Source organism: Nicotiana tabacum, chromosome 21 (assembly GCF_000715075.1).
Source record: "Nicotiana tabacum cultivar K326 chromosome 21, ASM71507v2, whole genome shotgun sequence".
In the NCBI taxonomy this organism is placed as follows: domain Eukaryota; kingdom Viridiplantae; phylum Streptophyta; class Magnoliopsida; order Solanales; family Solanaceae; genus Nicotiana; species Nicotiana tabacum.
The window spans coordinates 14,342,204-14,414,292 of NC_134100.1; the positions used below are offsets into that span (position 1 = coordinate 14,342,204).

The window sequence follows — 72,089 nt, forward strand, 5'->3', positions numbered from 1 at the left end:
TCACTTTCACTCGGGAAGCTCAATCCTCTGAAATACACCACCAGGCCTCTGATGCTCATACTTAACCTTCTGACAATTCAAACACCAAGCTACATATGCAATGATATCCTTCTTCATTCTCCGCCACTAATAATGATGCCGCAAATCCTGATATATCTTTGCGGTGCCCAGATAAATAGAGTACCAGGAGCTATGGGCCTCCTCTAAAATCAACTCTCAGAGCCCATCCACATTAGGCACACAAACTCGACCCTGCAATCTCAAAACTCCATCATCATCTAAGGTAACCTGCCTAGCACCTCCGCACTACACCGTGTCTCTAAGGACACACAAATGGGGATCATCATACTGTCGATCACGGATACGCTCCAATAAAGAAGAATGAGAGACCGTGCAGGCCAATACACGACTAGGCTCAGAAATATCCAACCTCACAAACTGATTGGCCAAAGCCTAAACGTCCAAAGCAAGCGGTCTCTCATCGACCGGAATATAAGCAAGACTGCCCATACTGGCTGACTTCCTACTCAATGCATCGGCCACCACATTGGCCTTTCCCGGATGATACAAGATAGTGATATCATAATCTTTCAACAACTCCAACCACCTCATCTGTCTCAAATTCAACTCCTTTTGTTTGAACAAATACTGAGGACTCTTGTGATCCGTGAACACCTCACATGCCACGCCATACGAATAATGCCTCCAAATCTTCAATGCGTGAACAATGGCTGCCAACTCCAAGTCGTGAATTGGATAGTTCTTCTCATCAATTTTCAACTGCCATGAAGCATAGGCAATGACCTTGCCATCCTGCATCAAGACTACACCAAGCCCAATACGAGATGCATCACAATAGACTGTATAAGGCCCTGAACCTGTGGGCAAAACCAATATCGGTGTCATAGTCAGAGTTGTATTGAGCTTCAGAAAGCTCGCCTCACACTCGTTCGAACATCTGAACTAGGCACCCTTCTGGGTCAACCTGGTCAACGGCGTTGCGATAGATGAAAACCCCTCCACGAACCGACGATAGTAGCCTGTCAATCCCAAGAAACTCTGAATCTCTGTAGCTGATGCTGGTCTAGGCCAGTTCTTGACTGCCTCAATCTTCTTTGGATCAACCAGAATACCCTCTGCTGATACAACATTTCCCAAAAATGCAACCGAACTCAACCAGAATTCACACTTCAAGAACTTAGCATATAACTGGCTATCCCTCAAGGTCTGAAGAACCACTCTAAGATGCTGCTCATGCTCCTCCCGGCTACGGGAATATATTAAAATATCATCAATGAAGACTATTACGAACGAGTCCAAATAAGGCCTGAACACTCGGTTTATCAAATCCATAAAAGTTGATGGGGCATTGGTCAACCTAAATGACATGATCGGGAACTCATAATGCCTGTACCGAGTGCAGAAAGCTGTCTTAGGGACATCGGATGCCCTAATCCTCAGCTGATGATAGCCAGATCTCAAATCAATTTTTGAGAACACCTTGGCACCATATAGCTGATCAAACAAATCATCAATCTTCGGCAATGGATACTTATTCTTGATTGTAACCTTGTTTAACTGCCGGTAATCAATACACATTCTCATCGATCGGTCCTTCTTCTTAACAAACAACACTGGCGTACCCCAAGGCGAAACACTGGGTCTAATGAAACCATTCTCAAGCAAGTCTTGCAACTATTCTTTCAACTCTTTCAACTCCAGCGAGGCCATACGATACGGCGGGATAGAAATGGGCTGAGTACCCGGGGTCAAATCAATGCAAAAGTCAATATCCCTATCGGGTAGCATACCTGGCAGGTCCGAAGGGAAAATATCAGGAAAATCTCAAAAAACGGGCATAGAATCAATAGAAGGGACCTCAGCACTAGAATCACGAATATATGCCAAATAGGCCAAACACCCCTTCTCGACCATACGTCGAGCCTTCACATACGAGATAACACTGCGGGTAGAATGACCAGGAGTTCCTCTCCACTCTAAACGGGGCAAATCTGGTAAGGCTAAGGTCATCGTTTTGGCATGACAGTCCAAGATAGCATGGTAAGGTGATAACCAATCCATCCCCAATATAACATCGAAATCGACCATGTCTAGAAGCAACAAATCCACACGAGTCTCAAGACTCCCAATCACCACAATACAAGAATGATGGACTCGATCTACCATAATAGAATCACCCACCGGTGTAGACACATAAACAGGAGTACTCAATGAATCACTAGGCATGACCAGATACGGTGCAAAATAAGATGACACATACGAGTAGGTAGACCCTGGATCAAATAACACTGAAGTATCTCTATCACAAACCAGAATAGTACTTGTAATGGCTACATCTGAAGCCTCAGCCTCAGGCCTGGATGGAAGGGTGTAACATCGGGGCTGGGCCCCTACCACCCTGAACTACATCTCTGGGACAACCTGCTGTTGGCTGGCCTCTACCCCTGGCGGCCTGAGCTCCACCTCTAGTACCTCTACCTCCACCTCTAGCACCTCTACCCCCACCTCTAGCTGGCTGGGCGGGCTGTGGAACACCTGGTGCCTGTACCATAGCACGAGAACCCTAATGCTAAGAGCTACTCGGTGCTCGAGGGCAAGACCTGGCAATGTGACCCGGATCACCACACATGTAACAAGCCCTCAACTGCTGAGACTACTGGCCCTGACGACCTGAATGACCACCCCAAAAACTCTGAAGCGGCGGTGCACTGATAGGGGCAGGTGGTGCACTGTAAGACTGCTGATCAGGATACTGGATCTGGGGGCCACAACCACCTGAAGTACCGTGAGAAACCTGGAGCGCTGACTGAAAGGGCCTAGGAAGATGGCCTCTACCATATGAATCTCTACCTCCAGACGAGGTACCACTAAATCTACCTGAATGACGGGGTCTCTTATCTGACCCATGACCGCCTCCCTGTGACAGGACCATCTCAACTCTATGGGCCACATTGGCCGCCTCCTGAAAAGTAATCTCACTCCCAGCCTCTCTAGCCATCTGAAGATGAATTGGCTGAATAAGACCGTCAATAAACCTCCTTACCCTCTCTCTCTTGGTGGGGAGTATGATGAGAGCATGGCGAGCTAAGTCGATGAACCTGGTCTCATACTGGGTAACAGTCATGGAACCCTGCTGGAGGCGCTCAAACTGCCTCTGATAGGCCTCTCTCTGAGTAACGGGGAGAAACTTCTCTAGGAATAACACTGTAAACTGCTCCCAAGTCAAGGCTGGCAATCCGACTTGTCTCCTAAGCAATAATCCCTCCACCAAGTCTTGGCGGATCCAGACAAGCGAAATGTAGCTAAATCGACCCCATTGGTCTCAACAATGCCCATGTTCTTGAGAACCTCATGGCAGCTGTCCAGATAATCCAGGGGATCCTCAGTAGATGCACCGCTGAAAGTAGAAGTGAAAAGATTGGTGAACCTATCCAGTCTCCACAAAGCATCGGCGGACGTAGCCGCTCCATCACCGGTCTGAGCTACCACACCCGACTGTACTGCTCCAACTGGCTGAACCACAGGAGTTTGAATCTGAGGAGCTACTTGCTCCGGAGTGCGAGTAGCAGTAGTCTGGGACCCTCCTCCAGCCTGAGAGATGGCTTGTGCTACAGAAAGCAAGCCTGCCCGGGTGACACTCTCCATGAGGCCCACTAATCGGACCAGAGCATCCTAAAGAACTAGGGTAGCAATAAACCCATCTGGGACCTGAGCTGGGCCCACCGGAACTGCTGGAGCCGAAACCTCCTCATCAAAATCAACCTGAGGCTCCGTCACTAGGGCTGCTGCTCGGGGCTGAGATCTGCCCCTACCTCGTCCTCTAGCATGACCTCGGCCTCGCCCTCTGCCCTTTGTGGGAGTGGCTGCTAGGGGATCGGGCTGCTGAGTAGAGGATGAGGAAGCGCGTGTTCTCGCCATCTGCGAAAGAATAGAGTAGAAGTTCAATTAGCATTGAGAAATAAAACCGCACGACGAGAAAGAACAAATGTGAAGTTTTTCCTAACTTTGTAGCCTCTGGGGTATAAATACAGATGTCTCCATACCGATCCCTCAGACTCTACTAAGCTTGTGTATGAACTCTGAGACCTATGTAACCTAAAGCTCTGATACCAACTTGTCACGACCCGGACTTCCCACCATCGGGAGTCGTGATGGCACCTACTAATAGAAGCTAGGCAAGCCAAACCTTAAATACTTGCTACACTTTCATTTTTTGCTTCTTTTAACGAACACAAGTTGATAATATGATAAAAGCGGAATTTTAAATAAATAAGCGGAAGTCAACAATTATATATCTTAAGGCTACGTCTATTACAACTTATAAAACCTCAAATACCCAAAACCTGGTGTCACAGACTGTCTAAGAGTTTCTACATAGAAAGTCTAAAGAAATACAATACACTGTTTCTGAACAAAAGGAAATGAAATAGGAAATAGAGATAGAGGGAGATGTTAGGGCCTACGGATGCCTGCAGGTCTACCTTGGGTCTCCGGGTGGACTGAAGTAAGCACTCCAACTATTGTCCAAAAGCTTCTTCTGAATCTGCACACAGTGCAGAGTGTAGTATCAGCACAACCGCCCCATGTGCTGGTAAGTGTCTAGCCTAACCTCGGTGAAGTAGTGACGAGGCTAGGACCAGACTACCAAATAAACCTGTGCAGTTCATAAATATATACAGCAGAAAAGAAATGCAGAAATAACCAGTCAATGTGGGAGGGGGAAACATATTGTGGGGGAGATAATAGTTCCGAATAGAAAGGCACCAAGTAAGGAAAGAAACAACATAACTAGAATATCAACAAGGAAGCAGAGATCAACAATTGCACGACATCACCTTTCGTGTTTTTACTCTTAGACTCACCAAAGCAGTTATATAATAAAAATGTGCACGGCATCACCCTTCGTGCTTTTACTTTTGTCCTCACCAAAATAATCATATAATCAAAATGTGCACGGCATCACCCTTTATGCTTTTACTCTCTTTCCTCACCTTATAATCAATAGAATCGGCATGGAATGGTACGTCATGCGGTACAGCATCATCCTTCGTGCTTTACACTATTTCCTCACAATAGCAAACAATGCACGGCATCACCCTTCGTGCTTTAACACTCTTCCTCACCCAAACAACAATCACAAGCAAGGGGGCAAGGATATAAACAAAATAGTAATAGAGATCCCGACAAGGGAACAACAGTTAAACTATTAAATCCGGGCAAGGAAACAACATCAATAATCTCAACATCCCGGCAAGGGAGATAATCAACAAGCAACAATATCCCGGCAAGGGAACCATTTAATAACTCTTTCTCTTTCTTTCACTTTTATTTCACAACTCACTTTACCACTTGAGCCAATGCTCCAAAGGGTTCAATCATCTCATATACTTTCACAATTCATAATATAACTTGAGCCCATGCTCCTCGATGTTCAAGGTTACAATTCCTTCCACAAACTTTTCACAACAATTAGAAATCATCATCAAGGAATGAAAGATACAACGAAATCAAGATCTTCAAAATTTAAAGACTCACGGTCATGCAACACAAACGTATAGATACTCGTCACCATGTCTATACGTCATACTCAACAATTATCACAGAGCAAATAAGATTCAATTCCTAATCCCTCAATCTAAGGTTAGACCAAACACTTACCTCGATACCTCGAACAACTCAAGTTTCAATTATAGCTTTACCCCTCGATTCCACCGCCAATTCGCTCGTATCTAGTCACAATTTACTTCATTACATCAATAAACGCTAATGAATCAATTTGAATGCATAAAAATGAGTTTTCCAAAGTTTTACCCAAAAAGTCAAAATCGCCCCCCGCGCCCACCGGGTAAAAACCCGAGGTTCGAACCAAAACCCGATTACTCATTCCCCCACGAACTCAAATATATAATTTGTTTTGAAATCGGACCTCAAATCGAGGTCCAAATCCCTAATTTTTTTGAAAACCCTAGGTTCTACCTAAACCACCCAATTTCCCCATGAAAGTAATTGATTTGAAGTTGAAATCGTGTTAAAAGATGTTAATGATTGAAGAAAATTAGTTAAAAATGACTTACAATTGATTTGGAGAAGAAAGGTTGTTTGAAAAATTGCCTCTTATGTTTTAGGGTTTTGAAAAGTGAATAGTAACTGAAAAGTCCGTTTAAATATACTCCTCTCAGAACCTCTCCGCGGACCACATAAAAAATACCGAGACCGCGGAGCTCCACCGCGGACTGCAAGAAATCGAGCACGGTCGCGAAGACTTGGCCTTGCTCACCGCGGACCGCACAAATCCCACCGCGGTCGCAAAGTCCCCACCGCGGCCGCAAAGCTTTCACCGCGGACCGCGAGACCTGGCTTCAGAGACCTGCAACTTCTCTGAATCTGCAACTATTTCCTAAGTGTAAAAACATCCCGAAACTCACTCGAGCCCTCGGGGCTCCAAACCAAATGTCATACTAACTCAAAAACATCATATGGACCTATTCATGCGACCACATCATCAAAATAACATCTAATAATCATGAATTAAACCTCAAAACTCAACATTTTCATCAAGAACTCTCAAAGTTCATAACTCTTCAACCGGAAGTCCAACTCACGTCAAATAAACTCCCTTATTCACCAAATTTCATAGTTATCTTTCAAATACTGTAATAAGTTTCTACCGGGCTCCGGAACCAAAATACGGGCACGATAACAATGGTTTCAAACACTAATTCTTTTCTTTATTCCTTAGATAATTTAGTAAAACAATTTCTTTCAAAAATTGATTTCTAAGGCTTGGGACCTTGGAATTCATTTTCGGGCATACACCCAAGTCCCATATTTTATTGCGGACCTCTCGGGATCGTTGGAACACGGATCCGGGTCCGTTTGCTAAGAATGTTGACCAAAGTCAACCATAATCAAAGTTTTAACTCTAAAATTTTTATTTCTCATATTTTCACATAGAAGGCTTTCCGAATATAGGTCCGGACCACACATGTAAATTAAGGTGGGTAAAAAGGAAAGTTTTTAGGCCTCGGAACACTGAATGCACTTGCAACGCAAGTGATGACCCTTTTGGGTCATCATAACTAGTCTACACTTCACGTAAATAAGATGGCAAACGGGAAGGTTGGGTCGGATATGGGACAGGTCGAAAATGGGTAATGAAAGAACGGATAAATTATTCGAACCGATCCATATTCAATACAGATCATGAATATGATCACTTTTGGGAGAATTCCTAGTCTCCCAAACTTGAAGAACCCCCAATTTGAGGTTTTACAAATGTAAAAGTTAAATCCATTAGTTATCCATTAATTATCTATTTTCTAAATAGATAATATGGTTCTTATCCATATTTGACCTGTTTTTAAAAAGTTCATTATCCAACCTATTTTTTAGTAAAATAATATGGGTGATTAATTGTTTTCTTTTAACCATGTTGCCTCCCCTACATGTAAACATAATAACTAAATCCATAGCTTACATCTTTCAAGGTACATGGATGAAACTACTAGACATTGTATCTTCCAAAGTACATCAATGTGTTCATACTCTAATACATATACTAAATTAATATTCTAGTTGATAAACTAATGCAAACAAATGAAAACATGTTTATATTGTGTATATTTCAACAATAATATGGTAGAAATAATATGGTAGAGTGGGGTTTCTAGGGCAAAATTTTGTTGTGCTGAAAGTTTAGGTGTTTTCTAGAAAAAGAGAAGAGATTTAGAATTTATTTGATTTAAACCCATAGGAAAATGATTTAGCATGAATAATTGAAAAGTATACACAAATGCTTTACTTTCGTGGCGACGTAAGCATAGTTTACACTAAAAGATTACGTGGCGAGTGGCGACCTTTTTGAATCGCCACTATTCCCTTACTTTCAAAAACTATATGAGTCACCATAGAAAGCTCCATTTGTTGTAGTGATATTTATTCGGGCTAAGTAAAAACTTTAACAAAGTACCTAAGGTAGCCCCGAGGTGCCTAAGACCCAAACGAGGGTAAGTCCTTGTAATATGCTAACAAGTTTATGGAGAAAGACGCTTAAGGTTTCACAAGACTTCACAACGGACACTACTCCCAATATATAAGATGGTTAATGTGTCCTAATTATAGCCGTTGAAGTCTAGTTTCCAACGGTTTAAATAATGTAATATTTGACTTTTGCCATTAACATGACCTCACTGATGACATCAATGAAGCAATCCTAAGCACTATAAATGGGTTCCTTGCTCTTAGTTGTTAAATACACCAAAAACAGATAGAGTAAGAGAGAGTTCATAGAGTAAGAAGAAAAATACTCTGTGAAAAAAAATAAAAAGAGTTTGAATGGTACTGTAGTAAGGTGAAAAATCAAAAGAGGGTTATTTCTTTTGAGTGTTAGTAGTCTTGAAATATTTTAATCGGTACCACAAATTATAAAATTCTTGCTACAGTGAAATCAGTTGCTCCTCTCGGTCCGTGATTTTTCCTTTATTCAGAAGAGTTTTCCACATAAAATCTGGTATCCTTGTTTCTCTTATTATTACTGTTGGTTACGATATTTTAGTAATATGCATTTATTATAGTCATATGCCGTGAATATTATTTCTGGGGGGAGGGGTTAATTTTTCCAACAACTGGTATCAGAGCACAGGTTCTGTTTATTCACAAAAATATTATTTACGATTGATTTTACTTTGTGACAAAATAATATCAGGAGTAAAATATGACGTAACAAGATTCAATGGTAATGACGGTTTCTCCATATGGCAAAGAAGGACGAAGCACCTACTAATCCAACAAGGGTTATAAATTGCTACCTGGAGAAGAGGCAAAGCCTAAAAATCATTAAAGCCGAGGATTGGGCAAACATGGATAAGAAGGCGGCTAGCGCAATCAGACAACACTTGTCTGATGAAGTACTCAATAATGTTGAGGATGAAAATAGTGCATGTGGTATTTGGAAAAGACTAGAAAGTCTATACATGTTCAAATCCTTAACAGACAAGTTGTTTCTGAGACAGCAGCTTTATGCATCCATATGATTGAAGGTACAAATTTTTTGTCCTATTTAAATATGTTCAATGGATTAACCCTGTAGCTGGCAAACGCCGGAGAAACAATCACTGAAATAGATAAGGCTATCATGCTTGTAAACTCATCGCCATCTTCCTATGATAATTTGGTAACAACCATCATGAATGGTAGAGATACCATCAATGTAAAAAAGGTCACATCAGTCATTTTATTCAATGAAAGGATGAAAAAGAAGAAGACCAAAAATCAGGGGCAGGCTCTTATCATAGAAAACAAAGGAAGAAGTTTTTATAGAGCATCAAGTAGCGGTGAGAAATCCAAAGCTCGTGGAAAGTCTAGGAACCGATCAAAGGGTAGGAATTGCTACAGTTGTTGTCAACCCTCTCACTTTAAAAGAGAGTTCCCAAAGAAAGGTCAAGGTGAGAACAGTTGCCAGAAGAATGATGACAACACAATTGATGTAGTGTGCAATGATGACTCGATGGTTCTCTTCGTTCATGAGGAGGAGGAGGAATGCATGCACTTAGCAAGGCAAGAATCAGATTGGGTGGTTGACATAACAGCATCCTACCATGCCACACTGGTAAGTAAATTTTTCTGTAGATACAAAGCAAGAAACTTTGTGATGGTCAAGATGGGAAATACCAGTCACTCAAAGATTGTGGGGATTGGCGATATTTGTATCATGACAAATGTTGGATGCACATTAGCTTTAAAAGATGTGCGGCACGTACTAGATCTGCGAATGAATTTGATTTTTGGGATCGCTCTAGATCGGGACAGGTACGAGAATTATCTCGCCAATAGGAAGTGGAGACTCACCAAGGGATCATTGGTGATTGCTAAAGGAGTTGCTCCCTATACATTATATAAGACAACTGCTGAGATATTTGAATATGGATTACATACGATTATAGATGATATGCATGTAGATTTATGACATTGGAGATTGGGCTATATGAGTGAGAAGAAATTACAGATCCTATTCAAGAAGTCATTCATCTCATTTGCAAAAGGTACAACTGTAAATTCTTGCGATTATTGTTCATTTGTAAAATAACATAGGGTATCATTTCAAGCAACTCATGGAAGAAAATCGAATATACTTGAGTTAGTATATTTTGATATTTGTGGTCTAATGAATGTAGAATAAATGGGAGGTAACAAATATTTTTGCACATTTATTGATGATTCTTCACAGAAATGGGGTTTGAATAGAGTAGACAAATCCTGGAACTCCACAACACAATAATGTAGCTGAAAGGATAAATCGCACCATTGTCAAAAAAATGAGAAGTATGCTCAAAATGGCAAAAATACCTAAGTCATTTTGGGTGAAGCAGCTCGCACAACCTGTTACTTAATTCACAGAATTCCATCAGTTCCATTGGAGTTTGACATTTTATAGAAAGTCTAGACCAACAAAGAGGTGTCATACTCTCATCTGAAAGTGTTTGTATGTAAAGCGTTTGCATATGTGCCGAAGGAGCAGAGAACGAAGCTGGATGACAAAGCTATTCTGTGCATCCTCATCGGTTATGGAGATGAAGAGTTCGGCTATAGATTGTGGGACCCAGAAAGGAAAAACATCATCAGAAGAAGAGATATGATCTTCAAAGAAGATGTGGTCGGGATTGATAGAGATCAATCAACAAAGACCAACAAATATAGTTACTAGTTTTGTTACTTTGTACCTGTACATAATCCTTCCACATGTGAAGAATGGCACACGGAAGGTGTAGATGAAGAGGTTGATAACAAGATGGAGCATCTTATTCCACAAGAGGAAGAACAAGAGCAATAACAATAAGAAGAAGGACAACAACCTTTAAGAAGATCTGAAAGAGTGAAGGTGGAATCCATGAGATATCTTTCTATAGAGTATATCCTCGTCATTGATGAGAGGGAGCCAAGAATTTCAAGGAGGTGCTATCTCATCCATAACAAATCCAGTGGATGGAAGATATGCTAGAAGAGATGAATTCCCTACAGAAGAATGGCACGTCCTAGGTTGAATTTCCAAAAGGCAAAAGACCGCTCAAGTGCAAGTGGGTCATTAAGCTCAAGAAAGATGAAAATAGTAAGCTGGTCAGATACAAATCTCGATTGGTGGTAAAAGGTTTTGAATAGAAGAAAGGTATTGATTTTGATGAAACTTTCTCACTTATTGTCAAAATGATTTTTATTCAAACAATCTTGAGCTTGGCAGCTAGCCTAGATCTTGAAGTGGAGCAGTTGGACTGAAAACTGCATTTCTGCATGGAGATTTGGAAGAAGATCTCTATATGGAGCATCTAGAGGGTTTTGACGTAAAGGAGAAGAAACACATAGTGTGCAAGTTGAATAAGAGTCATTATAGGTTGAAACAAGCTCCAAGTCATTGGTACAAGAAGTTTGACTCATTCATGAAAAGTCAAACGTACACAAAAACATTTTCAGATCCATGTGTATACTATAAGAAATTCTCTAACAATAACTTTATCATCTTGTTGTTATATGTGGATGACATGTTGATTGTAGGATAAGACACGAAGTTGATTGCCAATTTGAAGGAAGATTTGTCGAAGTCATTTGACATGAAAGACTTAGGTCTAGCTCAACAAATTCTAGGAATGGAGATTGTCCGAGATAGGACAAGTTGAAAGTTTTTGCTGTCACAAACGAAGTACATTGAATGTGTGGTTAAGCACTTCAACATGATAAGTGTTAAATGCCTCTTGCTAGTCATATGAAGTTGAACAAAGGCAATGTGTCCTAAAACAATGGAAGATAAAGAAAGCATGGCTAAAGTTCCATATTTCTCTGCCGTCAGGAGCTTGATATATGCAATGGTATGTACTGGACCTAATGTTGCTCATGTTGTCGGTATTGTTAGCAGGTTTCTTGATAATCCCGGAAAACAACATTGGGAAGCTATAAAGAGGATACTCATGTATCTAAAAGGAACCTCGAATGAATGCTTGTATTTTGGAAGATCTAATCCAATCTTGAAGGGCTATACAGACGCTGATATAGCAGTTGACATTGGCAATAGAAAATTCACTACTGGATATTTGTTTACTTTTTCAGGGAGAGCTATGGCAATCAAGGTTGCAAAAGTGTGTCGCACTCTCTATAACTAAAGTAGAGTACATTGTCGTTGCTGAAACAAGCAAGGAGATGATATGGCTTAAACGGTTCCTTCAAGAGCTTGACATGCATCAAAAGGAATATGTTGTTTATTGTGATAGTCAAAGTACAATAGACTTGAGCAAGAACTCCATGTATCATGCAAGAACAAAACATATTGATGTGAGACATCATTGGATTCGTGAGCAAGTAAAGAACGAATCTTTGTAGGTTAAGAAGATTCACACGAGTTAAAATCCTGCAGATATGATAACCAAGACGATTCTAAGAGACAAGTTCAAGCAATGCAAAGAACTTGTCGGAATGGGCTCTATATGAGAAACTGGAGATATCTCTTTCAGGTGCGTGGGACTGGAGGGGGAGATTTTATGGGTTCATCCCATGTGAAAGGAAAACAACTTCCTTTGGGTTTGAAATGTCAATCCAAATAAAGGAATGGTAAGGAAGGTTTTATGGCAAATCATTCCTTGGTTTCACAATGTAATATTTGACTTTTTCCATTAACATGACCTCATTGTTGACATCAATAGAGCAATCCTAAGCACTATAAGTGCCTTGCTCTCAATGTTAAACACACAAAAAACAGACAGAGTAAGAGAGAGTTCACAGAGTAAGAAGAAAAATACTCTGTGAGGAAAAATATAAAGAGTTTGAGCAGTATTATAGTAAGGCGGAAAAATTAAAAGAAGGTTATTTCTTTTGAGTGTTTGTGGTGTTGGAGTATTTTACTCGGTTCCACAAATTGTAAAATCCTTGTTATAGTAAAATTAGTTGTTCCTATCGGGCCGTGATTTTTCCCTTATTCAGAAGGGTTTTCCACGTAAAATTTGATGTCCTTGGTTCTCTTATTATTATCGTTGTGTTTACCGTGAAAATTGTAATAACAATTAAATTTATTGATGGGACTCTAAAAATACGTGATCTATTTTTATGATGGTTTGTTAAGCAGTTGATGCTAATTATATAAGATTTAGAGACGAAATAAAGTTAAGAAGGGAACTATAACCAAACCGATAGGTTAGTTATTTGGGGCCTCGGGCTTGTCAATTCTGGGCCTTGAGGTCGATCCCGAGGCTCGTCCACGAGCTGTTGAGGGTAATTGGGGTAGGGCTAACAGTTATGAGGTAATTAAAGAGGGCTCTTTATGGCCAATAATAAGCAATAAATGATGAACAAATTTGAAGATAATAAATGAAAGCTATAATATCAAAAGAATATATTAGAGAGTGAAATAGAGAGTTCTTGTATATTTTGTGTGGAGCAACTGAAGTGACCAACCCTTTACAAAGTGATAAGGATCCCCTTTATATAGGAGGGAAATTCCCATCATAGTACAACAAGCATTAATTACAAAGATATGGAGATGTGACCACTAGATGACACCCTGACTCGGGTCTTAGTATAGCTCTCTAGGCTCTGTCAGTCTTAGACACATGCCTTGGGAAATCCCCATTTCTACCATGACCATGGTCAACATTATCCTAAGACCGAGTGCCGACGAGCGTCGAGGGAGGAGACTCAATCATAACCTTGTAGCCTCGAGACTTCGATATGGTCTTCTGAGGTGATTTGATAATGAGAAATTGGACCCTCTGATTTACCGTACACAAATAGTCCCCGCGTTTCTTAGAGAGGAATGATAAGAAACAATTGTGACATCCAACTCTTCGGACTTCTCGCAGTGATGCCACGCTGATGATATCATACTTACGATGTAAACCTTCACGATAACCGGTACATCCCATGGACTTGTCTTTTCAGCGTCATTCAATGTGCTGCCGATTCCCATTCTTCAAGGCGACCCTATCGCCGTCAATCCAGTTTCTAATGCACATTGATTGTGCTTGATGATCCGTCTTTCAAAGTCATTGATGGCATTGTTGGCCATATTATCATCCCCTATAAATGGGGCCTTTCCATGATATCTTTTTATCCAAGTGCCTTTAAACATCTTTCCATTCCTTTCTTCTCATTGTCATTATCCTTCTCCATTTCTACCCGCCATGTTTGGGATCTCTGGCCTCAAGGTCTTATGGCGGCGTTCTTATTAGCCACACCATGACCTTTTACCTAGGCTCTACTGTGCCGAGCGAGATTATACTATCTCACGCTTTGGGCTGAAGTGACCTTTTAATGTAAGCTGTCGACAATGGCTCTCACGCTTTGGGTCGAAGCGACCTTTTAATGTAAGCTGGCTACAATGGCTCTCACGCTTTGGGCCGAAGCGACCTTTTAATGTAAGTTGGCGACAATGGCTCTCACGCCTTGGGCTGAAGCGACCTTTTAATATAAGCTGGAGACAATGGCTTTAACGCCTTGTAGCGACGGTCGGGCATTCTCGAGTCGTGTTAGTTCGGTTGGTACAGCCGTGTGACCGGAGTCACTTGTGTTTGGCCGGAGCCTTTGAGTCCCGAGTGAAGTAGTTTCGGCATTTATATATAGGGTATGCCTTTTTAGGGGTCTTACAAGTTCAATATATAGCCGAAACTTTGGGATTGGGTCTATGCCTTTAGTGAGGTCTTACAAGTTTTACATGATGTTGAGGTCTTACAGTTTTACATGCCGTTGAGGTCTTACAAGTTTTACATGTCATTGAGGTCTTACAGTTTTTACATATCGTTGAGGTCTTACTGGTTTTACATGCTGTTGAGGTTTTACATCAGAACAAAGTCATTGATGGCATTGTTGGCCACATTATCATCCCCTATAAACGGGGCCTTTCCATGCTATCTTTTCATCCAAGTTCCTTAAAACATCTTTCCATTCCTTTCTTCTCATTCTCATTATCCTTCTCCATTTCTACCCACCATGTTTTGGGTCTCTGGTCTCAAGGTCTTAATCCGGGCGTTCTTATGAGCCAAACCATGACCTTTTACCTAGGCTCTGCTGTGCCGAGCGAGATTATATTATCTCGTGGTTGTGGTTGTTATTGTTATGGCTATTATTGCTGTCGTCGTTAGATCGAGGTGACGAGACAAAGGGGGTCGGCCTGTTCTAACTTGGGGAAATATTTGGACTCTAAACTGTTGCTCGGGAGAGTGTTCGGACTATACACAGTTTCTCACTCTCCTACCCTAGCCTGGTGCGGCATTTTACCCCTCGGGTCTTTTCCCAAGGGATAAAATGGTGCACCGGCCATTAAGCTCGCACAGCACAATGTCCTAGAAGGTGGACTCGGAGCGGCCGTGCGAGTAGGGTTGAGGCCCGCCGAATCTTCAACCTTTGGCTTCGGCGGGCTATGTCTTTTTTTCTGCCTCTTCTGTATCACCTTCCTCTTCTTTGCCTTCCCGCTTTCCTCTTCTTCATCTTCATCTTCGTCCTCGGAGATATTGCTCCGTGGGATTGAGCTAGGAACCTAGAGGAGGTGGCGGTCAAAGGTATCACCATCGAGTACGCATGCTCGAGGGGTGGTGCTCGGAGATGCTTCTACCGGAGATGGGCCTTCGAGAGTAGACTAGGTCTCAGACTTTCACTACATATGTACCCTCTTGCTTCTTTATTTATGTGTAAGAAACCCTCGTGGGCTCTTGTAATCATATGTAAGGACCCAACGTGGGCTTTTGTAATTGAATGTTCATGAATACAAGGATATTTCTCCAATTAGTCTTTGATGCTTGCTATATTCTTTTATGTTTGCGGAGATTCTGAATTCATGACTCTGTCTACTGTTGCCAATATCAAACCTGGGTATGAGTATTCTTTCTGTCCTTCGATCGATCAATATGGCCTTGCGTGGAACCTTTTGCGATCCTTTGGATCGAACCTGGATCGGGCCGATTAACTCGGGTCGCCGGGACTTTGACTTCAAATAAAATAAAGTACCGTTTTGGGCCTTGAAACAATGATTTATTATTTAAACTCCGTGGCAACCTTTGAGAAGAAATTTGTTCGGAGGCCTGTGGACAAAGACTACCTTTGATCTCTAGAGGTCAGTCCCCGAGCGGAGGTTCGTTAAAATTTGAACCACCTAGAAACTCGCTTTGGGCTTAGTGTAAATAGCCTTAAGATGTTGTAGATAGATCTTGAAAGAGGGTTTGTCCGATCTTAGACGGTACCCGGGGGCTAAGCCCATACGAGTGGAGTTTAAATACTTATTTCCTTGGTGCCTGATTCTATATTGACAAAAAACCCCTGAGGTCAGGGTACCACCTCGGGTCTCGTAATGATGCCATTGCCTTCCTGGAGCCTAACCTTCCCTTTGATGGAGATCCTCGAGGTTGGGTACCACCTCGGTGCTGGCAAAGGCGTCATCGGTGTCTTAAAGCATAACTTTTGTTTGATGGGGGTTCTCGAGGTCTAGTACCACCTCAGGACCGAAGAAGGTGTTATTAGCTTCTTGGAGCCTAACCTTGTTCCGATGGAGGTCCTCGATGTCGGGTACCACCTCGGGAGTGGAGAAGGTGTTATTGGTCAGTGTTCTTAACCGGCTTTGCGGTAGGCGAGTCGTCGCCATTTTTCCCATATATAAATAGGGTTGTTTCTGCTTTTTCGGGGGTTCTACCATTTTAAGCAATTGCCCTTCTTTTTCTGTGCCAGCCTTTCGGCACTTCAACACTAATACGTCTGCACATATTCCTGCTTTCTAGTTCTCTAATTTCGTCACCGCCACGACTGCTATGTCGGGGTCTACCTGACAGGGAGGGGAGAGCTCCACCTCAAGCCTTCAGGACTAACAAAAGTGCGCCTTGAAGACCACTTCATTGATAGGATAAGAGCATCTTGAGTTAGTGATGTTACAGGCATTTTCCCTGGGTGAGGGCATTACGGATCATGTTGATGGGTTCTTGAATGTGTACACACATACCCTTTCACAATGGGTCCCCTTGATAGGGTTGTGCTCAACTTCCACTTAGAGTATCGAGTTACCTTGACGCAGGTCCATCCATCGTTTTGGCGAAATGGTGTTGATGGTGAGATTTTTCGTAGAGAAGGCTGGGCTTGAATTTATGCTCAGTCATCTTATTAGGTTGTACCGGCCCTTTCACCATCGAGGTCTGCTAACCTTGCGATGTTGATCGACCATGCCCTTCATCATTAATGACGAGGAAGATGGAGATCGGGGATGGATGAGTCATTTCGTCCGAGTGCGGACTACTGACATTATTCCCATGGAGCTCATGCCATTCCCTGAGGAATGGAATTATACTCGTAAGTGGTGGATCTCGTGCTTTCTAAGTTATGTCTATGATGAAAGCCCGGTTTCGTAAATGTGCCTTCTTTTCTTTTCCTTCTTTCATGTGGAGAAGCATATCCCCTTTACGCGTATTAATCTTACTGTTGTAAGCATTGGAGAGCCTTTTGAGGTGATGTCGCGCTCCTTCATAGAGGGGGAAGGGTTGCCAACTCCAGGGCTGAAGAATGGTAACAATGAACGCGAGGTATTTCCACAGGGCGATGGTGCTCAAAGTAAGGTGGAGCGAGTCCGGGGCTTCGGAGTAGAAGAATCATCTGAGCCTGCCATGCCTACTGCTGTTGGTTCTAGAAAGAGGTTTTCTCCGTTGATGTCACCTTCTTTTTCGTCGATATTATTTCGGGAGATACTAGAAACTCGGGGTTGCATACACCAAGCGGCCATGCTTCGACTGGAGTAGGCTCTTTTAGGGCCGAAGGGACTAGATTGGCAGGTTTGCGTTCGGCCTTCGAGGAAGCCCAGCGGCTTCACTTTGCGGTGAGTTTTGGTACAGGTTTTTTGAGCTCTGTGTCTTCCCTTCCTTATTGAGTTTTCTTTTGCAGGCATTCGACAAGCTTAAGTCAGGGCTGCTTCGTTGTGAAGCCAGGCTACGGAACGTTCTGGATGAGGAGAGATCCCTAAGGCTCCTTTGTGATGAAAAAGAAGTCGAGTTGGTAAATTTGCAGTATGAGGCGGGCCGGAGCTTGAATTACGAAAACCACCTGAAGGAGCAGGTAGTTTTCTATCCCGGGTGAGTGTGCATTCCACCTCCTGGCTCCTGGAGCTAATACTTAGTTTATTTTAGTTGCAGAAAAAGATGGAGGCCCTGGAACGCCTTCGAGATGAAGTTGGTCGGGCCAGGCGTGAGCTTGATAAATTGAAAGCTTGGGCGGAGGCTCAGGCTTTAGGGGGGAAGGATACTCTGGCCAAAGTTCCTACTGTTGAAGCTCAACTTCGCATAGCTCGTGACAATGCTTTGGTTCAGATAGAAATGATTGCAAAGCTCGAGTCTGATCTTTCAAAAATTAGGGCTGAGATCGTCGATGCTCGGGCAGAAGCTGCGATGAGCCGACTAAGGCTGATCAGGAGGTGGCGATCTACTCAAAGGATGCTGGCGATGCTCAAGCTGAGCTGAGGAGGATCTTTGACAGCGAAGGGAGGATTGAAGAATATGCTCGTTGCAAGTCTCGAAGAAAGACCCTCGAGGAGATCCGTGATAGGGGTTTCACCCTCTTGGAAGAATTGGAGCTAGCAAGGGCGGATGAGCATGATGCTCGGTTGCTTCTGACCGATGCCGAGGAAAGTGAGGATGAGACCAGCAGGCCGTAGCCCCTAGGGGGTATAGACATTGCAATCTGTATGTAGCATTTAAGAAACATATTTGTAGACGGAGATTGCCCTTTTTCGCACATGTGTATGAAAGAAAACCTTGTGGCTTTACTCCTTTTGTATCTTTTTCTATCTTGATTTTGACCAGGCGAGCTGGTTTTTGCATTGGTAGGAATCCTCAGAGTAGTGATGTGGACCCGGGGCTCATTGCACTGGCCCGTAGACTCTTACGTACTTTCGCTTTTAGGCATACATAGGCCACCTATTTTGGGCTTAGTCCCCGAGTCGGGCATCGACTCGAGCTTATTTGACCTTCGAATGGCCGAGTTTTAGGCTGGCGACAGTGGCTCTTACGCTTTTGGTAGATGCGACCTTTTAGTGTATGTGGGCTGGCGACAATGGCTCTTACGCTTTGGACCGAAGTGGCATTTTAATGTAAGCTGGCGACAGTGGCTGTTACGCTTTGGGTCGAAGCGACCTTTTAATGTAAGATGGAGACAATGGCACTCATGCTTTGGGCCAAAGCGACCTTTTAATGTAAGCTGGCGATAATAGCTCTCACGCTTTGGGACGAAGCAACCTTTTAATGTAAGCTGGCGACAATGGCTCTCACGCTTTGGGCCGAAGCGACCTTTTAATATAAGCTAGCGATAATGGCTCTCACACTTTGGGTCGAAGCGACCTTTTAATGTAAGCTGGCGACAATGGCTCTCACACTTTGGGTCGAAACGACCTGTTAATGTAAGCTAGTGACGATGGCTCTCACGCTTTGGGCCGAAGCGACCTTTTAATGTAAGCTGGCGATAATAGCTCTCACGCTTTGGGTCAAAGCGACCTTTTAATGTAAGCTGGCTACAATGGCTCTTACGCTTTGAGCCGAAGCGACCTTTTAATGTAAGCTAGCGACAATGGGTCTCACGCCTTGGGCTGAAGCGACCAATTAATGTAAGCTGGCGACAATGGCTCTCACGCTTTGGGCTGAAGCAACCTTTTAATGTAAGCTGGCGACAATGGCTCTCACGTTTTGGGCCGAAGCGACCTTTTAATATAAGCTAGCGATAATGGCTCTCACGCTTTGTGTCGAAGCAACCTTTTAATGTAAGCTGGCAACAATGGCCCTCAAGCTTTGGGCCGAAGAGACCTTTTAATGTAAGCTGGCGACAATGGCTCTCACACTTTGGGTCGAAATGACCTGTTAATGTAAGCTAGTGACAATGGCTCTCACGCTTTGGGCCGAAGTAACCTTTTAATGTAAGCTAGCGACAATGGCTCTCATGTTTTGGGTCAAAGCGACCTTTTAATATAAGATGGCTATAATAGCTCTTACACTTTGGGCCGAAGCGACCTTTTAATGTAAGCTAGCGACAATGGCTCTCACGCCTTGGGCTGAAGCGACCATTTAATGTAAGCTGGCGACAATGGTTCTTACGCCTTGTAGTGATGGTCGGGCGTCCCTGAGTTGTGTTAGTTCGGTTGGTATAGCCGTGTGACCGGAGTCACTTGTGTTTGGTCGGAACCTTTGAGTCCCGAGTGAAGTAGTTTCGGCATTTATATATAGGGTATGCCTTTTTAGGGGTCTTACAAGTTCAATATATAGACGAAACTTTGGGATTGGGTGTATGCCTTTAGTGAGGTCTTACAAGTTTTACATAACGTTGAGGTCTTACAGTTCTACATGCCGTTGAGGTCTTACAAGTTTTACATGTCGTTGAGGTCTTACAGTTTTTACATGTCGTTGAGGTCTTATAGGTTTTACATGCCGCTGAGGTCTTAAAGTTTTTACATGTTGTTGAGGTCTTACAGTTTGATCACTGCCTTATGTAGGTCTTACGGGATTGAGTCTGCCCGCTCGGGGTCTTATGGCCTCGGGTTTTGATAAGTCGATGGAGGTGGATCTTGACGGTAGTCCCCGAGTCGTCGAGAGTTTCTTGACTCGAGAGCCTTTTCTGCAAACTTTGCATTGCCTCGTCGAGGGTTTATGAATTTGGAGATCCCGACCCTGAGGTCATGCGATTTTGGAGATATCGGCACCATCCCCCGAGTGTTCGGGGCGCTTTTGGCCTTGGAGATGTTTCGTGATTTCCGTGTTGCCTTATCTGAGGGCTTATGACTTTGGTGTCCCAACCCGAAGGTCATTTAGGTGTTGAATTGTTGACACCAGTCCCCGAGTGTTCGGGACATTTTTGGCGGAGGAGTTGTTTTTGCGAAGGTGCTAAGCCTCTTTTTGAGCGTGAGATGCTTTGATAAAAAATATTCTTCAATTATTTAGTATAAGTGTACACGTTTTTGCCATCGGGGGCCCGACTATAGGGACACGGTTCGTTCGACCGTTTAGCCCAGTACATCATTTTCCTATAGGGACCTGATTCGGCGTCTCCTGGCTTTTCCAAGCGGATGACCTTCGGGGGGGATACCCCTCAGTGTTCGAGGTTGATTGCAAAAAGAAGCCTCGGACACTTGTTGAGATTCCCTTAGGTAGCATGCAGATGTTGCCTCGTTAAAAACCTTGCCGGTAAAAATCTTTTCAGGATAAAAACTCGATTGAAGGAAAAGAGTGCAACAGATGCTTTAAAACCTCAAGGTCTTCGAACTAGGTTATCGTTCTGACTGCTTCGATCGGGCGCATGCATAAGGGTTAGTCTAAAATACGAAATGAAAAGGGAGATGGTTATACCTTAGTGTGAGACGCGCCGTCAATGTTTTGAGGATCAATATGTTCCAATCACTCGAGATGAGGATGCGGTACGGTCCTTTATTTTGTTTAATTGGACTTAGTCGGGGGTTTCTCTTGATTACCCTTTGGCTCTTTTGCGAGCGGAGGTATGGGTACTGGTGCCACGTCGTGCACCACGAGCATTTCCCTTGCCGCATGTTGTTCCCCGTAGACGGTTTTAATCCTATCCTTTGTTGGGAATTTCATCATTTAGTGTAAAGTGGACGGTACTGCCCTCATGCAGTGTATCCACGGCCGTCCGAATAAAGTGTTATACCTCATGTCTCCTTTGATGACATGGAATTTGGCATTTTGGGTCGTGCCGGCCATGGTGACTGGGAGGGTGATTTCTTTTTTTGTTGTTTCCCTTTCCATGTTGAATCCGTTGAGGACTCGAGTGGCGGGCACAATTTGGTCAAGCAGTCCGAGCGGCTCTATCACCCTCGACCTGATAATGTTGGCGAACTACCTGGATCCACGAGTACACGTTTTATTTGAAAAGAATTCACAAGGAAAGAGATTACCAGTGCGTCATTGTGAGGTTGAGACAAGTTCTTGGTGTCCTCTTCGCTGAATGTGAGGGCGTCCCCAGTATATCCCCGAGTTCACTTTTCTCTGGTGATGGATATTTTTATCCTTCTCATTACGGGTTCCTGCGGGACATCGACGCCTCCCAAGATCATGTGGATGAAATGATGTGGCTCGTTTGCTTCATTCTTCTTGGCCGCCTTTCTTTACCGGAATTGATTTTTGGCTCGATCGCTAAGGAATTTCCGGAGATGACATTTGTTAAGTAGTCGAGCTACCTCTTCTCGGAGTTGGTGGCAATCCTCGGTCCTGTGGCCGTGTGTGTTATAAAACTCGCACACTAAGTTATGATTCCTTTGTGAAGGATTCAATTGTACAGGCCTGGGCATCTGGTGTCTCTGATTTTACTGATGGTGAACACGATGTCTGATACATAGACGTTGAAGTTGTATTCTGACAAGTGAGGTGCCCCCGTTGGCCCTACATTCCTATCAAATCTAGCTCTGTTGGTAAGTCCCCGAAGATCTTGTCCTCGGTCTATCCTTCGATCGTTGTGAGGTGGGTTGCGCCTCGGGGCATTCCTCATGTCTTCGATGTACGGCTGATATCTTTCTTTGTTTGGTTTTGGATCCTTTGCCAGGAGCCTGCTTAGGTATACTGAGCCTGAGGGGGCTCCCAACTGGTCATCGTCGGCCCTGATTTTTGACTGGTACCGGTTGTGGATGTTCGACCAGGTCACAGCTAGATACTCGATCAAATTCTGTTTCAGCTATTTAGAAGCCGCCGACCTTCGTTCGCTCAGACCTTGAGTGAAATCTTGCACTGCCCAGTCGTCGGAGACTGGCGGTATCTCCATCCGTTCCATTTGGAAGCGAGATACGAACTCTCCCAGCATTTCGTTCTCTCTCTGCTTGATTTTGAACACGTCGGATTTCCTCGTTGCTACTTTCATGGCACCGACATGTGCTTTTATGAAGGAGTCTGCTAGCATGAAAAATGAATCTATGGAGTTAGGATATAGGTTGTGATACCACATCATGTCCCTCTTCGAGAGTGTTTCCCCGAACTTCTTTAGTAAGACGGACTCGATCTCGTCATCCCTTATATCGTTGCCCTTTACTGCACAAGTGTATGCAATAACGTGCTCATTGGGATCCGAGGTCCCGTTGTATTCTGGAAGTTCCTGCATCTTGAACTTCTTTGGAATGGGTTTCGGGGTCGCTTCCTCCAGGAACGACCTTTGTATGAACTTCTTCGAATCCATGCCTTTTAGGACCGGGGGTGCGCCCAGAATTTGGTCGACCCTAGAGTTGTAGGTCTCGACCTTCTTGTTGTTGGCTTCTATCATTTTCTCGCCCGATTCGATCTTTTTGGTGAGCTCCTCGAGCATTTTTATGACGGCGGGATCGGTCATCGGCCCGTTATTGCTCGATCTCTCTGGTACCTGTTCGGCTGGAAGAGCTGTCCCCGGTGCTACCGTGCTGAGAGTTTTCTTGTGACTTCGCAGCTGAGCAATAGCTAGTTGTTGTGCCTGCAACATTTCAAAAATAACATGAAGCCTAACCTCACGTTCTTCCGTAGTTGGGGTTTTCTGTGCTTCTTGTAGACCCCTTTGGTGTATGCTCCTGTCAGTGTGGGAGCTTATGTCGACGCGTTGGGCGTCGCGTGAGACCGCGTCCACGGGGACTGGCTCCGGTGCATTCCCAAGGTTTTGCGGCGGCACAACAACACCTGGAATAGCCACACCGTTTTCCCCATGGTCCTCAAGATTGTTGTTTTCATCTCCGTCTACTGAGTTAGACATTTCGACCTGAAATCGAAGATCTTGAACAAGAAAAAGCGTGAAAGATAACTTGCGTTATGTAGTAAAACCAGCAAGAAAATAATCACTATTATATTTAGCCCCACGGTGGGCGTCAAACTGTTTACCGTGAAAATGGTAATAACAATTAAATTTGTTGATATGACTCTAAAAATACGTGATCTATTTTTATGATGGTTTGTTAAGCAGTTGATGCTAATTATATAAGATTTAGAGACGAAATAAAGTTAAGAAGGGAACTATAACCAAACCGATAGGTTAGTTATTTGGGGCCTCGGGCTTGTCAATTCTGGGCCTTGAGGTCGATCCCGAGGCTCGTCCACGAGCTGTTGAGGGTAATCGGGGTAGGGCTAACAGTTATGAGATAATTAAAGTGGGCTCTTTATGGCCAATGATAAGCAATAATGATGAACAAATATGAAGATAATCAATGAAAGCTATAATATCAAGAGAATATGTTAGAGAGTGAAATAGAGAGTTCTTGTATATTTTGTGTGGAGCAACTGAAGTGACCAACCCTTTACAAAGTGATAGGGATCCCCTTTATATAGGAGAGAAATCTCATCATAGTACAACAAGCATTAATTACAAAGATATGGAGATGTGACCACTAGATGACACCCTGACTCGTGTCTTAGTGTAGCTCTCTAGGCTCTGTCAGTCTTAGCCACATGCCTTGGAAAATCCCCGTTTCTACTGTGACCGTGATCAATATTATCCTAAGACCGAGTGCCGACGAGCTTCGAGAGAGGAGACTCGATCATAACCTTGTAGCTTCGAGACTTCGAGATGGTCTTCTGAGGTACTTTGATAATGAGAAATTGGACCCTCCGATTTCACCGTACATACGTTGGTTACTGTATTTTAGTTATCCACATTTATTTCAATTGTATACCGCAAATATTATTTCTAGGGGTTAATTTTCCCAACAGTAATGCAGTGGACAGCTCCCCGCTGAATCGTGAAAAGACGCAAGAAATGCCTGAAGAAATTACCAAGGACAGAAATATTCGTGCTTTAAATACCCCCTGGACGGTATTTCTAGTTATTTTAGTATCGCAAAGAGCTAGGGCAATTCTTTTTCGAGCAAGGTTGGCCTGGATTAGCTCTAATACAAGACCCTTCCGTGATTCTCAATGGGCTTGTTGATTAAAACTATGTGTCCATCTTTAATTTTAAATTAAAGGCTTAGATTGTCTGATTCTCTTTCTTCATTTTCTTGCTCAATGTTCAAAGGAGAAGCAGTATTTGAGCTTTTGTGGTTAAGTTCGAAGGAAATATTGAAGCTTGATGTTTTTGCCAAATTCATCTTCAAAGGCATAACATTCATTTAAGCAAATGCTAGCTTTTCCAATTTTAAGAATCTTTTCAGCTCGTTTATTGATCTCTTCCTCTTGAATAGCTTTATTTAGCAACATGACTTTCAAAAATAAGAGGATATACTCCAATCCGATAAAATTTATACTCTTATCCGTTTCGATATGACTTTCATTTGCTCTGAAGGTGGCGTGTTCTGGTTTTCTTCCGTCAGAGGAGATGTCTTACAAGAGAGAGATGAGAATTGCTAAGGGGTACAATGGTAAATTTTAAGTGTTCTATTTTTTTTAAAAAAAATTAATAACACATGTTACGACCTTATTGTTGGGTGACATTATACATATTCTGAAAAATTGGTAAAGAAAAAAGTAGTGTGTCCTTAGATACGCTCTGAAAATATTTAGTGTAAGGTGATTTTCGACCGCTAAGAATGTGTAATAGAGATTTGATCTATAATTCATATGGTAACAAATATATTTTGCCCCTAAAATAAGGGGGTACGTTTAGTGTATAACCCCTCGACAAGTAAAAATGAACGGAGAGAGTACCATTTTTCACATAACTTGCTTTTCATTTTTTCAAAGGTTTATTAAATGCATTTATTATGAAAATGTTATGATATAATATTATTTTATCATATTATCCTGGAGTTTTAAAGTTTTTTTGGGTGGAGTTAATAATACTTACGAGGTACGATTTAATAGAAATTGTGCTCAGCCTCCTACATGAGGCAACTTATCACTTCTTGTTTCAGATAGCGACACAAAATTGACGGCGCGATCTAAACGTCACCTCCATTCTCTGTTAGTTATAGTCTTTAGTCTACCTTTCGGAGATTGACCTTTCTTTCTCTTCTTCCTAGTCTGATCGGTCGAGCTCTCGTAATCGATTGCTCGTATGTCCATTTCATTCTGGCTAGCGCACATCTCCAGCTATGTTTCCAACCTTTCATTTAATCTATCATTCCCGTATGAGGCATCATTCTCATGTATGTTCTTAGAGGTTCTAGTGATATTGTGAGAAGGCTAGTTGTGTACGTGCAATTATACTTCTAATTATCATGTTATGATGATGATGTCAAATTTTAATTTTTATTCCGCACTTATGTATTTTGGCTAATGTTTTGAGTTATAATGAGACTTTTAAACCAAACGTTTTAAGATGGTGTTTTAAATGCTTAAGTTATGTTTCGCACTTTGAAATGACTATCAATAGGTGGACATGTTTATGTGGTTTGCTTGGTGTGAGATGAGGTAGGGGCAGATTTAGGACGTTTTTATGTTGCACGTTAATCCATGATCTTTTCGTAAAATTAAATACTTTATGTATATATTTCGTAAAATTAATTTAATATTATCAGTTGATATTCATGCTCCAACAAAGTTGCGTGATGCACCTCGCAGTGCGTAGCCACACTATGACAAGGATGGTCAAGTGAATACCCTTCGCCGAAAAATTATACTGAGTGTATAAATCAATTATTACTTTGTATGGTTATAGATTATATTTTTTAATTCCCTTATAATTGATTAAGGCATTCTTAGTGGTCTAGGGTGTTTAAAGTGAGGTGATCACGAGTTCAAATGACTGTCCAAACATTTAAATTGCCCGTTTTATTTGTTAAAACTAAATGGAGACTACCTTATGTGGTCTATTAGACTCTTTTTCAATGTAAAACTTCTCTAATAAATAACTCTTAAAACTTAAATTGTAAAAACAAATAACTAATCTTAAAAGTAGTTTTAAAATTAAATATTGTTTCTTAAATAAATTTTATAATATAAAAGTCAAGTTCTACAAAAATCTCTCTACATGCTACAAAGTCTCTCGACTCTCTCTTTCCTTTGGTTTTATGCTTGCTCTTAGCAGTAATATTTCTATTGTCATCTTTTTTTATGTTAGTTTTGATTTACAAAATTATAGCCTTGTTACAAGTATTTTTATTGTTTAGCTAGATGTATCGTAGTTTGATGTAAAAATCTTGGTGAACTTATTCATCGGGAAAAAATTATTTTTTTTAAAGTTTGGACACCCTTGGCAAGACTATGACACTGGCACCAGGTTGAATGTTGAATTATTTATCGAGAGAAACATGGATTGATCACTTAGTACTTTTTTTTCTTGCTCTTTAGCAGTGCACGCATGTTCTAAAAATTCTAAATCCGCCTCTAAGTTGACGGCACTGAATGTCCGTCAGCACCAGGTTGAATGTTTAATTATTTATCCAGAGAAACATGGATTGATCACTTAGTACTTTTTTTTCTTGCTCTTTAGCAGTGCACGCATGTTCTAAAAATTCTAAATCCGCCTCTAAGTTGACGGCACTAATGCCCGTCATGCTTCCTTTTTGGGGTGTGACAGGATACTTACAATTGCTGGTTCATTAAAGGAGCGCGCACACATGCTCACATAAGGCAGTCGATTAAAGTGTTGAAATTTTGTGATTTCATTCTTATAGAAATTTTGTCATTTCCATTCTTATAGAAATTTTGTGATTTAAACAAAGGGGAAAATAACATGAGAAACAAGAACAAAAGAAAATCTCGGAAAAGGCAAATAGAGATGGAAAAAAGTTATCTCACATGATAGAACCATATCAGTAGTAAGTACATTATTTATTTTAATAAAAACCTCTCCTGATTCTGCTGCAGTAGTGGGAATTAAAATAAAATGGAAGTCAATATTGCAGTTAGCTAGCTGTATTAAGAATTAATTTAATCTTTTTTTTCTGCAAAGGATTCTTTTGGTAGCAGACCTGGATGGAATCATCAGCTCATCAAGCCACTCGTGCACAGCTAATTAGATAATTATCTTTATTATATTTCTTAATTACCACTCTGTCAATTCAGTACTTACTTAAATAATTCTGATTCTCTGTTTGTTTAGATCTCAAATCTTTCTATTACGTACTAACCTACATATTCATCTCATTTTCCTTTTGGATATCCTTTTTCATTCTTCATTAAAGAGTTACTTAAATAGCCTATCACCCAACTGAATAAACCAAATAAATTGGTGGATATATAATACATGTATAATCCAAGGTCAATAGATGTATAATTGTTATAATCAAGGCATAACCTATGTATACTGATTAGGAAAAGTAAATAGTGAATCTGGATTACTATTTACTTTTCGTAGCAAGTATACATTGATTATATACTGATTATATATGAGATTATACACAATTATACACAATAGCAACAGCAACAACAAACCCAGTGAGTTCCTACAAGTGAGGTTTAGGGAGGGTAGTGTGTACGCAGGCCTTAGCTCCATCTTGAGAGGGCGGAGAGGCTATTTCCAATCGACCCTCGGCTAAAGACAAGTTGAAAAGAATAAGTGGCAATAAGTGGTAACAACAAGGTATTAAGGAAACTAAAATGAAAGAATGCAATCAAATAGTAGATAGTACCAGCAATCCAAGAATAAAGAGATATCATGCTAGCACTACTTCTACCGATCTAAGAAAGAAAACTGAAAACGTGCGGCTGCCTACGAACCGTCCATCGTAATTTTCGATCTCCACACCCTGTTATCAAGGGTCATGTCCTTGTAAACCTGCCTAATTACCTCTTTCCAAAACTCTCACACCTCCTAACTAGGCATCTGTGTTTTTACTCTTCACACGTCTGAACCATTTGAGCCTCGTCTCCCACATTTTATCCTCCACGAGGGTCCCTCCCACATTTTCTTGAATAACTTCATTCCTAATCTTATCTAACCTAGTATGTCCGTACATCTATCTCAACATCTTCATTTCAGCTACATTCACGTGAGATTATACATATCATAGTTGCTTTTTGTTCAAACGATTAGGTAGCTGGCTATTTAAGTTAATTTTTCTGCATCAAAAGCATCATATTTACTGCCTTCTGGAGTAATTGGTTAATCTACCACAATTACAAAGGTAATAAAGAGGAACATTTCTTCGGCTTCTAAAACAGAATATCACCTTAGATTATTACCCTTACACATGGCCAACCATCCAAACATGCACAAAATGTAATATTTAATTTAGTCGTGAATCTCCATTATAAACAGATTATGTCTTACCTTATTATTATTCTTGCCGACTGTTCCGCTACTCCAGCTGCAATCTCCTTCTGTTCCGCTTCTACAGCTAAGACCACCTCAGAAAACCATGTACTTAGCATTCAAAAATATTATGACAATATAGATTAAATAAATAGAAATTATTAGTGACTTTGTAGGCCTAATATGTAGCAGCTTACCAAATTCCAAGAAATGCTCATGTTACTATCATATGCTTGATAAGATTCTTATTCCAAACACCATTATATTTACTTCATTTTCCTTATAAGTTACATTACTACTCATTTTATTATTGCCCCATCAAAAAAAATAGTGTTTCCTTTCAAGAAAATAAAGAACAAAAGCAATGCTTACTTCTTCAAAATCTAACCATTTTCGATCGATTAGTTTGCCTGGAAGATCACAATCTAACCATGTTAGATCGATATGTTTGCCTGGAACATCGTATCAAACAACTGAACGAGTTAAACAGGCGATCAATAATCTACAAAAGTTGGAAATATCAACTGCGTCAACAGCAGAGATTATGTACAATGGTTTACTTGGTGTAGAGGAGTTATATAAGTGCATGAATGAGTTACTTAACTTGCCTCAAACACTTCAAGCATTTTCCCAATATCGACTTGGGAAAATGGTTGAAAATTTATTGGATAAATCCGTGAGGCTTCTTGATCTTTGTGGAACAACAAGGGAACTTGTTTCACAATATAAAGAAAATGTAAGAGACCTTCAATCGTCACTCAAAAGGAGGAAAAAAGATTCAACAACAGAAACCAGCATAGCCAAATTCACCGCCTTCGGCCAGAAGATTAAGAAGGAAGCTAAAAGATTAGTTTTGGTCTTAAAGCAAATGGATCAAGAAGCTGAGGGAGGATTTGTACCAAAAGATGCAGATCAGGACACAGTAGATATGATTAAAACACTAAAGGAAGCTAATGCAATGCGCATTTCTATTTTTCAAATGTTCTTGTCTTTCTTGTCTGTTCCACTTTTGAAGCCAAAGTTATCTAAATGGTCATTGGTTTCAAGATTGGTAAATAAAGGAAGATTAGCATGTGAAGTTCAAGAAGAGAAAATGAACTTGGAAACTAGGTTGGAATCATTTGAGGGTCATCTTGATCACTTTGAAAATGGATTGGAAGGAATATATAGGTGCATGAGTAGATCAAGAAGCTCTCTCTTGAATATTTTGAAGGAACTCGGATTCAGTACGCCGATGTGGTTCAACCTGGAATTATGTAGAGAGAAAAAAGAGACGGCCGTTGAAAAACTACTCGGAGAGTTATGTCTTTTCAGAAAAAGTCCTAATGTTAGAGCTCCTTATTATATAGGTAGACATTCTTTTTCTTAAATTTAAAAAAAAAAAAAAAAAAAATGCCCTCTCCCTCTTTCTGCAAAAAAAACTCTTCTTTTTGTGTGAAGAACTTCAGTGGAAATATTCTAAGGAGAGAAGAACAGCTCGATCTTCTACGAGACATTTGGAACAATCTTCTTTATAGGTACGATGACGGTTAACTTATGCAGTGTAATTCGTGTTTTGAAGCATGTGGTTGCACTATTTGAGTAGTGAAATAAATACGTTACATTTTGGAGAACTGTGTGTTCTTTATTATATTCGTATTTTCCCTTATTGTTATCAGAACCAGGTTATTTGTTTCCTAGTTTATGATTAAAAGGGATAGAACAACAACCTTCATTCGATGAATGTTACAGTGATATATGATCAATCTTATTATTAAATTGACGCGTTGTCACTGTTTGAAAGAGAATTGTGTAACGGTGACATCCGAATTGCTGTATTCCTTCTTTCAAAATATTGTTCATAGCATTTTGAATGATGTTATTTATGGCGTTTTAAATTGAATACATAAGTTTTTTTTTATTATTATTTTTGGTTGAAACTTACTGCGGTGACATGATTCTGCAAAATATGAGGCAACCTTTTTTTTCTTTTTCCTTGCAAAACATCAGTGTAACAAGGTAGAGAATTAAGGTGAACACATTATACAAAATGAAAGAATACTTAGACCTAAGAAATTCTATTGTTTGTCATCATCATCGTCATCGTCAAATTTTGAAGGTCTATACTGCTGAACAACAAGAACTGAACCACTAATATCAAATTCTGGAGAAGCCAAAAAATCGCCTACTTTACCGAGCTCAGGAAATTCTTCCCAATCACTCATTCCTGTTGTTAAAACCGAATGCCCTCGCCCATCCTTTCCTACTATGAACAATGAATACATTTCAGCCATGTCTCTCAAGGCAGATGCCGTCTCTGCACCACTTTCTACAACCTTCTCGACGTACCCTACTTGACCGGTCACCACATACCTAATAATTTAAAAGTTACTGTCAATATCACACCAGAATGAGAATAATCAACTTAACACAACTACTTCCTTTATTCGTATTTAAACATTTTACAGAGTAAAAAGGCGATAAAGTTGTAGCATGTTATTACCTGTTATGAAACTCTGTCAAAATTGCATTATCTGTTTCTTTCTCTACTTCGTCATTTGATATTGCCATCAAGACATCATCCGTCTTGTGGGCAATATTGACGCCTGCAATTTGTCCTCTTGAAGATGCTGGAAGGAACCTAATTATGGTGAGATTTACGTGATGATCCATGCCAAGACGTTTACTAAAGCCTAGTGCCTCACGATCATCAGGTCCGCCAAAAAATAAGATAGCAATGTGCTGCAGAGAGTCAGAACCCGAAGGATTTAAGGACCCGGCTGTCAGTCCCCGGTCAATAAGAATGGCAACTGAACATGGGACATGACGAAGAACTTTCTGATTTGTAGTTCGTATACCTTGTTTCCCGTTTTCTAGCTTCCCATCGATTCTCTGGTGTTTGTGGAAAGGAAGAACGACGATAGATGCTCTTATGTCTTCAGCATTGTTACAAATATCTGCATGCATACGTGAAAAGGGAGATACCGCTTTAATCTGATGAACCAATAACCCTGTCTCACTAGTGAACATATCCACAGCGTCATTTATCTCAACAACATCATTCCCACCATAATCATCTTCATCGCTTAGTTCATCTTCTTCTTTTTGATTGTACATCAAATTAGTCTTTTTTTTACCAGGGAGCTCAACCAGATGCATTAAGTAAGGGGTTATTGGAACATCTCTTGGCCCTCTGGAGGCTGCAACAAGTCCTAACATAGTTGCCACTGGTCGCGGACTATGCACACAAGCAAGTATTCGTAGTTCGCTTTCTGGATTTTGAGATTCAAAATATATTTGCCTGTAACCAATAATATCACTTTCTCTTCTCACCATGAAAGCTACTATCGGTCCCCATACCAATGTATTCACAATAATTGTTGCAATCATCACGTCGTAGAAATTCTGGCTCAAAACAAGCTGCAAATTTGAGCACTCTTAGTTTCACGTTAGTAACAGGCAAAAGAAAGCAGTTAACTAATGTAAGCAAGTAAATTGAAACATTATTATTCTTACAAGGTATAAAACAATATATATGCTTCAATCTGTTCTTGGAAAGGAAAACTTACATCATCCGTCAAGCCAATTGTCAACGCAAGCATATCAACATGACCTTTTAGGTTCATCATAAATGCCAAAAGCACCCCTTCTCGATAAGGAATCTTTAGGTGGAAGCAAGCTGCCAATGTTCCAACAATCTTCCCTCCAATGCTCGACAAAATAAGGATACAGAATACCATGAAGTTACGAAGATTTTTCAGCTTAGTCACATTTGCCCTGAAACCATGGTTGCCAAAGTAGATTGGAAATATGAAATTGTGAATTGGATATGTGAGTTTGATCAACAAAGTCCGAGCTGCTTTTCCTCCTCTAGGAAACATTGAACCAATGAGGAAAGAAGCTATGATGCTGCTGAATCCAAAATGTTCGAGTGCCATAGCAGCGACATAGAGAATCGCCAGAAGTACACATATTTCAGCATTTCTAAGGTACTTCTGGTTCCTATTCCTCCTATTCAACCAATTAGCGAGATACATATTGATTACAATAACTATACCGACAATAATAAAATAGAGGAAAAAGAAAAAGATCCATTTTGCAATTGATGTTGACTTGTATTCTGAAAGTATAAACAATAGAAACACAGCATATGCATCGGCTATCAAGGAAGAAGATATAGCCAACCGTCCAGTCTCAGAAGTTGAAAACTTAAGGTCAGCTGCCACACGAACCACGTTTGGAGATGCTGCATTCGCTAAGGTTATTATGATCATTAAGGACATCATGAATGAAGAACCACGGGAAGCTGTCTCTTGAAATACTAAGAAAGTGACAGCAGCTGCAAAGAAAGTACATGCTAAACTGCTGCCACATGCAATAATGCTCGCCGGACGTATGTTGCGCATTAGATAAGGGAAGTCCGTCTCAAGACCAATCAGAAACATGATTATAGTTCTAAAAATCAACGCCATGAATTCATAGTAACCCGAAGCGTAACTTTGAATGAAGAATTTCTCTACTGCTTTGATCCGTGAAAAACCCGAGGGACCCATCAAGAACCCCGCCTGTGTAATGAACCACATAAAAGATGTAAGAACAAGAAACAACTCACCCATATGTCCAATCAAAAACAAAGTTATCAATTTGGAAATATCTTGTCACTGTGCACTCTAGGAAATTTTAACTCTTTAATAAATAGCAGGTCATATAGTCCAGCATACTTGTGTCAAAAATGCAACATTGGACCATAAGATCTTTTTAGCTATAAAGAAGTCTTTTTTCCCTCCATTTTTTTTAATGATGGTGATATCCGGACCAGTTTGTGCCTACCTCGACTATTCCACGGGTACCTTCAACCTCCAACCACCACAAGCACAAGGTAACTTTACCCATAGGTCGGGGCCAATTTCTTGTGTTTCTAATCTAAGTCTAAATTGATTAGAAGTTTAGAAATTAACCAAGAAATAAAATAAACAAATAGCTAGCACTACAAGATCCCTAATTCATGTAATAGACAAATCTTGAACAAACTATAGAATAAAAACAGAGATCCTACATAATTGGGCAATCAGATTTAACATACATTACAACAACTATACATGCACACAACATATTCGTATAAATGTTTGTGTGAAGATGACATACTTACGAGAATTTGAACAATGGGTGAAGCTTGGCCTAAGGGCTTGAGCAAAATCTGCAGAACATGAGAGATCACAAGAATGCCAGAATATTGCAAACCCATGCTAATAATTGGGTTGACCAATTCATTATTGCATGAGGCTTGTTGCTCTGTGCCAGCCATTTTCTTGGAAGGAGATTAAAATGGTTAATTACAAGAATTTGGTTATTTGAAGAAGCATTTTCATTGTAATAAAAGAGATTAAAAAAGGCTAAAAGGGTGAGAGGGGAGGGATGAAAAGAGACAGGATAATGCTGCTAGTGATAGCTTTTCCTCCCCCACCACCTTCTTCCTTGGTCCTTTGCTGCTGAATTTTTTTTTCTTTGTTTTTTCTTTGTTTGAACCATTTGTGTAAACCGAAAGAAGTGCGAAAACAAGGTGGTGGATTGCTAGTATCTTTTTGTTTCTTGGTTTCGACCGTTATTAGCGGATGAATGTCTCGTGTCTTGTATATGTTTTATTTTGTTGGCTTTGGCCTATATATGCACAAAGCTTTTATTTTATTTTATTTTAATGCACAAAGCTTACATGGCTGCATTAATGCTAGATAAGGGTGTAAAAATTTGGGGGGAATAAAAGCTTTTTCTTTTTTTGTCATAAAGCATTTCAAATATACCCAAACTCGAAAATTCTATTTTGAAAATTTTACTCAATATAGCTGCGCCCAAAATAATAGCTAGTAAATATGTTATGTTTTTGTGTATGTGTGTGTATAGGCAATTCAAACGGGCACTATGTTTCTTTATGTGCCAATTTGGGTTATATATGCAGTCCACATTGGTTCAAACTTTTGGATGACTAACTTAGGCTATGCCCAAAATGATTGGCCACTGACAATATGTTCAGTGCAACCCATCTATTGGAAAATGTATATGTTTATGAGGTAATTAATTATGACACCCTAACTAAATAATATCTAATAAATATCCAAAATATATCGATCTTGCCCGGACAAAGTTTGTTGGGAGAATTTAACGGAAAGTAGTATTGATTAGTATTTGTTATTTTAGACGTAATGAAAATTAACCAAGACTAAAAACTTTTTTCTAGGATACCATCTGGGTAAGCTTAATTAAACTGTTAATCTAAAATCAGGTAAAGTAGAAATATTGCAGCGTTGACTGTTTCCCGAGTGCAGGTCCACACACCTTGAATCCTTGCATTGACATTTGAATAACGCACGTGAATTTTACATCTGTCAGTTGTAACGACCCGGCCGGTCGTTTCATGAGTTATCACTCCATTTCTCTCATTTCTGCTTTTTTATGTGTTGTTCAGCTATATTTCATCGTATCGCGTTAGTTGGTTTGGGTTCGGAGTGGTTTTGTAGAGAAATGAAACATTTAGTCTCTTTTGGGAAGCTTTAGTTGGAAAAGTCAACCGGAAGTTGACTTGTGAGTAAATGATCTCGGAACTTGACTTTTATGATTCGGATAGCTTCGTGAGGTTATTTGGGACTTAGGAGCGTGATCGGAATGTATTTTGGAGGTCCGTGGTAGATTTAGGCTTGAATTGGCGAAATTGGAGTTTTGGCGTTTTTCGGTTGGTAGTGAAAATTTTAATAACGGGGTCGGATTGGAATTCCGGAAGTTGGAGTAGGTCTGTTGTGTCATTTGTGACGTGTGTGCAACATTTTCAGGTAATTCAGATGAGGTTTGATAGATTTTTGCATCGTTTGCGGAATTTGGAAGTTTGGAAATCCTTAGACTTGAATCCAATGGTGATTTGATGTTGTTTTGAGTGTTTTGAAGGTTGGAAAAAGTTTGAATGATGTTATGGGATGTGTTGGCATGTTTGGTTAAGGTCTCGAGGGCCTCGGGTGAGTTTCCGGTTGTTAACGGATCATTTTGGACTTTGGAAAAATAGCATATTTTCTGGCATTTTTGTTGCAGAGATTTGTTCTTCGCGTTCGTGAAGGGGAGCTCGTGTTCGCGAAGGTCTGACCAGTGGAAGGATCGCGAACGCGAGGAGTTGAATGCGTTCGCGGAGAGGAAAGATGGAACAACTGGACCATAAGGATTTCTCCTACGCGTTCGCGTAGAGGACAACGCGTTCGCGAAGGGTCTGGCAGGTGAAGCTACGCGTTCGCGAGAGGGTACTCGCGTTCGCGAAAGAGGAAATTTGAGCAGTGAATTTTTGTGCTTTGTGAACGCGAGATTCGTGAAGAAGCGCACTTGAGCAGAATGTTTAAGTTCAAAATCGAGAGTTTTGGTCCATAATCTCAAAATTCATTAGAGAGCTCGGGAGAAGGCGATTTTGGAGGGGATTTTTAGAGGATTGATTTGGTGTAAGTGTTTTTCACTAAATCCCATGATTATATCTTGATTTTTATCATTTAATTTAGGAATTTGTGGTGAAAATTGGGAAAAATGGATGAAGATTTGGAGAGTTGATTTTGGGGATTTGTATGACCATTTGATGTCGGATTTTGGTGAATTTGATATGGGTAGACTCATAAGCTAATGGATTTTTCAGTTTTGTGATTTTTATCGGATTTCGAGACGTGGGCCCGGGGCCGGGTTGGAGCAAATTTCGGATTTTTTGGGTTAATTTGATTATTTTCGCTTGGGCTTCGCTCCTTTAGCGTATATTGATGATAATATACTGATTTTAGTTAGATTTGGAGCACTTGGAGGCCGATTCGAGAGGCAAGGGCATCGAGGGCTAGAGTTTGGACCGGTTTGAGGTAAGTAATAATTGTAAATGTTGTCCTGAGGGTATAAAATCCCGAATTTCACATCGTTTCACTACTTTGAGGTGGCGTACATGCTAAATGACGAGCGTGGATTCGTGCACCGTTGGGGATTGTGACTTGGTCCATCCCGTACGACTATTAAGTCGTGTATTTGATTGAAAACTATTTGCTACTATTATGTTTTGGAAAGTATTACTATATTTTGGGCTGAATGTCATATTTGGGCCTCGTGCCAACTGTTTGGACCCTTAGGGGCTTTTTACTACTGTTTTCCTCACTATTTTGATTTAATATCTACACTTAGTCATGTTATGTTTTACTGATTTCATAGCTCGGTGTTGTTTACTCTGTTTGAATTCTATAAACGATATTTTGGGCTGAGCACCCTGTTTTACTGTTAGCCCGAGTGGCTTGAGAGATTTCTGACTGAGTGAGGCCGAGGGCCTATGTTGTGAGGATATTATGGGATCGGGGCTACGCGTCGCAGTATGTTATACTGATTGTGATATATGAGAGGCCGAGGGCCTGATTTATTATGCCACGAGATGGCTTGTTATAGCGCTTGGGCTGTAGGAGCCCCTCCGGAGTCTGAACACCCCCAGTGAACGCAGGTACCTAGTGTGAGTGATGTGATGTAGCCTGAGGGGCTGTTGTTGATTCATATTGTTGCCCGAAGGGCTGATTACGAGTGATTGTGAGGTACCCCGAGGGGCTGGTTCTGTTGATATTTTTTCCGGGGGCGGTTTATGGTACATGTTTTGCCCGAGGGACTGTTTACGTTTCTATCATTTTTACTCACTGTTTTCATCACTCATTTGAAAACTATTGAAAGATGTTTTAAAAGAAACGACTTTACTGAAACTGAGTTTGTTTTACGAGGTAAATGATTTCTGTACTGTTTTGGAAAATGTATTGTATTAGTTGTGGTGTTATGACACGGAATTATCTGTTTTCTTACTGCTCAACTTTCATTTACTCTTATTACTTACTAAGTTGGCGTACTCACATTACTCCCTGCACCTTCTGTGCAGATCCAGGAGTTGCGGGTCGCGATAGTGACCATTGATCGTCCATTCAGCAGGATTTTGGAGCAAGGTAGCTGCATGGCGTTCGCAACCCTGTTCTTCTCCCTCATATCTTCCCTAGATTTATTTAGTATGGTCTTCCAGTCTTGTTTAGACTTTATTGTATTGAGACATGGTTGTAGTTGCTCGTGACTTATGACACCTCGATGTCGGACTTGTGTATTTATTCCGCATTGGTTATTTAGACTTATATTATGATATTTCTTGTTAATTAATGGCTTAAAAATGATTTTTATAGAGTAATAGTTTGACTTGGGAATTATGTCGGCTGGCCTAGTTTCACGATAGATGCCATCACGATCGGATCAATTTTAGGGATGTAACATCAGTAAAAGTATATAGAATATAGATTTAAAAAGAATTATGAATATAAACTTGAAATCATAATAAAGATTAAAAAAGATTAGAAAAATTTATTACCCTATGCATCAATGCACAATACACAGTTATTAGTTCAGATGAGTTGAACAATACATACCATCATTCTTCAAGTTTGGTCAGTATCTAAATGTAATTTATTTATACAGTATATTATAATTAGTTCACATGAGATAAATAGTACACACCATTTTTCTTCAAGTTTGTCCCATATCGAAATATAGTTTATTTTACATATTCTTCTTGATAATTTCAAACAAAATTTATTTATAAATTTACATGTTAAAATCAAATATATAAATTTAAAAGAATAACTTGGACTAAAAATAAGGATTGAGAAGATTAAAATTGCTTTAACGCCACAATATATAATAATTAGTTTGCATGAGTTGAACGTAGCCCATCATTCTTCAATTTGTCTAGTATTTCAGTGTACCTTTTTTTTATAATATCAAACGCAGGTGTTTTTTTTACAATTTTACATATTAATATCATATAAGAATTTATTTACAGATTTTTTTATAAGTAGTTTATTTATAGTCTTTCAAAATTCAATTAATGGGATATAACTTTTAAAAGATAATACATTATTTTCGTACACAATACAATTATAGTGATTAGCAAAATTTAAATTATAAGCGAGACAGAAATTTTTTTGCACCATACCTCATGGCGGAGCCATGATTTTCATTAAGGGGAGTCAAAATATTAAAAAAAACTCACCAAAAAGTCAAGGGGTGTCATTATATAGTATATATATACAAATTTTTAAAAAATTACCAAACTATACAGTATAATTTGCCGGCGAAGGGGTGTTGGTTGACACCCCTTTGATATATGTGGCTCCGCCACTGTACATCTTGCTTCAACTTATAACATTCACAACTAACTTAAACAAAAGAAAAAGGAAATTGCTTTGAAAAATAAAAACTACAAATTATAACTAAACTGCTTTTAACTACTGTAAATCGTGTTCATAAGCTAAATATTCAGTAATATTTTTCTATAATTTATAAATGTTTATTAACCTTGCTTGATGGTCTAATAACTTTAGAGTGAATTACAAATGTCATAATGCACCTCAAAATATATATAACTAACATTTACATTTTTAAGTTACTTTATTATATTTATATTTACGTTAACTTCTCTTCAACTATATACATCATAAAGAGTCTTAGCAAAAAAATCATTGTTATTTGGTAAACCCTTAATTTAAATAATAATTAACTTCTTAAAATAAATTTAAAACGACAATGATGTTCTACGTTCATACATAGAAGGAAGGGGTTCAAATTTTATTTAAAGAAAATAATTCTAGTTCAAATAAAGAAAAAAATTAATAAATACTAAATTTAGTTGATTTTAAAGTACTATATTTTTGGAAAATAATTAAATGATAATATTGAAAAATCAAAGTCCTAAATATTAGGAAAATAATTAAATGACTATTCTTAAATATTAGGAAACTAATTAAATAATTATTCCTACATATTAGAAAATTAATTAAATGACTATTTTTTCTAGTGCAAACTCTATTTTTAAAGGGTAAAAAAGGCGAACGACATTTCGTTAAGGCCTTCGTGCTTTTAATATAGTATAGATAGATGATATTTTCGCAAAAGTAACTCTGAGACGATGACATAAGCTCCAATATGTTAACCAATTAAAGTGGATATTGTTTGACAAAAAAGGTATTGAAACTTTTTCGATTAAATCAATAGAAACAATGAAGGGGTAAATCTTAGGTAAACGAAGTGAACTCCAAATCTATAAACTAATTAAAAAATAATGCATGAGATGAGATAGAGATAATCAATCTTATTGATACTTTTCATTTTGTCCTCCATTCATCAATGGAGGAAACCATTTTACATATTCTCTTGGAGATTGCTTTGTTCTTCCTTCTACTATGTAGGTTATAGAGGAGAGGAAAGAGAGAGAGAAGTCGCCCGCCTTTTTAGAAGGTTTTTCTCCATATATATAGTTATTGAATCTTCTCTATGTGCTTGATTAGATACTCTTTTATACTACGTCCGCCTTTGTTGTTCCCTGAAGTTGTTTTTTGACTTGGCGGGTATTGTGAGTACGGGATTTGGAATAAACCATATCGTCTTTCGTTGCCTCGTCGCTTGGACGGGATGTCGGTTGGATCGACCGTAGCGGTTAGATTTCGACCAATACAGATATAAGCATAAAACAATATGGTTTACAACACTTGAAATTATAGGATCGGATAATTTACACGTAATAGGTGCAGAATATATTTTTTTAACGAGATATATTTGCAGAATATGATAATTTATTGTCCGGAAGGAAAGAAAGAGAAAATGCATTATGTAATTTTTAGCGTTGAGTAGGACCAATAAAGTTAGTCGTATATATTCTGTTTCTTTTTGGCTCAAACGTTGTACGAGTAGGTGTTCCATTGTTCTGAAATGTCATGCCGACATGCCGGCCATATCCTAACATCAACAACCCATTGTTCCTTTTTTTATATGAAATGTCTTAATTTGAATAGTTATATCTTGAAGTCATTCATATATTTGCTTTTAGCAAATTGTTTTGTATTTGCCTTGAATTTAGTGGAGCTGGCAAAATACTTATACAAAATTGTTTAAAATTTACCCATCTACTCTCTCTCTGGTTTAAAATTATTCTCTCTTATACGTTGGACCTCCATTAGGGTCAATAGCAAATACGGGACAATTTGATAACATCAAGCATATGAATGACCTAATTGTATAACAAATGGTTAAAAGTAAGATTCTCATATATAGTAGAAGTAGAGGCAGACCCAGGATTTAAAGGTGTAGGTGGGGGCACATGAGCAAACTGTTCAACCAGTGCCCCATCTGACTTTTGATCTTAAGGTTTCCAAGCAAAATATATGACCAATTTAACGTATATACACTTAGATATTCAGAATTTTTGCCGAAGTTGACGGGATCCAGTGATCAGGGGCGGAGCTACAACATGACCTACAGGTTCGGTCGAACCTAGTAGCTTTTATCCAAACCATGTATTTGTCTTAAAAAATTCATCGAATATATATAATTTATTAATTTAAAACCTAACAACTTAAGCAAATTAAACTCCTGAACCCATAAAATTTTCAAATTCTAGCTTCGCCTCTGCCGATGGCCCCTCTTCTCAAAGCATAGGTCCGAGTAGAAAGGTATTTTGTTTTTCCCTAGAGGTCACATAGATTGGCTCTTTGAATACTTAAAACTTTGCACTTCAATTACTAAATAAAATTCATCCCTCCACGTTCACTCAAACCCATTGTCCAATTCTCAAGTCTTAACAATCATGTTAGCCACACTCCCTTTATTATTTCCAAAATGGGCACTAAAAATCTGCTAATTAAAGAAGCTCAGCCACAAACAAACACAAACAGAAGTAGCAATATCATAAAACATGAGGATGTCAAGGAAAAAATTTCTTGGCACAGTCCGAAAGAAGCTTTACCAGCCATCTCCTCCTCAAAAAACTACTATCATTATTGTTCATAACAACACCATTACTAATAGGGTTAGCAGTGCAAATGCTCAATCTGCTGCAGATAATAGCGGCCTCCATTTTCTGTCTAAAGAGGAGATGGCGGCCATTGCTATCCAGTCTTATTTTAGGGGTTACCTTGTAAGTTTTACTTAGCCTTGGCCCTCCTTGCTATTTATAGTTTGTCTTCTTAATTCCATTTTGGATAATTCAATTTTCAGTTTATTGCATTAAAATCATAAAATTGACTTTTGGCACCGAGAAATAACTCGACTATATATCATAAATAAAAAACGTCGAAAATATTACTCCATCCGTCTCATTTTATGTGACATTCTTTCCTTTTTAGTTAGTCTAAAAAAGAATGACATCTTTTTATATTTAGTAACGATTTAACTTTAAATTTTTTGTTTTACCTTTAACGAAATGATTTCTAGCCACACAAATTTCTATGGATTGTTTCATACCATAAGTTTCAAAAAAATTTCCTAATTTCTTAAAATTCGTGCATAGTAAAACACATTCACATAAATTGGGAGGGAGAGAATAAATGTCATAAAAAATGCAAGAAGGCTGTCAAATGTATACAAATTGGTTTTTTTTTTTTTTCTAGAAGTATACAGATTGTGTTATTAATGTCATCAATTCATAACTCTTCATATAATATCCATGTGACACCACTTAAAAAGAAAAAAGAAAAAAGAAAAATCCATTTTTCTAACCAACCTAATATACAGTGTCTTTCACCGTGTGGTACACCATAGATTTTATTTTTTATTTTTAGTGGGCCGAATATTTGATTTAATTTTTTTTTATTAAGCAGCTACCGTACCACTCGGTTATTTTGTAAGATGATTGCTAAAGCGACAGATTACTTATGTTTTCGGGACCAAGTTTAGCATCAACATCTTAAAATTTTTATGTAATATATAGACATAATTAAGCTATTCAAATGTTACAAAAATTAATTTTATACTTTACAATAACAACTACAACAACAACAATAACAAATTCTGTGAATCCCACAAGTGTTGTTTATGTATACGCAGACCTTTCCTCGTACACTGGGATAGTAGAAATGTTATTTTCGATAGACTATCGGTTTAAAGAAAAAAAATGAAAAAAAGCAGTGACAACAAACAGAGTAAAATACTAAGAAAATCAAAGTGAAATATAAACTCAATTCATGAAGATACTATAGATAAAAATTAACCATTTTAACTTTTACCTTTGACACTTGCAATGTATATATTGATGATTATGCTTATATACATTTTAATGAAGGCAAGACGGATGTTTAAGGCACTGAAAAGCCTAGTGAAGCTTCAAGCAGTGGTACGTGGAGTATGTGTAAGAAGGCAATTACGTATAGCTCTCCATTGTATGCAATCCCTTGCACGTTTGCAGGTCACAGTCCGAGCTCGGCAACTCCTCAGCAATTCTTATGACTGACCATAATTACAGTCAGACCTATCCTTATATAACGACATTTTACTATAAAAAGCCAAGTTCTTTACGGAATCAAATTTCATTTTCTGCTATAATATATGTTTTTTATAACGACAATTCGCTATAACATTCAAAAATATGGAACAAACGAGGCTATTATAGAGAGGTTTGACTGTACATTATTTGTGTATTTTAATCTGTTGCAGCAGATTATTTTATTTTCTATGTAGATTCTCATTTATTACGGATGTTTACATATTTTTTGTATGACCTGATCGGATAAAAATATTTCACATGTCAGTATATAAAAGTTAAACTCTTTTTTTATTTTTTTTCTTGAGTCTTAACAAAATATTTTCCTATTTTTCTCATTTTTATTCACGGCACCAAGGATCAAGAGTGGTTATTCACTAATAGTACACTGTTACGGCCTTCCAAAATATACTAACTGAAATATTATAGGAATTTTTACAATCCTATGCCATAAAGGAAACTATATTACCCTCAATGTTTAAGGTTTGATTTAATTAATTACATTTAGTATATCTAATTACCAATTCTATATCATAAGGTGTTTTAACTGTACATTAATTGTACCTTATATCACTCCTAAATTAAAGGTACCGTATATTCCTCCATATCCCTACCCCCCCACGTTTCTCTCTCCTAAACCCACGACCCCACCCACGTATCACGACACACACACACACACGATTCTAGCCATTTTTACCTCTGCTAAAACCAGAAAAACAAAGCTTCAAACCCACTGCTGAAGCTTCTTATACAAACCCAGTCAAAATTGAAGTCAAATCTTCAATTTCGTTCATACACACTTTTAATGCCCCTTGAGCTTCAAAATTTCTCAATGAAAAAGAACAAAGCTTCAAAACACAACCCTAAAAAAGATGTAGAATCTGATGTACTTTCTTTCGATTTGGGTGTATTATCACTACATTCACCCCCAAAGCAAGGAAAATCTGCACATGCAATTGTAGATATGAAGCATAGTGTTTCTCCTCGTCAGGGCTGAAGCTAAAACTAAACAAAAACATGATTTCGATGTTGGAGAATCTTCGAGGCCAATTAAACAAGCGGATAGGAAACAAAAAGGGATAGTTATAGATGATGATTTTGTAGAAGATGTGCCTATCAGTAAACCTGAAAAGAAAGCTAAGGTGACTCCCAGTACAAAAACTCCAAAAAAGAAGAAAAATTCAAAAAAAAAAACCTGGTGTTAAAACTCCTCAAAATGTTCGTAGACACTCACTAGTGAAGGTAAGAATTTTTTAATTTCTTCAGTACTTATTTCGCCTGTTTTAGTTGGTAAACATCTACAACTCTGTGGTATTTTTGATTTGTAGAAATATTGTATATAAATTGCATATGTATCTATGGTTTTAAGCACTGAAATAATGTGAGATTATTTGTCTTATATTCCTGTATTCATCTTTTACACATCCACTTCATTCAACAATTTTATTTTAATTTCTATTGGTTTATATAGGAGGAAGGCTCTGTATTCTATAAAGGACAACCAAATTAAGCCATGGTTGGATCTTGGAGTTGAAAAAGTTGACAAGAAGGAGTGGTTCTTTTCCCTTGCACACCTAGGACAAGTCATTAACGACTCGGTAATATTCAATGTATTTAATTTGTAGTTTTTTTGTAGATAAATTGTAGATACTTTGTATTTTCTGAATGAATAGATGCTTTGCATTCTGATTGTAGATATATTGTAGATAGTTTGTAGTTTTGTTTAGAATTTTTTGAGATAACATGTAGTATAAATGCAATCTATTTTTGTTGCAGCACATTAATGTTATAATGTATTACTTGAGAAAAAGAGGCAAGTATGGCCCCCAGAACAACACCAGATTTACTACAACAGATTGTGTTTTCAAGACTAGGATTGATCAGATTTATGAAAAGTCCAAAAATTCTCCTAAAGAAAAGAAGTTTTCTGTAGTCAAACCCCAGGATGTTATAGCAGAATATATATTGGGGTACAGACTACTCGCAAATGTTGCATGGGATGAAGTTGATTATGCTATCATGCTCGTCAACATTGTAGAAAAATTCCACTGGGTGTTGGTTGTTTTTCACATTGCAGAAAGGTGTCTTTATGCGTATGATTCCATGGTCTCTTCACACAATCACCCTATTGTTGAATCTTGTGTCGACAAGTTTTCTATTATTATCCCTTTGTATTTGTCATGCACCGGATTTTATGGTAAGCGGAAAGACATCAACTTCAAGAATACAAAAGTATACATTGAGAAAGCTATTACCGACCCTCTTAACATTCAGTGGATAGTCGGAGAGATACCACAGCAAAAAGAAGGATCACTGTAACAAAAATCTTCTTTCTTTCTATACATTTAACCATTTTTTTCTGATGGTTTGGTAAATATTGACATTTTGTTATCTTTTTGCAGAGATTGTGGTGTATTTGTTGCTGCCTTTGCAGAGTATGTTAGTAATGGAGAATTATCAATTCCCTAGAAGACCTTTCTGATATTGACCAACACCGTAGACGCTATGGAGCGCTACTTTGGGACTATGCTAGAAAGAAGCAGGAGCTTGGGGCAATTAGTGATAGTGAGGTGACAGGCAAATTGGCAAGGAGGAAAGGTGCACCAACTTTGAATGAGAAAACACGAGTCCAGAGGAAGAAGAAGTAGTTGTAATCTTTTGAATGGAACATGTAGTACAATTGTGTAGTTGATGCTAGTTTATAAGAAAGATGGTAGACAATTTTTTGAACATTTTAGTATGTTTTAATTGTAGCAGACTTGTGCTACAATTATAGTAGTCTTTGTTTTTTTTTCCTTAACCAGTATTGAGTTCAAATGGAAACATTCTATTGGGTTTACATTCACTTGTTGAACTTTACAGTACTTGATCTTCATTATTTTTAGCATTTAAATCTTTCCAACTGAAATTGTATACAGTTATTCTGATCTACATTATTTTCACCATAAAGCTTCTTTCTACCAGAATTTTAATCTATATATTATGTCAGCTACAGAGATTTGTAATTTTTTTGTAGTAGTATTTGTAGATATTTTGTAGATTATTATAACAGTGTGTTTTGTTTCTTTTATATTTATTTTGTTGAATGTAAACAATACTTCATCTACAATATGGCTTGGTTTTTAACTACTTTCCTATAGATTTATAATGTATATACTCTGTAAATTCCCGATAATGTATTTTTTTAGTAGTTTTATTGTAGATAAACTGCAAAAACACATTAGCAACTATGTAAAGGATTCCATATATAGTAAAAAAGTTATAAATTATATATATATAACATTCATAAACAAATTAATATATGAAGGTATTATCTCATTATAGAAACATCCTAACTAACTACATTACGATCTTTAAAAAAAACAACGATTACACATCAACATTTGTTATCCAGAACTAACCAACAAATTTTCATCAAATATTTTGTTAACTACATAGAATTTTATTTCATTTGGGTGCATTCTTTCAAGATCTTTTGTTATGCCGTTCTCCTCCGCAGTTGCCGCATGAAACCTTGTACTTCTTTGAATTTATTTCATCATATGTTTTGTATCTTTCTTTCTGAGGTCTTCTTGGCTGCCTTTTCCCTCCTTTAGATGGATTTACTATTTCTTCAGTCATATATTATGGCACATTCCATTAGTTTTCATCAGGAAGCGGATTTACTGGTATTTCATACTTACGCAAGAGGTTCGCCCTTGTGTAATAAGGAGAACAATATTCTTCAAAGGACTCATCCCTATGTCTTAAAGCAGCCAAAGCATGTGGACAAGGTAGTTCATCAAGCTGGAATTGCCCACAACTACATTTCTTGTTTTCAAGATAAATAATATAGCGCCTCACACCATCTATTACTGTATGGATGTAGTTTGTTGAAGCCTTCACCTACGAGTACATTACAAACAAAAAAATAATTCATATATGGTTAAAATCAAGCTATATACAAAATATCTACAAAATATATACAAAAAAACTACATTGTGTTGTTTATGAATTTGATTCAATAAATAATCAGATCTTACTCTAAGCTTGTGCGACAATGTTCCGTTGTCATCTAACTCTTTGTTGAATTTGTATCCAAGGTATGTGAATGTACCATTTGCTTTCAATAATTTTTCTTTCGTCCAACATTCAAGAAGGGTCCTCATATACTCTAATAGTTCTACTATCGGCAGCTCTCTTGCATATTTTGTTACATCATTCAATGACTCTGCAATGTTTGATGTTATAGTCCAAGTTCTGTTCACCATTGCATGTACTCGAGACCATCTATGATATCCAATATAGTATAATTATACTTTAACACGGGGGGTCAATCTCCTCAATCTTTGATATCCTTTCATTAAATTCATCAAGTGTGTATGACCGCGCTGTGGCAAAGTATAATTCACTTAGCTTAAGATGTCCCTTCTTGAACTTTGCCCGTATATTTGTACAAATATGCCACATGCATGAATAATGTGGCATGTCGGGATAAACAATAGATGTTGCCTTCAAGATACTCTCATTCCCATCCAAAACAACACACATGTTTGCTCTTTCACCATACGCGATCTTGAATTGCTCAAAAAACCATTTCTATGATGCGTCATTCTCTGAATCAACAACAGCATATACCAATGGTAATATGGTACCTACATTATATGGCAATAAGCAATTAATTGGCTACAGTAAAAATGCAGAAGAAGACATATATATACAAACTACAATTATTCTATAATATAATTACAATTAATCTGCAAGTACTAAAAAAAAACATACAAGCTACAATATTTCTACTAAAAAAACTTCAGTACCCGCTGCATCTATTGTACTGGTTGTTAGCATTATTCCCATGTACGCTGACTTTAAAAAGATCCCATCAACTACTACAATTGTCCTACAATATTCCCAACCACTTATTGACATACAAATATCAATAAATACATATAAGAAACAGTCATCGTCTGTCTTCTTCAATTTAACTACAGACCCCGGATAAGTCTTCTCTAGAATATACAAAAAAACTAGGCAATTTACTGTAAGAGTCAGCAGGATGGCCTCTCAAAAACTGTAAAGCCTTTTCCTTTGCTCTTCAGGCTTGCATGTAGGTTAGATTCACGCCGTGTTCAGACAACATGTCAAATTGAATGTCTTTTGGGGTGTAAATTGTCTTAGGATCAGAATATTTTGGAATAACCATGCTACCAACTACCATGGCAGTAGGTTTGCGTTGTATGAATGTATTGTCCATTAAAGAGCATGTGTGTTGTTTATCGAAATTTCTGACCTTGAATATTGCAGAATCATTTATGGTAGTTGCCTTAAAGTGCCATGTACAGTTTTCACCAACACATATCAGCCAGTAGCTACAAAATAAATATATTTTAAACAATGGGTTAAAATTTAGATTTAAAAAAACTCGTTTTAGCTTAAACAATCACATTATACAATAATAAATACAATATAATTACAATTTAACTACAATTCTGCTAAACATTATCACAAGGAAAACTGAAGAAGTAAAAAATTACAAATAAACTACAAAATTTAAAAAAAAAATAATAATATTTGACTATTCATATGTTCATACCTTCTAGCACTAGATCTTTTAACCCTGAATTGGAACTTGTGCATGACAGAATAGTGCTTCATTGCAGTTGCAATTGTTTCCTTGTCTTGCTATACTTGTCCTACTTCAATAGAACTTGGTGTACTATCTGTTATTATTATATTTTCATATTCCTCTATAACGGGAGATGTTGGCATATCAAGTAACGTTAGTATTCCAGATGAACCTGCATGAAAATAAATATAAATATTGTTATCACCAGTTTGTAGAAAATTTGTAGATAATTTGTAGAAAGGTTGAATTCAGTATTTCATATTAAGTTTTCAAATTTTTTGTAGTTTTAATGTAGAAATTTTGTAGATATTACAGAAATATATATATATATATATATATATATATATATATATATATATATATATATATATATATATATATATATGTGTGTGTGTGTGTGTGTGTGTGTGTGTGTGTGTGTGTGTGTGTGTGTGTGTGTGTGTGTGTGTGTGTGTGTGTGTGTGTGTGTGTGTGTGTTACAATTTACCAGAATTTCATAGAAAAAATAACATTGTACACCTGCAGTTGTGTTCTCATTGGTGATACTCAATTCCATATTGAAATCGCGAACAGTTATACATAGCGGATATGATCCTAAATTTTTGTTTTCTTTTTCGTCTCCATGTATACACGAACACCCATATCGTTCCTAATTTCCATTGGAGGACAATGTTCGTTGACAATGTATTTGATTTCTATAATTTTTTCGGAAGTATCAATCATTAATTGTTGTGCTATTGTAGAAATCAATAGACTATAAGTCGCATCGTCATCGACTACAATGCCATCGACCTCGAATTCTCTAAATCTCCCATAGCTATCCCAATTCTCATTCGATTGTAGCATAATTGGTATTTTCGTCATAATTGCTTTTGTTGCAGAAGAATTGTAGAAGATTTTGTCGATTTTTATTTGTGAAATCAGATAAAATGTTGAAACAGAGTTTAGCGCAAAAAACAGAGTACTAGAAGTTTATAACGAAGTAGACGATAGTGATTACTATGCGTGATTTGTGTTGGAAAATCTGAAAAATATTTAATTCCCCTTTTTTAGCTCACCTAAATAAGGAATCCTACAACTATAATGATTCCTTATTTAATGCATTGTATATATTATGTAGAAATACTATTAGCATGAAGAGTAATATGCAAACTATGAGCATATTTGGTAATATAGTTTCCTATATGGTATAAGAACGAAAATTTCTCAATATTATATTTGATTATACATTTATAAAACAGTTATTCATGGTTTTAAAAGAGAAAAGCTTGAAATTTGTAAAAAAAAGTTAAACTATTTTCTGAATATTTAAAAGTTAATTAGAGAAATAAGTCAGTCTCCTATTGCTGTTAATAAAGACTAGAAATTCATCAAACTTAACATTCCTCGGCAATTCAGCATTTCCATATTGATATTCAATAAAAAGTTTAGTTGTAAACTCTAGTATTCTATGACATTACTACATCGGGATACAAGGTTATACTGTAGATTAAGATAAACAAATTCCTGCGTAGGTAATTTAAGTTTGGCGAACTTCAAATTCTATATCTATATATGGCAGTAACTTTAGGTTTTGACCGTGAAAGAGATACCACTAGTCCACTACAACAAAAAACAATATTTTTCTTTTCTTCAAATAAACACGTAAAAATAGCACGGGCTAGCCAGTTTTCGGACTGATAATTGAAAAATAGCCAGCGTTTCTAAAATCATTGAAAAATAACCATTGTTTTGCTGCAATACGAAAAGTTCCAGCATAATATACTGGAGATTGGTGCACATGTGTATGAACTTCCAGCATATTATGCTGGAACTCCAACACGCGAAATATTTCAGCATACTATACTGGAGATTTGAGCACTCCTTCCATGAGGATGATTATACTCATCTATATCATCCTCTCTATGTGCATCCATCAAATGTTTTGTGGACCTCGTTGGTCGCCACTCCGTTTGATGGAACAAGATATGGTAGTTGGAGGCATAATATTCTTGTTACGCTTTCAATTAGAAACAAACTAGATTTTATAAATAAAAACTCCCAGAAGCCTTCACCTACTTCACCTCTTGCCAGACAATGGCAGAGGTGTAATGACCTTGTCATTTCCTAGTTAGTAAACTCCTTGTCTAAAGAAATATCTCGCAGTGTGGAGTATTCAAAGTTTGCTAGGGAAATTTGGAACGAGTTAGAAGAGAGCTATGGTAAGGCTGATGGTGTTAGAGTTTTTGAACTTAAGAAAGAGTTAGCACATATTTTCCAGGGGTCTCTTAACATAACCTCATATTTCAACAAAATCAAACAGTTATGGGATGAAATAGCTTCCATATCTGCTGGTCGAACTAGGGTGTGTTCTTGTAGGGCTAAGTCTGCAGAAGATGAGGAACATAGGGCTTATCCGTTTTTAATGGGTTTGAATAATACATTGTCCAAACCAGAAGTAATATTCTCATGATGAAACCACTTCCTTCAGTTGGCGCTATGTATAGCATTCTATTGTCTGATGAGAAGCAGAGGAATGTGTCTGCTGCAACTCAGTTTCCTTCTACTTCTGCATTCTTTAATGTTGGGGTCTCCAGGCAAAGTTTTCCTTCTAAAGTGAATTTTGAATCATCTAAACCAAATGTCACCTGCAAATACTATAAGAAACCTAGGCATACTATAGAAAAATGTTACAAACTCCATGGTTATCCCCCAAGTTTCAAGTTCACTAAAACTCCTAACATTAGAAAGACTGTTGCACATGTTGAGTTCACCAACCATCCTGAATCTGGGACTAGTGACATCTCTACTGAGCATGATACTCTTCCACAGTCTGAAGATATGTCTGCTATCCCTGGGCTTACCAAGGATTAGTACTCTCAATTTGATGATGTTGCTTCAACAGTCACATCTGTCTCCTTCTCCATCTACTTCAAATCTAATGGGGTCAGCCAATTTTGCTGGTTAGTTAATTCCTCCTGGTGTGTCTTATGGTGCATGGATGTTGAACAAAGTGGATGGTATAGTATGGATCATAGACTCTGGGGCTTCTGGCCATATGACTTCCACAAAAAAATTACTCTTTAATGTCCAAACCTTACCTGTTCCATACCTTGTTTCTCTTCCAAATGGTTATAAAGTCAAGGTTACCAATATTGGATCATTGGCTTTATTGCCTGATTTGATATTGCACAATATACTTTATGTTCCTAGTTTTTAGTATAATCTCATTTCTGTCCACAAATTACTTTCTCATTCTGATGACATGGTACAGTTTACCAAGGCTCCTTGTACTTTACAGGGCCCTTCAATGAGGAAGCCAGTGGTACTTGGTAAGCTGGACAATGGACTCTACAAGTTGTTTCAATCTGTCATTGCTCCTAATCTAGATTTTTCTTCTCTTACTCATTCTACTGTTTCAAATGTTTCAGTTTCTTATTCTTTTGTTCATCCTAGTGTAATTGATGAATGCTCACCTGTAAATACCATATCAGCTATTGATAATATGAATAAAGCTGAAGTTGTTTGGCATTATAGACTTGAACATATTCCTTTCTCTAAAATAAAAACTATATCTACTATAAATTGTAAATTTCCTCTTAAACAATCCTTTAGCTGTCCTATCTATCCATTAGCCAAGCAAACAAGACTGCCTTTCCCTAATAGTAGTATACAGTCCACTCACCCATTCCAATTAATTCACATAGATACTTGGGGACCTTATCACACACCTACCTATAGTGGTTCCAAATATTTCTTGACCATTGTTGATTTCTCAAGGGCCACTTGGACACATCTTATGGGATCCAAGAGTAATACTTTTGATTTACTCAAAGCTTTCATTGCGATGGTTGAAACTCAATACAATACTAAGGTACAGGCTGTCAGAAATGATAATGCCTTAGAATTGGGCTCTACTGCTTCAGGTTCTATTTTCTTTTCTGAAAAAGGAATTCAACATCAGACTTCCTGTCCACACACTCCACAACAGAATGGAGTGGTGGAAAGGAAGCACAGATATTTGCTTGAAACTGCCAGAGCTCTATTATTTCAATCTCATCTTCCCATTAGATTATGGGGTGACTGCCTTCTAACTGCAACCTACTTAATCAATAGGTTTCCATCCCCTCTCCTTAATCACAAAAGTCCATATGAGTTGTTATATGGTTTCGTTCCCTCTTACTCTCATCTTAAAGCTTTTGGTTGTTTGTGTTACTCTACTATAACTAAGTTTCACAAGGATAAATTCTCTCCCAGATCTATCCCATTTGTATTTGTGGGTTATCCCTTTGCTAAGAAAGGTTATAAATTCTATAGTCTCACTTCCAAAACCTGCTTCATCTCTAGGGATGTCATTTTCTTAAAACACATTTTTCCATTCTTCAAGGCTTCTAATCAGCATTCTCACATTCTTTCTTCTCCTCTATCTACTTGTTTTGATATTGATTGTTCTGCACCTCCTCCTTCTACTTTATCTTCCCCTTCACATGCTTCTTCTTCCTTCATCTCCTGGTTTACATTCTGATCCTAGTCCCACTTCAACTCCCAGTACTTCACCTCATGTTCCCCATGTTTCTTCCCTTCCTGTTTCTTCACCTACTGATCATTCTGTTCCTATTTCTTCTTCTCTATTACCTACTTTGAGAAGATCCTCTAGGCCACATAACCATCCTAGTTATCTCAATAGCTATGTTTGTCAATCTTCATCCTCAAATTCCATCTCAGTCCCCTCTGTTGGTCAGTTGCATATCCCAGAGCCAAGTTCATATTCCCAGGTAGCCACTATTAAGATGCCATGAGGAAGGAATTTGAGGCTTTGGAAGCTAATGGAACTTGGGAATTTTTTGAGTTGCCACATGACAAGAAACCTATTGGGTGCAAATAGGTTCATAAAGTGAAATATAAGGCTGATGGTAGTATAGAAAGGTACAAAACTAGGTTGGTGGTCAGGGGTAATACTCAAGTGGAAGGGGTTGATTTTCATGAAACATTCTCCCTTGTTGCAAAAATGTCCACTAATAAGACCTTAATTGTTGTGGCCATCAAGCAATATTGGTCTTTATTCCAGCTTGATGTCAATAATACCTTCTTGCATAGTGATCTTGATGAAGAGGTTTTCATGAAGCTTCCTCCTCGATTGTCTGTTCCTACTTCCACTTCTTCTTCTACATCTTTGGTCTGCAAGCTCTAGAAATCCCTTTATGGGTTGAGGCAAGCTTCTATACAATGGTATACTAAGGTGTCTCAAGCTCTCTCTTCCAGAGGCTACATGCATTCTCTCAATAACTATTCTGTCTTCACTAAGGGTTCTGGGGCTTCTTTGGTTATATTGGTTGTTTATGAGGATGACATCATCTTAACTGGTACTGACTTGACAGAAATTTCTTCCCTGAAGAGCTTTCTCCATGATCAGTTTAAGATCAAGGATTTGGGTCTCCTTAACTACTTTCTTGGTATTGAAGTTCTCTATACTTCTTCTGGGGTTTGCTGCATCAAAGGAAATTTATTCATGACCTTTTAGATGAGTTTCACTCTCTTGAATGTACTCCTGTCACATATCCCCTTGAATTAAATGTGAAGTTGAAGGCAAAGGAATGTGAACCTTTGCCTAAACCTGAAGAGTATAGAAGTCTCATAAGAAAGACGAATTTTTTGACCCATACAAGACCTGTCCTTAGCTTTGCAGTCCAACATTTGAGTCAGTTCATGCAGCAGCTTGCCTACCACACATGAAGGTTGCTCTTCATCTTCTCAAATATCTCAAGGGTTCAGCTGATTCTGGGATCTTTTACAACAATGATCCTGCTATGTCTTTACATATGTTCTGTGATACTGACTGGGCCTCCTGCCCTGACAGTAGGAGATCAGTCACTAGAATTTGCATCTTCCTTGGAGGAAGTTTGGTGGGTTGGAAATCCAAGAAGCAACCTGTGGTTTCTCTTTCCTCAGTAGAAGCTGAGTACAGATCTATGAGTAAGGCAGTGGCTGAATAATCAGATATCCAGGTTGTTGTCTAATTTAGGTGTGCTTCTTTCCACTCTTGTGCATGTATTTTGTGATAGTCAGGTTGCCCTTCATATTGCAAAAACTCCTGTCTTTCATGAGAGGACGAAGCACATAGAATTGGATTGTCATTTTGTACGTGCCAAATTTGGAGGTGGGTTGATCTCTCTTGTCCACACTCCTAGTGCCTCTCAAACTGCTGATATACTTACTAAGGTTCTACCTGGTCCTGCTCATCACATACACACTCGCAAGTTGGGGTTTTGTCACCCTCCAACTTGATGGGGGTTATTAGAATAGGCAAATTAGATATATTTGATGTTGGTTAATACTTTGGGCCTAGTCTTTTTTACTTCTTGTATTTATAGTTTAGCCCAAATATACAGATTGGGAGTTAGGGGCCCATTCATTGTATTTCTTCATTTTTCCGGGTCACCATAAGTAGTGAAGCCCAAGTATGTAATAAGAGTACTTTGATTCATTTTGAGATATACAGAATATGCGATGCTCTCGAAGCTTCTGTTCTTAGCAAATATGGCGTAAAGCCTAGTCTTCAATCTTTCTCATCTCTTCTATTTCTTCTCGTGTTAACATAAACACTGATTAGAGAGGCTATAATTATAAGTCAACAAAACATTAAGAAGCAAAACTTCTAGCCAAAGTATATAGTTCAACTCAATTTCTGCTTATTTCTTTCTTGATCATACTGCGTTCATCCTAAATTAGTTGTCATGTTCGTTTTTCAGAAGTCAATTTGACTAATCTTCGAAGCTAACTAAATTAGATCAACTCAATAATTTAAAATTTAAATTTAAATATTCAAAAGTTATATGAAAAATATTACAAGTTATAAATTTTTGGGAAAATTTCACATAAAAAAAACTAGACTCCCTACTTTCAATTTTATAGCCCATATTTCAATTTACAACTAACTAGCCCAAAAATAATAGGTTAAGATTCAACATCCAACTCCAATAGGTTCTAGAAATTACTATTTAATTTTTAAAAAAGATTGCTCAAACTTTTAAGTTATTTTCGAATCAGTAATTATGACTCAAATATTAGTTCAACAAACCAAATTCATTTGGATGGTGAAAATTAGATTTTTAACAAGCTTAAATATGTGGGTTTAAATTTTGAATTTGATTTTGTAAGAAATTTGCAGTATGTGTTATTTAGACTTGTTAGAAATAGTATAAGGAGGTTGTATATAAAATTTGAAGTCATTTAATAGAGATTTGGACTGGTTTTGAACAAGAATTATAACTGTAAATCGTGAAAGAAGTTCGTCGTCAGACGCTTGTATAAAGATGTATAAAAGTGTATAAGATGTGTTTATACACTCATATACACTATTATACAAGATTATACATAATTATACAAAAAACTAACTTCATCTTCTTCCTTGCGTCTTTTCTAAAATTTAACTCAAATCTACTCCAAATCACTTCAAATTCAATTTTTGAACTCCTTTTGACATTTTCAATCAATTGAAACAATATTCGATCCAAACAACTTACAAACTCAAAAAATCATGTTTTCGAAAGCTAAGCTTTGAATGACCTTCAATGGTGGACTTCTATTCTTCAATTTTTTTACATTGTAACTAGGTGACACAGGGTAAGAAGCAACAATGGCGGACGACCCCTTGAAGCATATGTAGAAGATGTGAGAAAAAGAGAGAGTGAAAGTAATGATTGTGAGAACACATATTTAACTTTATAGCTTTTAGAAGCAATGGTTGTAAGAACACGGATTTTGAATTTGCTAGTGCTTTCAAAATATGTACAATATGGGTTAGGTTGGGTAAAACATGAGCCATTTTATATTTTCTTGTAATTCTTTCTAAATTTTTTCATGTCAATATAATAAATAAATAAATAAAAATACATTTTAAAGTATTGGTCAAAGTTTATATACTAGGACTTTTGGAAAGCAAAAAATGACAATTAATTCGGGATAGAGGGAGTATTTCTTTTTTCAATGCATTAAATTCAAGTTAAGCATGCTCATTTGGCACATTTATGCCCGCCCAATATTAATTCCGTTATGCTAGAAGTGTTTTAAAGCCTCCACGACTGTTGTAGATTACGTGTTTGTTTATTTTTATTAATACAAAAAGGTACATCTTGTAATCTTAGATCTTTAACTTTTTGGAAAATTTAATTATTTAATCATTTTTGTTGTTATTATTTTCCTTTAAATGAGATTTTCAATTATGGGATAGTTTGTGATCTTAGATTTTTGATTTACTTTATAAGGAAGAACAACATATTCAGTATAATCCTACAAATAGAGTATGGGATAAGGAAGACATGAAAATAATTTCATACTTTGCTATTTTCGTTTTCTATTCACTAGTATAAAAATGTTGATATAAGAAAAACATCTAAACTCGTATCTATCTTTTTTAATTTTAAAATTATATTTAATTTTGATAATTATCTTTTATTTAAAATAAAAAAATATTAAACTGTATAATTACACTTGTGCAATCAAACATGTCACTGGTAATTACTTTGTAAATACGTTATGTTAAACAAACATGTCATGGTAATTACTATAATGTGTAATTAACAGGCTATGTAAGTACTAACCTAGTAATTACATAACCTAATAATTATATAGTGACTTTCAAACAGACCCTAACATTAAAATAAAAATTTGTATGTATCTGATGTTTACATCAAACTAATGTGCGAATCAAAGCTTTTCTGCGCTTGATTAAGTGTGAGCACTAGGTACAACACCTATAGCTTTTGACTAAGCGGACAAGTCTATCAAATGGGTTCGACAGAGATAGTCTCCCTTCTCTCTAAACAACACCCAGCATACTTCTCATCTTCTACAACCAAATATCCCTTAACATGGACCAAACCATCACCAATTCTCCACCTGAACCGCCGGATTTGAGCACTATGCATATTGATTCCCCACCATCCAATACTCAGGATACGAAAACATCCTTCAAGCCCACCCTTCTATCCCACGATCAACTGCTTCACTTACCCAGTACCAACCACACGATATCCTCACACATCGATCTCTCAGACGAAACGATAAATGACCAATGTCACACCTCCTTTTTCTACCCGAAAGGATATATAAGGAAGTTTTTTCAATTAAAGTGACATTAATCGAAATGGGATTATTTATTTATTTAAAGTCGTCACTTGGGATAATTTATTTGGTGTCCCAAGTCACTGGTTTATTTTAAATCCCAAATCGAGGAAATTGACACTAGTTATGGTCTGCGAACACAGAAGACCGAGTAAGGAATTCTGTTAACCCGGGAGAAGGTGTTAGGCGCTCCCGAGTTCCGTAGTTTTAGCACGATCGCTCAACTATTAATAATTGGCCTTATTATCTGATTTATTATATGTTTTAAACTTATTGTGCATTTTTAACCTTATAACCGCTTTTATTTATTTAACTCTTTTTTAGGATTTATGGAAATTATTTGAACGAGTCACGATATCGTGCACTCGTTATTTTTGTAAATATTATGAATCGCGTCACATGAAATGCACCCGCGATTTACAACATGTTTATTTTAATTAATGTTCGAAATTATGGTCGGGTCACATAAAATGCACACCCGAATGTGATTTACGTATCATGACTATGTCACGGGAATTGTACCCATAGTCACGATGATTTTATTAATCGCGCATAAAGCAAGCTACGCGGTTTATAAATTATCTTACTAAACTACTTTGAGATTATGCATGAAAGGCCTAAGATTATGGAGCATTTTTGCCAAAAGAGATTTCAAGCTCATATCCTCTTGACTTTTATTTTATGTATTTGGCACAAACTCAATTCCTAAGGCATGTAAATAATTTAATCACTAATGAGCTCGACGTTGACCTCAACTCGCACGATCCAACAATCATTCAAAACAAATATATACCGATCACGACAAATGAGATATCTAGATATATAAATATCCAACACACAAGAAATAAGATTAAGAATACTAGAGTGACAAAGGAGCGAACAAAATAAGATACTGGCCCTTCATAAGTTTAAACCCAAAACTAACTTCTTAAAAAATTAGAATCTCATTTTTGAAACCTATAACAAATGACAAAGCTCAAAACAAACTTTCATGGAAAAAAGAAGATGTGGATTAAATTAACGTTTTTTTTTTTAAGATTGGAACTAACAGTACCATTTTGGTACTATTCTCAACCATGACAAATCATAGAAATACATAATATCTTCACTTAATTCTCAAATAATCTTAGTGCAAGTCAATCTCTCATAGCTACTGCGACGAACTATAATAAAATATGCCTGAAATTTGAAAATATTTTTTTTTTCATTATAAAAAGCAAAGACGCTATCAAATCTAGACTATAAATACCTGCCGGACAACAAAATTTGTAATTGTTATATCCCATTTTAACACGGGTCAAATCAGAGTATAACATATTGGTAATTCTGAGGTTTAATTAATTAAAGAGAGTCGCCACCTAATTAATTTAATGGTGAATTAGGACACCAATTCTAGCGAAGTAATGCTTAAAATTAACTCTTTTTATGGTCTGCTTAACCTTAAAAATTCTAGGTAAGGGTTCTAGTTAATCATAGGGAAGGTTATGAAGGCACCCTATATGATCCGTTAATACGGTTACCGACCAAACTTAGGTTGCTTGTTAAAAATGACTATAAGTCTTGAGTACTACGTTGCTCGATTAGTTAACAAAGATAATCTTAGAAAAGAAATATTGGACAAACTTAATAAAAATCGTCCTTTTAAATGGTAAGTAACCTACTAATATTTCTATATTTTTTAAAAGCTTGGTTAAGAAAAGCTCTCAAGAATCGGTCACAAATGTATTTGGTTAAAATGCTATTGTCATTTGTATTCAAAACTGTTTGAACTAGAAATCTGATATTATCAAATCTAACTTTGAAAAGACTAATCGTTTTAAAAATAACAAATCAAAACTTATCTTCTTAAAATATAAAAAAAAAAAAAAAAAAAAAACTGATTTAAAAACACTTTGATAGGTTTAATATAGATAAATGTAACTAAATGTGAAATCTATAACTCCATGTTCTATATTAATAGATTGAGATTTTACTACTACTTAAATTAGGGTCTACTACCCAAATGAAGGCTTAGCTGCGATAAAGCAAATAATCACGGCATCACAAAGATAAAATGTTAGCCAGAAAAACAAAAATAAGACAAAATGACAAGTAATCTCTATCCAATTTTTGAAAGAAGAAATCCAACAATTGTGCTATGAAGCTGTAGCATGAAATAAAATTTACATATCAAACTACTAGAAAAAAGTAGGTAAGTAGCTTCAGTTCATTTACACATATTTGCAGTGAATATACATGAATACATTCTAAACTAACTTTCAATTTTAAGGCTCTAAAATACATACTACTATTAATAATTATTTCATCCTACAATAGATTCTTTGCTAGACTCATTAACTTCACAAAGACATGGTCCCTTTAAAAACCGTTTTATTAAATTTCTTAGTGCAAAGTTAAATACATACTTAACAGAACTTCATATGTCTTTTATTAACACCTAACTGACTACATATGAGGTGCAATATATCCAGTTTCTCATGCTTTTTACATCATAAAGATCACTCGAACTATTCAGGCCTAACATGATAGAATTGCATGCTCAATATTTTTTTTTGATAGTGTTATAGATCCTATATGCACGACATGTTCGTTCAACCGGTCGTTCAAAGTAAAAGTAATCAGATTAATGTCCTAAGATTAAGCATTTTAATAACCTTCAAGTACAAGTTAGTGGGAATTTAATAAGGTTTCTGCCTCATTCTTATTTAGCATAAACAGAGAGGTAGTCTAAGAAACATTTTCTGTTGAACTAATTTCCAAGGTTTAAGGATCTAGCAATAACTATTAGGGTCATATAAAGTCATTAAGCTACCCGATAATCTATCACAAACTTTAAAGAATCATCATATTATACTAAAAGTGGGAAGGTTCTATATCAAAACTTGAATTACTAAACTACTCATCAAAAACTAATTAACCATTTGCCCTTCATCCAAAGGTAGAATTACCTTCCATTTAGTGTTATGGATCATCATTAAACCCTTAATTAAGTTTCTCTCCATTAATCTCAATACGTGAAGAATTTGAGAAGTTACAATAATTGACCAGATTCATATCATAATTAAAACTTGTAACTGAATAGTCACTTTCTACTGCTACTATTTAAGAACATAATAATATTGACAATTCAATGAAAATCGGTCAAGTTCCTCTTTTCAAGCAAGGATGCCACAATTTAGATTTGTATATGGATAGTCATTTTTACCTGCTACTTTATATGTAGATATGCTCTATACTCTTTGAGGAAGTTTGAAAATGTTAAACACACGGTACTTTTCTTTGTGTATTTCATGATACTTATATAATTTTTTATTTTTATATCAAAGTATGTGGATCCTGTTAAACTTATTTTTCATCATTTTACATGGAAGAAAGTTGTGTTAATTCCATCTTCTTTGTTCCGGGCTCTGCTCTTTATTTTGAAAGCAAGTTATCATCTCTCCTAGATCCATAATTTATTACTCAATTGCCTTCTATCAGTTTTTTTTTTGTGTGGAAATGATATATGTTAATAAACGAGAATGCTCGATTTGTCCTTTTACATTTTAATTATTTTTTTGGTTGCCCTCCCACTTAATGATGGATTCACTTAATCATGGATTCACATCAATAATTTAACTCTACAGGTTCGAATCATGGCTAGAGCAGTGAAGTTGTAGAGGTCTTCGTCCTCCTAATTGTTGATAAAAGGTGCTTGGTCAATTTCCTGCAATGTCATCATTAGTCTTTATTCTATTTATTTTAGTTTAACAATTTTTTGAAATATTGTATTGAAAAAAGAAAAAAAATTACACTTGGATGCCTTTAGTTTTTAAAAGTTTTAAGTATGATTGTATAAAATATAGCAAAAGGAATATTAGATTTCACATGTTTCATTAACAATCCATGGAATGACTCCATTTCAATATCAATTTATATTATATGGCTCTAAAGTATTACTTCTGGTATGTTATTGGTCGTAGATTAGGACAAGTACTAATTAATTTTGTTTTCGAAATCAATTCAATGTCCTAAAATCATTTGTACAATAGAACTATATGCAAAAGAGAGGACAATAAAAAAATGCCCGTAGTTGCAAAAGAAAAAGCAAAGGAAGAACGAGTAGTAAAATAAGTTATGCTAGAATACACTATAGGGGAGAGTCATCTCTTGACGATGATGCTAAGATTAATAGCAACAAAGCTTTTGTTTCAGAACTGATCAGGGCTTTTTTGGGGTACTCACGCTTGCTTCTTTCTCAACTACAAGATTTCGTCCTTTTTAACTTCATTCATCTCCAGTCGAAAAATAATACTCCAAAAAGAAAAAGATAGATACAGAACATCTTAGTTGTGAAAGTGGTATTTTATAGTTTGGCACCCTGGGCCTTTGAAACAATCGGATGCAACCAAAGTTGCAATCTTCTTTCACATGTATCATCGATCAAGTGATGCAAATATATACATAGAGTAAGTTGTCTTAGGTTTGCCCTCTAGATTTTAATTGTGGCCACTGCCATTGTTTTGCTAAAATATTGTGTCATGATATCACTTTGTTTTGTAATAGCTCAACTTGGTCATGCTTTTTTACATTCTGCCAACTTTCATGTATCTAAGTTTAAATATGTTCGCTCAATTTCTTCAAAACTGATATAAGCTTATAAATACTTCTTTAACTTTGAATAATTTTGATAAATTTGTTTTATAGCTAATTCGAAATGTTATCATCTGTCGTTCACATGTTCTGTGCACAAAATAAAATATTATCTAAATACAGTTGTCGACATTTTTTTTAAAAAAAAGGTACTACAACTTCTGCTGATGTAGCCAAAATTGTCCAGCTTTCTCTTTCTTTCCATATTATAATTCAACTTTCCTTATATGAAAATAAAGATTTTTTTTTAAATTTAGCCCAAGAAAATCAACTAAATTTGTGTTTTACAATACATTAAATAAAGAGTAGAGCAAAGCGGCCCTCACTTTTTAGGGCATTCCAGTAATGGAATTAAAAGTGAAATCCCTGTTAAAATTTTAAAGCCAAGAGCCCAAAGAAGATGGCAGCTCAGACATACACATTATCAAAGATGTATATTGTATTCCTTGATCTTATTACCAATATTAATTTTCGTGAAGTCTAAACTATACAATACATCTTTCTGTAGTGTGTTAAAATTTTGCTTGGTAATATGCCCTATTTTAGCAGAGTTCCGATGCACCTCTTCTAAACGAGTCATAATACACCTAGCCTCTTTCTTCTTCATCTATCCATCAAATTTTCTGGGCATCAAAAAGTTGAGTACCACTTGAAAGGACACACATGCAAAGCACGTGTCCAGATACTAGTTAGAAAAAAATGCACCAACATCCATGTTCCTTCATGAAGGAAGAACAATAAATTCCTATGGTCATGGTTTCTTAAGAGTTAATGCAACAAGCAAGTCAGAAGCACATTTCTGTTCATGCAATTTATTTCAAGCGAGATGTTTAAAATCCGATAAGCATGACTTATAAGCCTTTCGAACATCATTCTTTTACGGCATTTTAGCAAAGTACTTCTTCTATATGACATTTAAGTAAGTAAATAGTGGTTAATCCATAAAAGTTCATGGCCTACAAATATGATTCTTAAATAACTGAAAATGGCATATTAACTAAGGATTTAATAATCAGGATGTACTGTCAACAAATTTCATAGGCAGGTTCATATGAGAATTTAGTCAAACACATGCCATTATATTTATTATGGTACTCAAAATAGAAAAATAAAAAAATAGGGAGAAGGAAATTTAAAGCTACGGACCCGCTTGGGGGCAGTGAACCGAGGACGGCGATCTTAGATGCACTCTCGAACTCCGATCTCGAAACTCCTGCTGCGAACAACTTTGTTGGAGAGTTTGGAAAAGAAATACTAAGTATTTAGGGAAAGGCTAAGCTTTTGGGAAGTCTTTTGAAGAGTAAAATGTGTACATAATAAGGAGAGAAGACGGCTCAAAGTAGCGATTTTAGGTTTGAGAAGCGGTTAAAACTTTTTGTTTAAAGAGAAAGGCAGCGATTTCAAAAAAACGGTTTAGGAGTAGGAGGCAGCTAACAACCATCAAATTTTGGGGTAAAAGTGTGGCTAAAAACCATGTCCAGATGGACTCCAAGTGCTGGTTTTTATAGGTGAAAATCTAGGGTTCTTCACCTGGGCGGGATTTTGAAATTGAGATCTTTAATTTCGGTCAACATATCCGTTTGAATTTGGACGTTGGGGATTTGAACGGTAAAATAATCGTTCATCATTTAATGAGCGAGCTTTGAGCAAATTTGTTTCTGATTGGCATGAGACTTTGAGCAGATTTGTTTCAAATTAATACCCAAAATGGTTGGGATGTGCTCTTGTATGCAGGGATTTGAAAGTCAAGAATTGGCCAAAAAATGGAGGAAAAGTCAAGATGAAAGGAAAATGAGGTAAGGGTGTTCTTCCTAAAAAGCCAGAGCGGATACCTTTCTTATATACTATACGCAATTTTTTATTTTCGGATTAACTTAACTTTAAGTTAATCGGAGTTCCCGGAAGGAGGTCCCACCATTGCTTGACTCTTAGAAACTTTGTTGGTTTTGGGCAACGGGGATCAACTTCCAGGACAGGAAAGGACGATCCATCTATTTATTTGACTGAACCTAGTTCACGAGAAAGAGTCCTAGGGTTCCAAATCTTTGTTTTGCACCGAGAAGAAATAAATAGAATCGTTAGTGGGAAGAGGGACGTTTATTTTCTTGGTGAAAGAAAACATCTTTTGACTTTTTGTGAAAAAGTGGAGAAGAGGACAAAGGTGTAGGTATGATATTAAATAGATGTTGATAAAAAATAAAAAATAAAAAGCAAAGTAATAACAATATTAGTTACGGTACTATTAATAAAAGTAAATGTAGTAATAATAATAATTAGTAGTAGCAGCAACAATAGTATTAGTATAATGAAATTGTAACACTAATAATTTCATGATAAAATAATAATACTTGTAGACACCGGATTTTTGACCCTCCCCGAGAATTTTCAACACTAATACTAATATCGAATTAATATTAATACTAATAATAATAATAGTACTTAGCAGTAGTTATAATGTATTAATACTAGTACTAATTTCAATGATAGTAGTAGTGGTGGTAGTAGTAGTAATATTAATAATACTAGTAATAGTGATATTAGGTAAATAATAATAATAATAATTAGGTCTAGTTTGTGTTAAAAATGTTAAAATAACTTTTCTTACATTATTAGTGATATTAGAAGCTCAAGTAAACAATTTGGAAGAAAAAGGGGAAAAAATTGGATGTCAACAGTAATGACCAGCGATTAAGATCAGGAACCAACGACCACGAACAGAACCTCAATCGGCAACCGAAACGGCAAACTTCGAACCTCAAGCAAACACCATGATTTTTATTTTCTAGCTTTTCTTTCTTCCTCCCCAGATTTCTGTTCCCCCTCTTCTCGTTTCTCTGTGTATCTATGAGTGTGCGTGTGTATTTTGATGTGTGGGAATTTTTGTGGGGGTTTGCTGCAACTTAGGTGAAAATGATGGGTTTGGAAATGGGAGTATTTGATTTTTTCGAAAAAGTTGGGTACATTGGAGGGGTCTCTTTAGGTTAGAGGAATTAGAGGCTTTTTTTTTTTTTTTTTTTTTTCTGTTTTGATTTGTTGAGAACAAACAAGAAAAAAGATCACCGAAGAAAGATCCAAGTCCTTGGCAATGACTGCCATTTCTTTTGGTCTCGGGAATTAGGTCTCAAAACAGAGTAAAAATAACACGATATAGCCAGTTTTCGGATGGGTCATTCAAAAACAGGCAGCGTTTACCAAGTCAATGAAAAATAGCCATTATTTTGCTGCAACAGAGACCGATCCAGCATAATATACTGGAGTTCGGTACACATGTGTATGAACTCCAGCATATTATGCTGGACCGGTATACTTTGCTGGCTCCAGTATAATATACTGGAGACTGGAGCATCGGTGCTCCAAACTCCAGTATATTATGCTGGACCGGTCTACTTGCTGGAATTCCAGTATATTATATTGGAGCTCTAGTGTACTTATGTTGGAACTCCATCATATTATGCTGAAGTTCCAGCATACTTATCCTGGAACTCCAGTATAATATGTTGGAGTTCAAGTATACTTATGCTGGAACTCCAGCATAATATACTGGCGTATTTTCTGGGTTTTGAACAGTGTTTTCACTCAGATTTATCTTTACATAAAAAGTGTCTAAATTTCGATTACTTTTGAAACTGGGCTATTTTTGAACGGCCAGTTATAAATCTGGCTATTTTTGAATTTCTCCCAACGGATGTTCTCTATGCTGAAAAACGGCTCATCATTTAGGGTAGGGATTCTGGGTTTTAAAATCTGATGGGTCTAAGTAGGGGTATTCACGGTTCGGTTTGGATCGGTTTTTCCCTAAAAAGAAACCAAACCAAGTAAGTTGGTTTTTCAAATATTAGAACCAAACCAAACCAATTAAGTTGGTTTTTTATCGATTCGGTTTATGTCGTTTTTTTGATTTTTTCGGTTATTTGTCGGTTTTTTCTTAAATATAAGACATACACTATCAAACACACATTTCAGTGACCACATTTTCAACGTAACACTATCAAATCAGTTGCCCTTTGAGAAATCTATTATTTACCAAGATATATTGATGATAATTGAATCAAATAGTGATGAATAATTTAAGGACTCAATTAAAAATATATTATTTTTAACATGCAATAGATTCTTACGCTTAACAAAAGAAAATTGTCAATTAAACAAGAATGTAAAGATAAAGAATTGTACTAAAAGTGCAAACGATTAATATTTACTATAAAAATTTTAAAACTTTGTATAAAAGTATATATATATATAGGTGTAATAATAAATTTAAAATAGCTACTCCTATATTCGATTTGGTTCGGGTTTTTGTAATTAAAACCAAAACCAAACCAAATTTGATCGGTTTTTAAATTCGGTTTGGTTTGATTTTCGGTTTGGTTCGGGTTTTTGAATTTTTATGAACACTCCTAGGTCTAAGGGTATTGGGCTTGAGATTATAGGCTAAGATGGGTTTTGGGTTTTGGGTTGGGTCTATGTATTATTGGATTAAAATTGAGCTAAAAATTAGAATTCACAAACTATAGACCCAAATCCAATTCTTCTTGTACAATAGTATAAAGCACCTATAAAAATGTAAAATCACTCCTAATTAATTAAAATATACTATTAAAGATCAACCTAAAATGAAACTATTTTTGGTATTTTTTCAAGATTATGTAAAAAATAAAAACTCTAGTAAAATAGTATGACTACAAAACACTAATGTAACTATTTTTTGCAATTTTTATTTTTTTGTGATGAAATAAAGTAAAAATTAGTTAAAGTAGCGATATTAGAACTAAACTAAATATTTAATACTAAAATGTATAAAATCTTGGGGAGGGTAAAAAATTACATGTCTACAACCAACAACATGAAACCTTTATACCTCTAACATCCAACGACAAATCTCGTCTCTACTCCCCTTAGAAATCATCGGTAATAGTAAAAGTGTTTGGACACAAAGTTGGCCACCAAACTCTAAAAACAAAACTTCGTTCCTTATGGCAACCCACTGAAGAGTTACCTCTCATAGATCTAGGTCGCGACTTCTTTCTTATTAAATTCCAAAAAGATGAAAACATGAACAAAGCACTACATGGAGGACCCTGGTTCATATTTAACTATTTTTTATCCGTGCGTAAGTGGGAACCCAAATTCATAGCATCCAATGCAAAACATACTCACTCAGCCATATGGATTTATCTTCCAAAGTTGCCTACTGAATTCTATGACTTTGAGATTTTACAACGGGTTGGCTCCAAACTTGGGACACTCCTTAAAATAGATACGTGTACATCGACATCCACTATAGGTAGATATGCACATATATGCATCGAATTTTCCCTAGAATGACCAATAAAAACTCACATATTCATTGGAATCCATCGTCAACAAATACTTTATGAAGGCTTCACCATGTTATGCACACTGTGTGGATGTTTAGGCCACAATAAAATCCTTTGCACCCATACACCCTCTTCTATTGCCTCCACCACCCTACCCATTTCTACTGTTTCTCAAAAAACCACACTGTCCACACCCCTCATCAACACAATTCCTACACAAAACCCTACAACGCCCCCTCCATCTACTACTAACGAATGGAAAATAGTCACTTTCCCCACACGATCAAAATATAAAAGTACACCACGCAGGATAGGTCCTTTATCATCACGCTCGAGTTCATCACTGGAACTTAGTCACTCCCTTCTTAATGACAAGGCGGTTGGGCAACTGGAAAATGAACACATGGACCCTACAGGTAAGCACTCTAACGAATCACTCCCAAACCCTGCTCCCTCCACCAAAGGAAAAGACTTGACCCCCCCCCCCAAATTTTTTAATAATAAAACATTACTCGTAACTGAGGAAACTAAGGATACTAATATGATGGACTCATTCAAACTTCAGACGAGCCCAACGTTACCCATTTCACAGCCCACCACAACCTCTCCTCAAACAGATCATGCCATCCAAAGCCCATTTCAAATGGGCAATGACATGCCTACTCCCCACAAAGGCCATCAAGCATCCACTCCTCCTCCTACGTCACCCCAAGCACCCACCAACTCAAGCCACGTGGCTCCAACAACTGACATGGATGCCACCTCGCCTACTCCGTCACATCTTGCCCCAACGTCAACTTGTACACAATCCACTAGCCAAACTCATCATGGCCCTAACATACCTGCTTCCCCAAGATCACAGCCAACTCAATAACCTATTCCCAAAAATAACACTCTTCACTCAGCCCAATACCTATCACCCACGCCATATGCAACACCTACACGTGACAATACCTCTACCAGAAAACTATTATCAATTACACCATCTAATCAACCGCATCCACTGACCACTCCAATAAACCCTAAGCCTGCCAATGCATCATTAATTCCCATACCAAATATTTTTCCCTCCTACTACATGTAAACTCCCTCACATAACTAACCAACAATCCAAGAAATTGCCTACCATTAAACCTCTAACACCGGAGAACACTTCTTACTCCAGCACCCCCCTACTCAACCATGCCATAACCATGACTCAAAACATCATCCACCCTTGGAACAATCCCCCTCGCCACCTGCCACCCTTATACATCACTCAATATCCCCTACACAAGCTTACCCTCAATCATGGCTAGAAATGAGCCTACAGGAACATGTACTTACCCTCACGATGGAGGTGGAAGGTCATGATGTGATCCTCAAGATCCAAAACCCCACTGATATTGCTCAGATAGTAACGGAAGGCATGAGAATGGGGGTGGAGCTCTTCAACCAATACCTCTGGGCCATGCATCCCCCCTCGTTTATGCAACACTTCCAAACCCACACCACACTTCCCCCTCTATACTACAATCAAACCTCTCCCATGGAGCTCCCCTTCTATCCACCACAACTCCCACTTCACTCTCTAATACCATGGATACAACCAAGGTCAACCATTCATAAGCGTCCACTCCCAACGCACTCGACAAAATAGAGCAACTCGAAGTGGAAGCAACAATGGCAGATATACGGGAAACTCAGCCAATCTTGTGCTTCCTCAACAACAATAAATACTATGACCTTAAAGAACAATATGTAAGAAAGGTAATCATCATGTGCCCATCGGAACTCCAAAGCTGCTCACTCAATCTTCGCCCAACAAACAACGCAGAGGTAGGAAAGTACGGGCTAGTATTGATCCCCTCATTAATGGGATCAACAATGCCACAAGTGGAGACACCACAAACTCCACCACCATCACCCCCCCCCCAACAGTAATTAAATGCAATTTATCATATGGAATTGTCTTGGAGCTCAGTCCCAAGACTTCAAGAGAAATGTTTGTTCGTTACTCAATTATCACCAACCTGCCCTCGAGGCTCTACTGGAAACTCACCTCCACTGCCATGCTCACTTGAAGGAGGAGTTTGGTTTTACAAACATGGCACAAGCCCCAGCACAAGCCGGCACAAGCCCCAGCACAAGGACACTTAGGTGGTATCGCACTACTGTGGCAGGATGACCTACTCCAGCTTGATCAAGTCGAAGTCACCTCGGAAGCTATCCCTCTATTGTACAGGTACCTCCTAACCCTACTACTTAGTTATTTTCCGTTATATATGCCAAAAATGACTTGCATGCACGTACCTCGTTATGGGTTAATTTAATGAGCATGCATGATAATATACATATGTCGTGGCTAATCGAGGGAGATTTTAATGAAATAACTCATGCAAATGAAAAATATGGGGGTAACCCTATTAATAACTCACGATGTGACCAATTCATCCAATGCCTTAATTATTGCAACTTATTAGACTTAGGCTTTAGAGGAAGTAGATACACAGGGACAAACAAACGCTGTCTAGCTAATAGAATTTTAGAACTATTAGATAGATTTGTTTGTAATTATGTATGGCTCAACCTCTTTTCAGAAACCAATGTACAACACCTCCCACGAACCCATTCGGACCACTGTCCGTTACTCCTAAAATTGAAACTTAGTTTTCCTCGTAAAATATTATTTCATTTTGAAACCATTTAGTCCTCCCACTCGTCCTTCCCCTCTCTTATTACCCATCATTGGACTCCTCGTAAACATTTGCTGCAAGCAATTAATGATTTCACTGAAGATGTTTAAAATTGGAATCAACACACTTTTGGTAATATTTTTAAAAGAGAGAAAAACTTATTAGCTCGACTCAATGGTCTTCAATCATCCCCTAGTTACCCCACTAGCCATTTTCTTCAAATCCTAGGAAAAGACCTCATAGAAGAATTTAATCACTTGCTTAGATTGGAAGAGGACTTTTGGCGATTAAAGTCACGAATCAATTGGCTCTAACAAGGTGACGCTAATACAAAACATTTACACATCACCACTCTACAACGAAGAAGGAGGAATAGGATCACATCTCTTAAAGATTTAGGAGGAAATTGGATTACGGATCAACCCCTAGTCAATAATTTGATCCATAATTATTAGCGCACATTATTCACCACCTCCCATGCCCACTCCAACATTGAGCAACCCAACCCTTATTTTCACATACTAACTGCCATGGATCATACCACCTTGACATGCCCATTAACCCCCCAGAAAATACATCATGCAATACGTTCCTTCCAACCCCTAAAATCACTAGGGCCAGACGGCCTACACCCCTTTTTCTATCAAACATACTGGCCTCAAGTTTCTCAATCGGTAATTTCTTTTTGTAATGAGACTTTTAGTACTTGTCAAATACCAACTCAAATTAACAAAACCTATTTATGCCTCATTCTTAAGTTCAAACACCCTTCACTCATCACTCAATATCGCCCCATCGGTCTTTGCAATACTATTTATAAAATAATCACAAAAATCATTGTGCATCGTATTAAACCTTTCATAACAAGAATAATTAGCCTTGAGCAATCTGCCTTCTTAAAAGGGCATAGAGCCTCAGATAATGCCATAGTCGTTCAAGAAATTATAACCTACTTCCGAAAGAAGAAAGGTCAAGTAGCAAATTTTTTAATTAAACTTGACCTCGAAAAAGCCTTTGATAAGATGGAATGGGGCTCCATTAAAGAAACAGTACACTTATTTAATTTTTCTAACAATATCATCTCCTTAATAATGTCTTGTATCAGCACCTCTTCTATCACAATCCTGATCAATGGTCACCCTTCCCCATTCTTCTCCCCCTCGAGAGGAATACGACAAGACGATCCTCTATCACCTTACCTTTTTATACTATGCATGGAAAGACTCTCACACCAAATTCACCAACTAGTTTATTATCAACAATGGAAAGCCATAAAACTCTCAACCAACTGACCCCCAATTCTCCCATCTCCTTTTTGCAGATGATATTACCTTACCTCCAAAATAACTACCCCTAGTGTCCAT

General features: G+C 37.5%; 3 protein-coding genes across 4 annotated transcripts; 1 reads left to right on the top strand and 2 right to left on the bottom strand.

Annotated features, from left to right (window-relative positions):
• The first annotated feature begins 29,455 nt into the window (after positions 1 to 29,455).
• LOC107776528 (uncharacterized) lies at positions 29,456 to 30,460 on the top strand. Its single transcript, XM_016596447.2, has one exon. The coding sequence runs from the start codon at positions 29,456 to 29,458 to the stop codon at positions 30,458 to 30,460; it is 1,005 nt and encodes a 334-aa protein (XP_016451933.1).
• Positions 30,461 to 31,135: 675 nt separating this feature from the next.
• LOC107776527 (cation/H(+) antiporter 2-like) lies at positions 31,136 to 34,734 on the bottom strand. 2 transcript variants are annotated; one of them, XM_016596445.2, is made up of 4 exons: positions 34,220 to 34,734; positions 32,640 to 33,635; positions 31,574 to 32,490; positions 31,136 to 31,443 (listed from the first exon to the last, which is right to left on the bottom strand). In XM_016596445.2, the coding sequence occupies exons 1-4, from the start codon at positions 34,373 to 34,375 to the stop codon at positions 31,149 to 31,151; spliced, it is 2,364 nt and encodes a 787-aa protein (XP_016451931.1). In that variant the 5' UTR covers positions 34,376 to 34,734; the 3' UTR covers positions 31,136 to 31,148. The 2 variants fall into 2 exon arrangements, with proteins under 2 accessions (XP_016451931.1, XP_016451932.1); XM_016596446.2 differs by having other exon boundaries at positions 34,216 to 34,704.
• A 12,298-nt stretch (positions 34,735 to 47,032) lies between these two features.
• Positions 47,033 to 47,643, bottom strand: LOC107776531 (uncharacterized). The gene is made up of 2 exons (XM_016596449.1): positions 47,416 to 47,643; positions 47,033 to 47,278 (listed from the first exon to the last, which is right to left on the bottom strand). Exons 1-2 carry the CDS (start codon positions 47,641 to 47,643, stop codon positions 47,033 to 47,035), a joined length of 474 nt encoding a protein of 157 aa, XP_016451935.1.
• Positions 47,644 to 72,089: the final 24,446 nt, after the last annotated feature.

Excerpts from the sequence above, each read along its gene's own strand:
- LOC107776531 (XM_016596449.1), bottom strand. The coding sequence starts at position 47,643 with ATGGTGAACAGAACTTGGACTATAACATCAAACATTGCAGAGTCATTG. Across the intron at positions 47,279-47,415 it reads CATTGTCGCACAAGCTTAGA|GTGAAGGCTTCAACAAACTA; the intron begins GTAAGATCTGAT and ends ATGTACTCGTAG.
- LOC107776528 (XM_016596447.2), top strand. The coding sequence starts at position 29,456 with ATGCTTACTTCTTCAAAATCTAACCATTTTCGATCGATTAGTTTGCCT.
- LOC107776527 (XM_016596445.2), bottom strand. The coding sequence starts at position 34,375 with ATGGCTGGCACAGAGCAACAAGCCTCATGCAATAATGAATTGGTCAAC. Across the intron at positions 33,636-34,219 it reads CACCCATTGTTCAAATTCTC|GCGGGGTTCTTGATGGGTCC; the intron begins GTAAGTATGTCA and ends TTCATTACACAG. Across the intron at positions 31,444-31,573 it reads TTGACAGAGTTTCATAACAG|GTATGTGGTGACCGGTCAAG; the intron begins GTAATAACATGC and ends TTAAATTATTAG.